General features: G+C 39.9%; 4 protein-coding genes across 4 annotated transcripts; 1 reads left to right on the forward strand and 3 right to left on the reverse strand.

Annotated features, from left to right (window-relative positions):
* Nucleotides 1-230: 230 nt before the first annotated feature.
* On the reverse strand, nucleotides 231-16835 carry elovl5 (ELOVL fatty acid elongase 5). The gene is made up of 8 exons (XM_063490906.1): nucleotides 16610-16835; nucleotides 11344-11408; nucleotides 10849-11036; nucleotides 7663-7740; nucleotides 6991-7162; nucleotides 6492-6616; nucleotides 5288-5422; nucleotides 231-2379 (listed from the first exon to the last, which is right to left on the reverse strand). The coding sequence occupies exons 2-8, from the start codon at nucleotides 11399-11401 to the stop codon at nucleotides 2251-2253; spliced, it is 885 nt and encodes a 294-aa protein (XP_063346976.1). The 5' UTR covers nucleotides 11402-11408; nucleotides 16610-16835; the 3' UTR covers nucleotides 231-2250.
* A 3410-nt stretch (nucleotides 16836-20245) lies between these two features.
* On the reverse strand, nucleotides 20246-31635 carry gclc (glutamate-cysteine ligase, catalytic subunit). The gene is made up of 16 exons (XM_063490875.1): nucleotides 30970-31635; nucleotides 29467-29579; nucleotides 27349-27531; nucleotides 27092-27205; nucleotides 26698-26756; nucleotides 26339-26475; nucleotides 26150-26224; nucleotides 25490-25606; nucleotides 24207-24345; nucleotides 23996-24108; nucleotides 23801-23893; nucleotides 23598-23702; nucleotides 23410-23491; nucleotides 23214-23323; nucleotides 21569-21689; nucleotides 20246-21467 (listed from the first exon to the last, which is right to left on the reverse strand). The coding sequence occupies exons 1-16, from the start codon at nucleotides 31117-31119 to the stop codon at nucleotides 21286-21288; spliced, it is 1893 nt and encodes a 630-aa protein (XP_063346945.1). The 5' UTR covers nucleotides 31120-31635; the 3' UTR covers nucleotides 20246-21285.
* Nucleotides 31636-36067: 4432 nt separating this feature from the next.
* Nucleotides 36068-38056, reverse strand: klhl31 (kelch-like family member 31). The gene is made up of 2 exons (XM_063490876.1): nucleotides 36882-38056; nucleotides 36068-36800 (listed from the first exon to the last, which is right to left on the reverse strand). The coding sequence occupies exons 1-2, from the start codon at nucleotides 38054-38056 to the stop codon at nucleotides 36068-36070; spliced, it is 1908 nt and encodes a 635-aa protein (XP_063346946.1).
* Nucleotides 38057-40862: 2806 nt separating this feature from the next.
* On the forward strand, nucleotides 40863-46822 carry eloal (elongin A, like). Its single transcript, XM_063492222.1, has 11 exons — nucleotides 40863-40940; nucleotides 41885-41941; nucleotides 42046-42158; nucleotides 42238-43051; nucleotides 43131-43230; nucleotides 43306-43482; nucleotides 43569-43666; nucleotides 45285-45465; nucleotides 45680-45794; nucleotides 46359-46462; nucleotides 46624-46822. Exons 1-11 carry the CDS (start codon nucleotides 40863-40865, stop codon nucleotides 46683-46685), a joined length of 1899 nt encoding a protein of 632 aa, XP_063348292.1. The 3' UTR covers nucleotides 46686-46822.
* The last annotated feature ends 3742 nt before the right edge of the window (nucleotides 46823-50564 follow it).

The raw sequence follows: 50564 nt of genomic DNA on the forward strand, positions 1-50564 counted from the left end.
ATACATGGAAATTGTAAATCTTTTTATTCATGCAGCCAGTCATGTTAACATGCTCACATGGCAGCATGTTAGCATACCAACAGTTACTAACTATACATAATACAACTGATAAACTAGTTTTGCTATTAGCAATGGCTAGTAAATGTTTCGCAAACTCAAAAATAATTAAGAGTCTGTTCTCTTTCGTTATTGTCAGTGTGATTAATTTTTTAAGACAAACACAACAAACATGTTCATAGTCTTTTTTTTAATGTGTTACAGTGAATAAACAAATTCTAACACATTAATTTGGATTCATGACCTGATTTCAGAAAATATATCTATCGATTTAACAATCTAGAAAATCTTTGATCTCAGTGCATCTTATTACATGTCATTACATGCCTGTATGATTTCATGGGTACAGTGTCGGAAATTAATTTAAGATTCATACTTTAGCCACCCTTATACATTTCTTTTTCCATACCAGCATTTACTACCGCCTCTGCTTGGAAATTAAACACAAAAAAATGTTAACATAATGAAACTGAATTAATAAATAGTTTAATCACTAAAATCTTTTTCCCTCGTTGGAAGCTGTTATTTTTTTTGGGGGGGGGGGGGGGGGGGAGAGATATGAGAGGAATAGAGAAAATACTCATTTGCTGATATATGTGTGCCAAACATGTAGCTACAGCCAGTAGCTTAGCATGAAGGCTGAGAACCGGGAGAAAAGCTACTTTGACTATGTTCACGTACATTATGATCCAAAGTGAGCTTTAGAGGGTTTTTTAAGTGGATGTAGTTACTTTTGAGTAGAAAAAGGTCGGTCTTTTTTTTGCTGTTGTTTTTTTTTTGCTATTCTGTTTTATCAACATCAAATTATGATTAGAAGTTGTTAGAAATAATAATTTGTTGAAATTCTCAAATTCCATAAAGGAAATGTAGATTCAGGCACAGGATTCAGACATGAAGTTGGACACATATTTGTCTGACGTGAACAAACATTAAGAAAAATGTGAAAATGCTACATTAGAAACCAAATCAGCTGGTCCAGAAGGCACAGAAGACCCTATTTCAATAAAGATATAATTAAAAAGAATTGTAATGATATTAATAATGAACTGTCCTAACAGAGCTTTTAATGTAAAGCTTCTCAGCAATGGGATTCGTCCAGTTGTCATAATCTTTCCAGTTTTTGAATGTTTAGTCACGTGTTCAAGCAGATCATAGATGTTCTATCTGGTTTACCTAAATGAATACGGGGGTAAGATTGCCTTTCAACAACTTGATCTAAAGATAACAGATCTTTCATAGTCAACTATATAATTTGTCTGAATACAACATATTTACTTACTTAGCCAAAAACACTATGATTATCTTTACCATCTAAATAGTTTAAAAATAAGCATTTATGCTGCAGTGCTAATGGCATAGGTTCATTTAATCAAATTATATTTAAGGTCTTAAAAGCTCAGTGGACAAGGGAAGACTAAATTTTCAGAATTTATTAAGCAGAACTGAATTTAAACTACTCTCATGAAACACCACAGCTGCCCTGTCACGCTGTCCTAAATGCTTTTTAAATAGAAATCCTACAATGTGCAGAACACTATACTTTGGTTATGCTTTGTTAGATTGCTAAATATTCCAAATTTGAGACCCTGCACTGAATATTTTTCTGCAAATGTGCAATTTCAGTTGTTACAGCCTCTCAGTAAGTATGCATTACAGTATTACAGAGAGCAACATTTAAGATGATGCAACTGCTGAGGCAGGAATGAGATAAAGCGAGACGCGAGATGCGTATTCTGGTTACACATTAAGGACCACAGTAAGCATCGTGTACGTGTGCATGTTTTCAGTCGTCCCTCAAGTTGACGTCACTGAGTGTGATAAGAACCTTCAGCTGCCAACACACTCGGTGCAGCTTTCATTTTTAGATCTTGCGTGTGTAAAGCGTTACTGAATGTGTGCTTGTTTGCTGGTAGCAAGAACAACATGTTTGCTTTGGATTATCATTACCTCTAGAAGGTGGGGAAGGCAATATTGTACAGTGTCAACCTTACTACAAAATATTAATTTTCTTCATTAAGTCAATAATTCAGTACAGTAAGTAGCAATATGTGCAAAAACATGGAAAGTCTCTGGCTATACTGTATGTGGCTATGGCTTATTTCATCTGAAGTAAGTGCTAGGCTATTCTAGGTAAGAAGACACATCTAGCAGCATTAGCTAACACGCTACATTGAGAAATAGGTTTCTCAAATGTCAATCCACCCTCAGTTTCTTGGGTGCGGTGAAGTCCATTGATGGCGTCCCGTTAGCATGTCCATTTGTTGATAGCAGGGAGCTGTTCTGTGGATGCTTCCTCTGAGAACTGCTCTTCTTCTTGTAAGTCTTGAGTGAGACAAAAGAGGGAAAAATAAATCACTACATATAATTTTATAGATGAAAATTCACTCTTCCTCTCAGCCTTCCTGGTTATTATAGTGTAGCCCCGAACGACATATAGGAGACCATGGCTCCACTCCTTGAGGCGGTAGTAATGCTTCCATGGTATTTCTCGATCCCTGGCTCCTCTAGTCGCATAACACAGTAACCTTGGGCTGGATACTGAACTCTGAGGAATCTATCAGAGTGTGAATGTTAGCTTGAGAACAGAACCCGTCTGTGAATCGGGCATATTTCAGTTTATATAAAAACAAATGTAAGTTTGCTTGAGAAATAGTAACTGCTGGCCACTGCTCTTATGACTCAAAGGTGCAAAGGGTAAGTTTGCAGCAGACTACAGTCAGCTGTAGATAAAGGTTTGTATTGGTGCTTTCACGAGTTCAGGTATTTTAAGGAGCAAGTTATTGTAGGACTGCGGATGTCATCCACTCCAGTGAATGGCTCTCTAAATTTTAATGGGTTTTGTGCAAAGGCAGAGGGCTATAGCACAAAGGAACAAGAAGCACATTCATGAAAAAGAAAGTTTTCATAGGGAAAACTAAGCACACACTCACTGCTTCCTTATGATTTAAAAAGGGTCCAAAGTACAGTGGCTTGCAAAAGTATTCGGCCCCCTTGAACTTTTCCACATTTTGTCACATTACAGCCACAAACATGAATCAATTTTATTGGAATTCCACATGAAAGACCAATACAAAGTGGTGTACACGTGAGAAGTGGAACGAAAATCATACATGATTCCAAACATTTTTTACAAATAAATAACTGAAAAGTGGGGTGTGCGTAATTATTCAGCCCCCTGAGTCAATACTTTGTAGAACCACCTTTTGCTGCAATTACAGCTGCCAGTCTTTTAGGGTATGTCTCTACCAGCTTTGCACATCTAGAGACTGAAATTCTTGCCCATTCTTCTTTGCAAAACAACTCCAGCTCAGTCAGATTAGATGGACAACATTTGTGAACAGCAGTTTTCAGATCTTGCCACAGATTCTCGATTGGATTTAGACACCAGACAGGTCAGGGATAAAGTTATTGAGAAATTTAAAGCAGGCTTAGGCTACAAAAAGATTTCCCAAGCCTTGAACATCCCACGGAGCACTGTTCAAGCGATCATTCAGAAATGGAAGGAGTATGGCACAACTGTAAACCTACCAAGACAAGGCCGTCCACCTAAACTCACAGGCCGAACAAGGAGAGCGCTGATCAGAAATGCAGCCAAGAGGCCCATGGTGACTCTGGACGAGCTGCAGAGATCTACAGCTCAGGTGGGGGAATCTGTCCATAGGACAACTATTAGTCGTGCACTGCACAAAGTTGGCCTTTATGGAAGAGTGGCAAGAAGAAAGCCATTGTTAACAGAAAACCATAAGAAGTCCCGTTTGCAGTTTGCCACAAGCCATGTGGGGGACACAGCAAACATGTGGAAGAAGGTGCTCTGGTCAGATGAGACCAAAATGGAACTTTTTGGTCAAAATGCTAAACGCTATGTGTGGCGGAAAACTAACACTGCACATCACTCTGAACACACCATCCCCACTGTCAAATATGGTGGTGGCAGCATCATGCTCTGGGGGTGCTTCTCTTCAGCAGAGACAGGGAAGCTGGTCAGAGTTGATGGGAAGATAGATGGAGCCAAATACAGGGCAATCTTGGAAGAAAACCTCTTGGAGTCTGCAAAAGACTTGAGACTGGGGCAGAGATTCACCTTCCAGCAGGACAACAACCCTAAACATAAAGCCAGGGCAACAATGGAATGGTTTAAAACAAAACATATCCATGTGTTAGAATGGCCCAGTCAAAGTCCAGATCTAAATCCAATCGAGAATCTGTGGCAAGATCTGAAAACTGCTGTTCACAAACGCTGTCCATCTAATCTGACTGAGCTGGAGCTGTTTTGCCAAGAAGAATGGGCAAGGATTTCAGTCGCTAGATGTGCAAAGCTGGTAGAGACATACCCTAAAAGACTGGCAGCTGTAATTGCAGCAAAAGGTGGTTCTACAAAGTATTGACTCAGGGGGCTGAATAATTACGCACACCCCACTTTTCAGTTATTTATTTGTAAAAAATGTTTGGAATCATGTATGATTTTCGTTCCACTTCTCACGTGTACACCACTTTGTATTGGTCTTTCACGTGGAATTCCAATAAAATTGATTCATGTTTGCGGCTGTAATGTGACAAAATGTGGAAAAGTTCAAGGGGGCCGAATACTTTTGCAAGCCACTGTAGTAGCCAGGTATTCCTGATAAAATGCAATCAATTTAAATGATCATCAGAAAGAGTGCATGCTAAATGTTCACAACATTAAAATTAGAAAGACAGAACAAGTATAGCTTGTTTGCAAAGGTTTCCAACAGAAAGCCTCTTCTCTCTAAAAGGATGCAATGTTGCATCTGAACAAACCACAAGACATCTGGAAAAATGTCCTTCGGACAAATGTAACCAAAGTGGAAATGTTCGGAATTAAAACACAGCATAATGAAACAAACTGCTTATATGAACTGTCAAGTTAGATGGACTTGAATCATGAACTTCAAAGGCCATCTGTGTGACAGCTAGGACTTAGTCACCTTAAACAACATGACAATGATCCCAAGCACCATAACAGACTGGGGGAAAAAGAAAAGAATCAAGATGTTGCAATGGCTAAGTTAAGGTGTTACTAAGTCCAGATCTCATTTGCACTGAAACCTGGACTTTGAGAGCTGTGCCTGCAACATTCAATGAACTGAATCAACGTTGTAAGACAGAGAGGGCCAAAATTCCTCCATAACAATGTGACACGCTGATAAAGTCGTGCATAAAACAATTACTTCCTTTGAATGTTTTACCTGCTTACAAAGGAAAAACTCACCTGAATGTAGAAGTTCATGAAAAGGATAATGAGTGTAAACATGTAACTTATTTGGAAGTACAACCATCCAATGGGGAAGCCGCATGGCCATATGACTGCTAAAGTTGTCTGGGTCACAGTTAAAAAGAACTGGATCTGTGGAGAAAAAAACCCCACATCACACACCACAGAGTGAGACGGTGACAGAGCCCCCCCCCCCCAATTTTCCATACTACTTTATATTTCTGCAACACTACAGGCAAAGGAAATATTGCTCTTTTTATGCCACTACATGCACGTTTTCATACAAAACACACAATGTGCTTATAAAATATACAGTTCAGTGTGTCAATCAGCCTTAAGTTATTTGACCTTGTAACAGAGTCTGTATTTCCTTTAAATGTTCTTTAAAAGAAATACATTTAAAGGAGAATTACAGCAAACAGATTTAAAACTAGGAAGCACTTTGAGACACCGTTTAAACCCAAAGTAAACTTTTTTTTAACAATACATTTTCATAACTGCTTATTTAAACAGGATTACAAGGGATAGTAGCAATCTGAGCTGACATATGAACAGTCATCCTGTCCAGCATTCCATGATTTATAGAGTCTATATTCAATATATAGAAATGAAACCTGTTTTTGCATACGTCTTTCAATATTTTGGAAATCTCTTGCTGACACTCGTCTCCTCCTTCAGCTGCCAAAGCAGATCATCAGAGGGAGGCAGACTCACACCAACCCTCTGCATGTCCTCATTCACCACACCCATGAACATCCTCTGTGATCTTCCTTTTTTCCTCCTGCCTGGCAGCTCCATATTCAACATCCTTAATCCATGTCCAAACCATCTCAGCCTCGCCTCTTTAACTTATATGAGTTTAAATACCTGGTTGACCCCACGTATTTAAACTCATCCACCTTCACTACCTGTCCTTCTTGCATCTTCACCTTTCCACCCGCCTCCTTCTCATTCACATACATGTTTTCTCTTGCATCTCCTGACTTTCATTCATCTTCCACACGCACGCTAATCTAGCTACAAATCACGGAGTCATCTGCAGAAACTAAAGTCCATGGAGTTTCCAGTACTTTTGGATTTTAATTATGTATTTAATTGCACTTTTATTTGAAACAAACCACGTTTTTTTACTAAAATGCCGCTATTTTTACTTAAGAATCTGAATATTGCTTCTAGCACTGGAGGAAGAACGTGAACCCACCAGCTGTAACTGCGTGATGTACTTCTTCCACCAAAGGTATGGCCGGATGGCTGGAATGGCTGAGAGGCCATAGTACGAATACATCACGACGTGGATGAAGCTGTTTAAAGAGGCACCGAAGTACGCTGGTGAGGCACAAAAGAAAGAGACAGGATGGTATTAACATAGAGAGAGCAGAGGATAATAAACGTGTTATTAGTCTGTTGTGTTTGGAGAATTTGCTACAGATTTTATGTTAAAATAAAAATAAAAACACTAGAAACCATTAACAGTAAAGTAATTCAGAAGTAATATAGTTTATGTGAGCAGTAAAAAGCGCAAAGTTAGTTACACATTGTAGCAGCGTGTGGGTCAATAAGTGTCACTTTGTATCCTTTAAGAGACTAGAATGAGCTGCTTTCAAGGCTAATGGGTTAGAGCACTTGAATTATTTAGCTTAACTGTGATGCCAGACTGTTTCTGTGGTTACTGGAGGGTGAAGCTGTGTAAAAACACTCACAATGACCACAGGGTATCCAGTTCATAACAAACCACCAGATATTCAGCATGCTAGCATGGTGGTAAAGGTGCAGGAACGTGATCTGGTGATTATTTTTTCGTAGTATGAAGAAGAAGGTGTCCATGAACTCGATGAGCTTGGAGAAGTAGTACCACCAGAGGACATTTATAATCTGAAGGGGGGGGGGGGGGGGGGGGAGAGAGAGAGAGAGAGAGAGAGAGAGAGAGAGAAAGGTTGGCAAAATTGGCAAAATAAAATGTTGGCAAAATTGGAATGGGTTCCCAAAGGCACCCAAAGGTCTGGAAGGAATCTGTTTAACTGTAGGACTGACAAACTGATAAAACTTTTAATTTAATCGCTGCAGAACTGCAGAGCCAAGCACATTTCAGTGAGAGGCTTGTTTTCACTGATGCTGAAGAGAGCCATCATGATGTCGAGAACTGGATTAAATGCACTGTCTCTGCAGCTTATCTGGCTGGATTTATAGCTACCTGCCCACAGAAATCAAAGCAGATCAGTAGATACACATTTTGCCTAAATATGCTCTCTCTCTCTCGTATTAGATAGATTCTCTTACAATTTCACTATAAAGCCCATCAGTGTATCAAAGAAGCAATCAAAAGACAGAGGAACACCCACACAAAAAGAGTGCACAGTGTAAAGGTGACTGACCTTAATATCCGCTTCCTCTGCACTATGAGTGTTCTGGCAGTAGAAGTTGTAGCCTCCGTGCCACGCAGCGCTAACGAGCTGTAGATAAAAAGATATTAAATGTAAAATAAAAATTTTTTGTACCAAAAAAAAAAAAAAAAAAAAAAAAAAAAAAAAAAAAAAAAAAAAAATCTAAACACAAAGAATATGCAGTGCACAAATAGAAGTGCAGGATTCGTATTTTTAAATATGACTCAATCCTTCCAGCAACTAACAAACATGTGCAAATATATGCACAAATACCAAGTAAGATAACTAGATTTTCTCCTGTTAACATATGTTGTGTCAGATTGTGATGAACCATCTTTAGCTGATAACAATTAATGACAACAAAGATGATAAAGTTTAAAAGGCACCAAGCTCATCATTTGTTTTCACAGAACGTGCGGAAAGTCGTTTAATCTAGGAAAGGCTAATTGCAGTACTCTAGGACAACCACACCTTACACCTCCCATGCACTTTAGTAACCTCATGAAAGTTGCTTAAAAAGGGATACAGAGTATTCAGCAAAGGACACCATGTACTCACCTTTAGTCTACATTAATTCCCTTTTGTTTGCACTGATTTTTGTGTGTGTGTGTCTCAAAGGTTTCATTGGAATGTTTGCAAAGCTCTGAACACTTTCTGACCGGCTGCTATGTTCCTTAAAATTCAGACTCTCAGACCATCTGCGACATATTAGCTTCAACAATAAACATGCAGCAGCAGCAGCCTGAAATCTCTGTGGACTACATAAGAGGAGGAAACTTACAGACACTGGAATTATTCAACCTATTTGTTGCCATTTCTAGTAAATCTTGTTAGAGGCATTGAAAGGGCACATTAAAGAATAATTGTTCAAATACACGTGGATGACTTAGCTCAGTGCTGAGTCACCACTTCCATATAGATGCACTTTGTCTGCTGCTGTAAAAGGCTTCACTTACACAGCTTAGAGCCAAGAAACTGCCAGCAGAATGAGGTTTGTATTTTATCTTGTGGGCACAGATATTAGCCTGTCTCTAACTTAATATACAGCTTTGATTGATTTATTTCTTCCAAACTTACAGATGCATTATAGTCAAACAAAACTGATCACAATTACAGTTGCTCTCTGGAAAGTTGACAAAGAACAAAAGTGCCCTGTACTTTGATTCACATCAGGTGGCCTTGATTGATTTTGGACTGCCAAAAGTTCACCCCATGGCTGCGGCATTACCAAACTGGAGTGCTTAATGAATCAAAGCAGGCAACAGTCCACTGGGGCCTTACGCAATGCAGAGGGACAGACAAGATTGGTCTGCCAGCTGTGATGGGGAGGAGACTAAAGATACTTTAGACTTACACGTCCTCAGAAATGCTATGTCTGGTCCTGACGTCCTGGTGTTCACAGTACGCAAAACAGCAGATGCCGTCACTGATAAGAGAACTCTCTGCACTATTGCCACATCCCAGTCCACTGAGCTCAGACTGACTGAGCCTCCCTGCCAAATAAGAATGCTCTTTCATGTTTGTTTACATTAGTGCATCTCTCAATTTCAGTCACTTAGTCAGCCTGTTTATAAAAAAAGCAGTTTTCCAGCAAACAATAGTGTCCTGTGCTAAAGGCTGGCACAATGAGCCTGTCAGCATCCAGCTGCGTCCCTCTCTCCCCCCCAGGGGCATTGTCTCTTGGTGCAGCTTTCAGCCACAGATGCAGGCAGCCAATTCCTCGCTAAAGACTGATGACACACTGATATCTGTTAAAAATGAAGCTATAATTTAAACTTGTCATTTTCACACTCCATTTATGTACTAATCTAGCATGATAACTCATGTTAGAGGCAGATGTGGGAGGTAACAAAGTATAAATACTTCGTTACTATAGGTATCAGTAATTTTTCTGACAGCTTTTTACTTTTACCTGCTACATTTTAAATCTGTACTTTCCACTCCTTACATTTTCAAAACAGGCTCGTTACTTTTTGAGGGGAGTTATTATTTCGTCACTGTGTCTTCAAACATGAAACTGATTTAAGCCTGAAGAGTAACAAATGGAATCACCGGAGGATGTCGCATAAAAACAGATGAAAGAGGAAAACTGTGTGCCAAATTGGGCCGGAGTTTTTTGGGTTTTGGCACACCGGAACGACTGCAGGTATTTCAGCATCTAGCTAGCCCTATAGAAGACGAGCGAGCATAAAGGGAGTAATTATTTTTTAAGTGGCAGGTAACTGTTTGTGTGCAGTTTGTCGCACAGTGTGTTAGGTTACAACAAGTGTCGCAGAGATGAAATTGAAGTTAAATTGATGATACTGAGATTCATTCACTGAATTCCATCTTCAAAGGAAGGACATGGACATTTTGCTGTCTAGAAAAAAAGACAGCAAAAACTGTACTGTCAGTGTGAAGGATGGAAATTCGTCAGGACAACTGCTGACATCTTGTTGAATTCAGTTGTGTACACCCACAAAGAGCAGCGGGTCAGCTGATCACAGCCTGTGCACCAAGAAAATCTACTGGAGCTCTAAATAGGAAATAATTGAGTTGTGAGTTGTGATTCTTTTCCCCATGCTGAGCCATTACCACTGATTTTAGGGTTCCCCCACCTGCTAAATTAGACTTTTCCTCTTCCCTACTCATTTTCCTGTTTAGAGGCAAAGTCACCCTCTACAGAAAATAGAGCTATTTTTAATTTTCCGTCTCTTTCTCTGCTCATGTCCTACTTACCTGATTCGAGCTGAGTACCTTTATAAGAATTAAAATGTAAACTGAAATAAAATCAGTATTCCTACTACTAATATTATTTTATCATTACATTAATATAGCACAAGTTTCAGTTAGCTTTGCATTAAAAAAAAGTGGTAAAAATGTTCTTCAAGGAGGTACTTTTACTTTCTTTCTTTAAGTAGGTAAGATGCCTGCTTTTGTGATTTGGCATTATATAAATGAAACTGAATTGAATTTTCAAAACATTAACTTAAACAACCGTCACACTTACTGCCTTGTATAACCTGCCTCTTGATAGTTGCCACAGTAACAACACAATCAATGGCCAATTGGTGTATATCTAGTTCTGGGTCATTTTAGTTTCCTCCTCTTTATTTTATAATCTATTTGCAGTGCGACTCTGCTGTGTTTGCTTTGGCCCAGTTTAGCTCATCTCTCAGCGCTGAGCAGTTCATTTACCTCATAGAACATATAAAAGGACAAGAGCGTCAGGCCCAGATTGTACAACACCATGACGGCTCTGCAGGAGTACGGCTGCCTGTGTTTCATGTACTTGGGCCCCATCCAAACGATCAGAAGGTACATGACTGTGAGTGCAAAGGTTGGTGGGTAGTTGTCGAGCAGCAGCATTCCCCGAACCCGCTGATCTGAAATATGGAGATAAAGAGGTGAGGTGAGGAGGATGGACAATAAGGTGGCCTGACTGCCAGCAGCAAATGAATGAAGAGAGCTGAAAAAAAATCACCAGCAAAAGGAATGTTGCTCAACACCTAGAATGTTAGCAGGCGAAAAAGCAGAGGAGGATATACCGAGCAGTGTCGAGCATGTAACGTACGACTTGGGTCAAAGGTTTTAGGTAATGTTTACCTTATATAACATTTTCTCACAGGGTACTTGTAGAGTTGTGAATGATTTGCACCGTTCAGTGAATTAGTGCATTTTGCATCATCTTACCTCTTGGACCCATCCATGAGTCGATATACGCGTTCAGTTTAAGATTGAAGGTCTCCATTTTTCACCTAGAAAAAGAACAGAGTGTTGTTAGACATTATTACAAAATAATTATTAAAAAGCTTAAAAAAAAGAATAATAAATGTAAAAGAGTATGTGCTACAGTAAGGTAATCGAACTACTCTGTATCATCTACATTTAAGACTTTTAACAGCATGAGCATCACGGCGACTGTGGTTAGCATCGTTTCCTCACAGCAAGAAGCTTCTGGGTTCAGACCTTGGTGGGGCACTACTGTGTGGAGTTTGCAGGTTCACTGGGAGCTCTGGTTTCTTGCAGGATTAAAAGATATGTTATGTTAATGCTGCCTATGTATGCCCAGGGTAAACTTGAGTTCTGTGCATTCAGGAGAGGATTACTCATCACTTCACAATTTTATATGCAACATACCAGGTTGAACCCAATTTTCCTTCACAACTTCATTAATCCTTCATGGCATATATTCAACATAGATTCAAGGTGCTGGAAACACTCTTGGGAGATCCTTGTCCATATTGACATGATGACACCACGCAGTTACTGCAGCTTTGTCAGCTACAGATCCCAGTGTAGCCCTGTTGGATTGTGATCTGGAGATTTTGGAGGACCTTTGAGTACACTAAACTCATTGTCATGTTCAAGAAACAGGTTTAAGATGATTTGAGCTTTGTGACATGCCGCATTATTCCCCCAGAAGCAACCATCAGTAGGTACACTGCTGCCATAAAGGGAGCCGGACATAGTCAGCAACAATACTCAGGTAGGCTGTGGTGTTTAACCAATGCTCAGTTGTTATCAAAGGGCTCAACATATGCCAAGAAAACACCCCAACAAACTAATACACCAACACCAGCAGCCTGAACCATTGATACTAGGAAGGTTGGATCCACACTTTCATGTTACCTGGACCAAATTCAGACCCTCAACATCCAAATGTTACCAATGTTTCCAGTCTTCTATTGACCAAACTTGGTGGGCCTGTGTAAGTGGTAGCATCAGTTTCCTGTTGTTAGCTGGCAGGAGTGGCACCCAGTGTGGTCTTCTGCTGCCGTTGCCCATCTCCTTTGAGATTCAATGTGTTATGCGTTCAGAGATGCTCTTCTGCATACCATGGCTGTAACGACTGGTTGTTTGTATAGTTACTGTTGTCTTCTCATCAGCTTGAAGCACTCCGGCCATTCTCCTCTGACTTTTGGCATCAATGAGGCTTTTTCAGCCAAAGAACTGCTGCTCTTCAGGATATCTTACCAGTCTGTGTAAACCCTGAAGATGGTCATGTGAGAAAATCCGGGTAGATGAGCAGTTTCTGTAATTTCTATCCAATTGTGTTGCTTAATCAGTCATTTCAAATGTGAGTTGAGAGACTGAGCTAACGTCACTGAATGTCTCTGTGTCTCACTCACACACACACACACACACACACACACACACACACACACACACACACACACACACACACACACACACACACACACACAAAATACTAGGTTATAACCTCAATTTAATACCACGGTACCTAAATAAGTCTAATGAGGAACATGACGCCCAAAACCACCTCTCCCAATATGGTTGTCATTTGGAGTTAGTAACAACAGTCACTTATGAGAGCAAGTACAATTTCAGGGAGTAAAACAAAACGAGCACAATGAAAAGATGTTAAGTCTATAGAGTGTGGTGGAAACCAACCACAGGTTTATCAATACAAGTAGACATATAGATGAATGCAGTGGTAATCTTAATCCTTCTGAAAGATGTCTTTATTAGTGATCAAAATCACAGCCTTTTAAAAAATATGATCAACTCTAAGCAGAGTTTAAACACCATGACATTACTCCAAGAAATCAATTCTGATATGTGCCTATCATCAGCTGAAAGCATCTGTGCCTGCCTGCCTTTTCTTTAAGTCTCCATACTTCAGTCCATAGATTCTCTCCACCTAACACATCCCATAAACCTAACATTGATCCTTCACATCCCTCTCGTTTCCATCAACACATCAAATATATCCAGTTCGCACTCTGGGATGCAGATGAAGAGCAGAGGCCAGGAGGCAGGTGTACTCAGAGGATAACCACGACTCTATCCCATTAATACCGATGTGTATTGATCCTCTGGCTCTCAGATTGTTGAAGATGATGAACGTGTCAGAATGTGCAGATTCATTAGCCCTTTATGTGTCCAGGCAGCGCTGCTAATATATATATATATATATATATATATATTTATTTCCTAAACCTTGTGGATGTTCTGCTGCCAAAGCTGTCATATTGTGGTGGTGGTTGTGGCCCTGTGTCTGCTGATAGTTCAGCCCTTTGTGACCGTTTCAAACCCACAGTTTGTAATATCCCCCTCCTGATTTAAACAGCTGCCTGAGGAGCTGTCAAGAAGATCATGAAAGCAAATTATTGCTCTGTCAGTAGATATATGACTATATAACTGTCATAAAGCATAATGTTAGGTTTTACTGCTATACTTCAGAAAGTCAGATCGGCCCAGTGATATGAAGCAGAAGGCCATGTACAGGCCAGTATGAATGTCTGGATGTGCACCACTGGATATTTTTTCCATATAAGTCGAATAAGTTACTACTGCCAGGTTCTGTTCACAAGCCTGCCTCCTACTATGATTTACAGCAGCAGGAAGCACATTCATCATGACACGCAGGCCTGGATAAACGCATCATGTTTTTAACAATACAGGACATTTTCAAAAACCAGTGCTTCTGCAGAATAACAGCACTGCTTCCACATACAGTCTTAACAATACTCTCACTTCAGAAGTGCATGAATCCCTGCATTAAGATTTTCTTACTCCCAATCTGATAAGTCTCATGATCACATGCTTTATTCATTATCACCCCAGAGGTGTTTACACATTCCTGCAGGCCTTTATATTGTTTGCAAAAGCCTGCTGTATCACTTCAGCCTTTGCAAACAGAAATAGCACGTCTGCCTTCTTTATATCCTCTGACATGTTTCCCCAGCTATTGAGTCAATGCAGCAGTCTGTGATCTAACCGACTGCTGCACCGCTGGACTGTCGCTACACCTGCCCCCTCTCAGCATGAGAGCATGTCTTCATGCTCCTGCAAGCTGAGAGATACTGTAGCTCTTCTACCACATATGAAAACACTTTTTTGACTCTTACATTGACAGTAAATCGCACCGTTTTTCAGAATAACCTTGGCCACTAAAGACAGAAATGTGAGCAGATCTATCAAATTTAACCAAAGCATCTCAATTCAATCTGCACGCGCCTCTTAGACACAGTCATATGATACTGAAATGCAACTAACAGAACTGAGAGGACACACTAATGACTTTGTTTACATGCATTCAGAAAGTCTTTTAATCTATGTAAAGAAATTCTTATTTAAACTGACTAAAGCCCATAAATACAGAGTATATATAATTAAAAGTTAAACACCTATTTGAACCGCTGCTCAGGGAACACATAGCATGTAATCATTTATCTGTCGGCGCTGAATATGGCTTATTCTGATCGACCCCAGTTTGGTAATATCCTCGCTGATTATCTGAGATGCATTAGGCTGCACCAAAACATGATAATCTGCAGGGCCTTAATCAGAGCAGGCTGAGCCTCAACAGGGGAGCAGGTTAGCAGCCAGTCAGCGAGTCTTTGCTGGGTACAAGCTGCATGCAGCCCTGCAAAATACGTCTAAACAGTCAGAGCTGAAGCTTCTATTTAGTGTTATTTTATTTATATAGCACCAAATCACAACAACAGTTGCCTCAGGGTGCTTTATGTTGTAAGATAAAGATCCTGCAATAATGCAAAGCCCCGCCCCCCAGAAAACTCCAACAATCATATGACCCCCTATGAGCAAGGGCTTTGGTGATAGTAGGAAGGAAAAACTCCCTTTTTAACAGGAAGAAAACCTCCAGCAGAATAAGGGTCAGAAAGGGACAGACATCTCCTGCAACTGGTTCTTCTTGAAGAGAGGAAGACTCTCTAATAGTATTCATCACTGCAGTATGTGCCACTTTAAAGGCTCTCTGTTTCTTTCAGGCCACTCTGGGAATAGTTTGTAATGATTTCTCCACTACTGTGGCGATTTTCACTTTATTTACCAAGTGTCTGCCAAAAATCAGAGAGTCCTCTTATTAGAGTTCTCCTCAAACATCACCACATGAAGATAAGACTATCAAACCAATCCACGCACATCAGTTTTGCAAACCTGCACAAGAATAAACACAACCTTAGCTTTTTAAACTCATTTCATTGTTTTCACATTCATTACTGGTACTTTCTTGGACACTTTTAGCTTCTCAATTTTTTTATGACTGCTGTGTGAAGGTTGTCTGGCAAAATAAGATTTTCATTGTACAGTATAAACCTGCCTGCGCTTATTTGCATGTGTATATGACACTTACAAAACTTTATGGACATTTCCCACCTCTGGTAACACATGTAACTAATTCTCAACAAAAATGAAACTACAACTAAAAACCAGCATCATGCTTTCACTCTAAACACCGGTCATTTCTTATTAACTACATGGAAATAGTCGATATAAGGCTAGCTTATTCTCTCTAGTGCCCTGCTTTAAATGCTAATGTACTCATTAACTGCATGGGTGACCACCGAGAATAAAGTGCTTCTACAGATGATGATGATGATGATGAAGAAACCCCATTCAGTTCCGGAGACACATAAAAATGCGCACTTTCACTCCTGGGTTTGTCACATCATCTACAGCCATCACTTACAAACATGTATTAAGCGCACAAAAACACGTTGCAGTACTCGGTGGCTACTTCCAAAGAGTTTTAACGTGATGATCCCGACAGATTCACGGGACTGCTACACAAAACCGCCTCCCCCAACACACACACAGTATTATTGTATAATAGCAACTATTCTGCATGGAGGGGGTCACACGTGTAACCCGAAGCTGCACTTTACGCACTATCCTGTGCAACAGCAGCAGCCCGTTATCCTAAAGATGTGAGCTGCTGCCGATGACGTTAACCCCGTTAATTTCAAAGCGGAAACTTCCAGAGAGGAATTCATTAACATGCCGAGCAGCAAACTTCGCATCCCGTCGATCGCAACCTACAGCCCACAGTAACAGCAGAGGTCACCGCTTCGGCAGCATCAGTCAAAACTCGTCGCTTTCACTGCAGACGCCATGAGGGCAGCATCATTAAAAAATAATAATAATTAAAAAAAAAAAGAAATAAAACGTAGAAGACACAGAAAGCGCCTACCGTACAGCCACGGAGCTGGGCGGTCGCCTTATTTAGACGGAGGAAGAAGCCCTGAGAGTGGATCAGGAGAGAGTGGATGCAGCTGTGAGCAGCGGACTGCCTACCTTTGGAGGCGGAGTGAGAAAAAAAAGGAGAAAAAAAGCCCGCCTGTGTAACCTTGGCTTGGCCGGGTCTGGGCACAATGTGCAGCCTTGTCGCTCACAGTGGAAAATAGTGGGAGGAACACGCAGATTGGCCCATTGCCCCGCAGGAGGGCTACAGCCACGAGGTGACCCGATGCGTTGCAACTGCACACGCAGGAAAAAGGGAAAGAAGATGACATCCAGGTTTTCTGTACCTTCCCGTAACTTTATTACAAAGTCACATTCATTAGAAGGGAGAATTGGGTCGTTGCAGATTTTATTTCTCATCAGTGGGAAACATATTTGAAGTAGAAATGAAGTAGAAATAATTGAAGCCACACGTGACGTTTATGGGTTAAAGACACGAGTTATGTCACTGAGGTTTTTACTGCTGGTCAAAGGGGAGCTCGTTCGTGCATCGTGATTTTTTTTAAGCTTTGCATTCTGCAAATGAGTCAGGTTTCTGGTCAGGCATCATTTAATCTGTATCAAAGATCACTTATGATGTAGAAAGAAAATTCCTACTGTCGCATGAGACTTACAAAAAAAATCTTTTCTTTAGGTGTCTAAATCAGGGGAGTTAAACATAAGGTTTGGGGGCCAGAATCAGCCCAGCAAAGACTCGAGTTTGGCCCACTGGAAGGCTGTGGAAATATGACAGATGGCATTATATTTAGATTTTTGTTGTATTTTCATAGCTTTTTACAGCTTTTCCAAAGTATTAGATAAAAAATATCAGTTAAAACACAGAAAATCCCCGTTTTTTACATTTCTTTCTTCTTCTTCTTTTGTTTGTTTTTTTTTCAGTGAGTCCACGGGGAAAGGGGACATTTTTTTGCGAATTAATGTGAATTACTCTCATGCTCACTTGAAATCAAAGTGAGTTGATGTGGCCCACTATGTAAAATGAGTTTGACATCCCTGGTCTAGTTTACAACTGTTTTTATGACCTGTCATAATAAAGACACTCTTTCATTGTCTTTCTCTATCTTTTGAAATGAAATATTTTGCAAATATAATCAGTGTGTTTAGTGATGGTGTACAGTTTACTGAAAGTTTCCTTGATTTGTACAGAGCTAGCTGTAGTACACGCTACACTTAGAGGTAATTCTTGCTGAATGACATTTAATATTGTGCATGTGGCTGCTGAGCTAAGCGTACTTGAAGTATGGCTGTGTGCTCACTATGCATTTTTAATAAAAAACAGCTTTTTCTTTCTTTCTTTTTTCTCCTTACAGTTATGACTGGATGCTTGCAGGGTAAACAGGATATTTATGCATACCTCACACCCATCTCTTTTAAGAGACCAGTAGGTCCATAAAGCACAGACACAGTCCCCAAAAATCCCACATGTTTAGCCACATCTAAATGGGTTGAGACAAAAACTTTTGGTGAGCATCACTTATGAGGTGTTTACAGCACAGACAGTGGTGCTGTGGTTTCTGTTGGATTTTGATTTTAAACTTTTTTGACTCAGTTATTAGTTTTTATAATTGTTTAATTACTTTTATAATTCACCAGTAACACTTTCCAGGTCATACTTTAATTTAGTCTTTTTTCTTAATTTTTTTTTAAAGAAAAAGAAAACACATTTATCCAATTTGTCATTAATAAGTACTCTGCTCACACTGATACAGACACACTCGCAGAAACACCCTTTGGCCATTGAACGTTCACCCAGAATTTAAAATCCTTCTCCTCACATACAAGGTCTTGAATAATCAGGCCCCACCTTATCTTAGAGACCTCACAGTATCATATCACCCCAACAGAGCCTGTCACTCTCAGACTGTGGGCTTACTTATGGTTTCTTGGGTATTTAAAAGTAGATTGTGAGGCAGAACCTGCAGCTTTTAGGTCCCTCATTATGGAACAAGCTCCCAGTCCTCCCTTAGTTACACTGGAAAAGGCCTAGGCTGCTGGGGACTTCCCATGATGCACTGAGCTTCACTCACCTCTTTTCCCTCTCTGTGTCTACATACGCCACTCTGGATTTAATCATACGTTATTATTAATCTCTGGCTCTCTTGTGTGCCCTTTGTCCTGCCTCTGTCTCCTCATCCCCAACCGATCGTGGCAGATGGATGCCCCTCCCTGATCTGGTTCTTCCAGAGGTATCTTCCTGTTAAAAGGATGTTTTTCTTTCCCACTGTTGCCAAGTGTTTGTTATTGTAGATATAAAGCACTATGAGGTGACTGTTGTTGTGATTTGATGCCATATAAATAAAACTGAACTGAATCAGTGATGATTATGTGGGCTGCTTTGCCTGCTCATTGATAAAGCTTGTGTCATACTGCCCAAAGTGAGACAACAGAAACAAGCTGTAAGCATACAACTAACACATTTATCTGATATAGCATGCATGTTAACAACCAGAAAAACTAAAAATTAGTTGAAGTTAAGTTTCTGATCTGATCAACATCAAAACTCATTTTTAATCTGTTTTTGGTCTTCGTATAATCCTAAAGGAAACAACGGTGTCTTTGTCTAAACGCTCCAGTAATTTTCCACTAATTTTTCACTAAGTTTGAGTGAGTATCCATGCTTTCCTTTTTCCTTTGAAATTTATAAATAAAGAAGTTTCTTCCCCTGAATTTGACCCTTCCCAATGGTTTGGAAAAGGGTGTGTACACGTCTGCCTTCTGCTGATAGAAACCCTGCTGATCAGAGTGGGGGTGGGGACTATATCCCCCCCCCCCCCCCCAAAAAAAAAACAAACAAACAAAAAAACAAAACAAAACATGATTAGTATGCCTTTAAGAAAAGCCTTACTCTTTGTTGTATTGTCACAACATGAAGGCTAGAAAAGCTGCAGTTCCGCCGATGGCCACTATGATTACGACCTAAAGCGTCATCATTATGGTCCCTTTTAATTTAATCCCCCCTAATAATCATCTTAGAAGTTTTTCTGTATAATCACTGGTCAACCTGTAATATTTTGAAGACCTGCTACTGGTTACTGAACGACCGCTGTTTCCACAAAGAGACCTCACATTTTTTTGGGGCACATTGATTGCAGCACATCATCACACCAACAGCACATTAGCTGTAGATTACTGCCAGAAGAGCACGATTGTCCTCTTGTTATGAGTACACAGTGTGAACCTGATATTTGTGCACAGCCTATAATCATGCATCAATTCAGACCAGGGCATTTTATTTTAAAGAGAACATTGGGTCCCAGGGCTTTGATTTCTTTTGCAGGATAAGTAGGCCTGTACCAGCCACAATCGTTATCCTTATCCTGGAGGTCAAACCGAGGTAATGCTCTCATCTGTCACTGTGTGAAACGCTGGTTCAATACCACCATCTTGTGGGTGGACAGGTTCAGGACTTCTACAGCAGGTGACCAAAACAGAAAAAATATTGAAACACGCATTTTTTCCTTAAAAGGTCAACTCTATAGCCCTTAATACTTCACTGCAAAGTGTAGGTTGGTTCCAAGGCATCAAGGCTTCTGCATCATATTTGAGCAAAATTAAATGGGACTCCATTAAATATAAACCCATGAGCTTACTGTTGCACAGATTTATTTTAAAACAGCATCACATTGCAAACAATTGTTCACCACTTGAATGCAACACCAAATTTAAAGGTCCCACTACAACGTCAGCCAGTTCATTCTCATTCCACGGGGGGAATCTGATAATGAGGTTTTTGTCAAAGTTGGCGGTGTGTCACATGAGACAGGTCAGTCACATCCAGTCCATCTTTTTTTTTTTCTTTGCCTCCACAGTGCAGGGTTACCACTGCGAAGGGATCCAAGTCCTCCCAACACAAAAACTGTTTTTAATGCCCGCATATGATCAAGTAGTTTCATTTTAGTGCCTATATGCGACAGAGTACTTTTTGGTTCTCACTCAAACACATCCCCAACCAACAAGTGACAGTAAAACAAAAACAAAATAAAAAACAGAAACAAGCGAAAACAAAGTAATCTGAGTGGGGGGAAGAAAGTGAACTCCATGATCTCCAGGCTGACAAACCTGCCCCAGATGTTGTAGATCTCTAAAGCCACACGGTCCTCTCACATTGAGTACCACCACCCAACAATACATTGTGCGTTACTACGACTGGCAGTCGACGGTATCTGATTTATGACCTCCCCGGGATGAGAACGCATTGGGTCAGCAGAGCAAAGCAAACATGTCATATAAATGTATTTTAAAAAGGCAAAAAGAAAAAGTTGTGTTAATGTTTTAAAGAGCTGAAGTACAGTATTTACAGGAGATTAAAAGCAGACTACTGTACAACTCTTTGCTACATTTACATTCTCACAGGCTTAATTTCCAGATAAAAATAAATACACATCTGATTTCTATTACACAACCCTTTGCATGTCTTATTGCTCATCTATTAAAATAACATTGTAATCATAAAAATCTCATACAGTATATATACACATACATTTGAAGCAGGTGCATTTCTTTACATTACACACATGCCGGTTTGCATTCTCATATGATTGGACCTCTTCTGTTCCGAGCCACTTTTGGTCTTTCTTTACATGCATGTTTGTATCATCTACAATATTTTTTCCCCTCCTCTCTCGTTCACTGGGATCTGTTAACTGGGTTGCCAATGAGCTCAGGGCACTGCTCCTCTCCTTTAGCAATCCCGTCGCACTTTCTGAGCAGGTCGTAGTTGATCTTGTCGGTTATGATGCTGTCCTGCTTGTAGTCAGGGTGCTTCGCGACAAATTCCCTCATCCACTTGGCCATGGTCATCAGTTCACCTATTTAACATCAGGAGAAGTAGTTCAGGGAGCGTCACAAGGAGAAAAAAATGTTTTTGCTTAAGAGACTACTCAGTATTAACCTTTTAATAACACTTTACCTGAGGCACGTTTCTTTATGAGCTTCAGATAATTCAAGATGGTGCACCTGGTGTCCACATCCACCTCCATGTTTTCCAGGTAGCAGTTAAGGATTGGGATAAGCCCTTGAAATACTCCCTCCTGATGATTTACAAAAAAAAAAAAAAAAAAAAAAAAAGAGGAGAAAACAGTAGTTATATCACACTAAGAACTGACAGATGTGCCAGCGGCTCAGTGAAGCTGTTCTAAGGAGAAACATAAAAAAAAAAAACCAAAACACAAAATGCTGAAGTTTCCTCAACAGGATAGAAAAGGAAAACTGAAACTACTGCAACTACAAACCGTTCCAGATTATTTCAAGAGATTTAAAAACTGATACTCTTGTGGTCAAAACTTTTAATATTGTAAATGTCTCTCTTATTTGTATAACAAAGCTCCTTTAAAATTGGATAACTCAGGTCTGCCGGTTTCAGTTCATCTACATGCATCTGCAAACAATGTATGGAGATAGAGGAACAATATTTCTGCCTGTGAAGCAAACATTGTTTGCAGATGCATGTAGATGAACTGAAACCGGCAGACCTCAGTTACCCAATTTTAAAGGAGCTTTTTTATACAAATAAAAGATTAAAATTACATCTGCATGTTAATTTTAATCAATACCAAGATAACTGAGGGCCGCTTTATTGTCTTATCACTTGTATAGTGCTCCATCCAAAAGCTGGTTCATGAATAATGACATATTATAGTTGAGAAAATCATCAGGGTTTCAAAGTCAAAAAAATTAAACTCTGTTCAATTCATTTTTATTTGTGTAACAGTCAAATCAGTGCTCTTTATACTGTAAGGTAAAGAATCTATCAGATAGAAAACCCCAATAATCCTCTAGCACTTGGCGACAGTGGGAAGGAAAAACTCCTTTTAACAGGAAAAAAACCCCCTCTGGCAAGACCAGGTCATGGAAGGGACAGACATCTGCCATGACCTGACCAAGGTGAGGGGAAAGAAGAGAAAAGGAGAGCGGACGGGAGTGTACATCTGCTTCTGCCAAAGATTTCTTTATGTTAAAAGGTTCCCAACACACCACTGCCAACTGCTGCTGGATGAAGATCGTTAGGTTTCTATTTATTATATTGCATGCCCTTTAACTGATAAATAAGTGCCTTGCAATAACTGCTGTTGGAGTTTGCCATCATAAATCTAGGAATCCCTTTTCTAATCTTCTGAGTCAACTTCTCAGGGAAATGGCTAATTTACTGGGTTTCTTGTTGAAGCAGTGGTTATCGAAGCAAAAATGTACTCTTCTCTCTGCAGGTCATCATTTTTGTCTAGAGATACAATGGACACCACCCAGCTCAGTCACGGTCTGATGAAAATCAGTTGTTGTCTAATGCATTTTTGCTCTTCACAGCAACAGTTAACCTGCATGCAACTAATGCCTCAAACGTGACTGGCCTATACTTGCACTACAAGTATAAATCTGTCATTACAGACTGAAAACAGGATTTTAAAAAACAGTGAGTTAAAAATAAAAAGAAAGAAGGGATCGTGACTTAAAAAAGGTGAACTGAAATAAAATGACAGATACGGTCGTTCAACATCATTTTCCTATTGAGTCATTACTACCAGCATAGCTCAGACGTCATGTGCAGGAGAATAACTCACCTTTCCATTGATGATTGTGTCAATGCTCATCAGTGTGTATTCCTCATTGGCACAATCAGACTCCAAGCCGTTTTGAGCAGACGCGGTGCCATCGAGCACCGGGTTGCAGCCTGCAAAATAAATGTATCAGCTGCTTCAGTCTGAGGCCTTGACAGCAAGTGCCGATCCAAAGATAAACTCTGTTTTTTTTAAGCACCTTTAAAGATGTCCTTGCGGAAGTAAAACATGCCTTCCTGGACAGCGTTTCTCTTCTGCGCGACCTTCATGTTTTCATCGACCTAAAAAAAGACACTTCCTGTATCAGACCACTGTGTACAAAAATTCACAGCCCTACTCACCGGTTAATTTTCTTTTTTAGAAAAAGAACTGTGGGGTCGTTATCACCTTTGACAGCGGGATTAGGAAGTCCAGTTTGTAGGACAGGATCACACGGGTCAGCAGGACCACAAACACCACATATGCAGCGTTTTCAAAGTCAGTGAGCTGCACCTGGAAAGAAAGGGCAAAAAAAAAAAATAAGGCACAACTCACCACATCACTGAATTTAAAGCAGATTACAACAAAACAGTCAAAGAGGTGGGCAGTACCTCCATGGGGCGGAACTCGACTCTCCAGCCGATATCAGAGTTTGGAGGGGGAGGTTTGAACCTCATCGTCTGCCAGTTGGTTGATTGGAGATTCTGCAAGAAGTCTGAATGAATATTCGTGTACACTGCAGCCATGTGTATACTGCATTTTTACATGCAGGTGGCCCTCTTCTAAGAAATCATTTAAATTCTAACCTCAAAGTGATCGGACTCGTTCTCGTCATCCAAGTGTATTTTCTCCTCAAAGACAGAGAGTGGGTCTCGTATAAAAAGATGCGCTATGTGCTGGGCCAGGAGCTTGTCAATGCCTATTCACACAGAATGCATTATTCATTTCATTACTGCACGATCGTCTCGTTTAGAATTTCCCCTGTGGCTAAAACGTTTGTATTTTCAGAATCAGTACCTGCACTCAGCAGCTGCTTGTAGATCTCCTCGTCTATTGTCAAATCAATGTCATTGTACTTTTCCCCACAGCAGGACAGGTAGCTGTCAATGGAGTCATACCTCGACTTGAAGATCCTGTATTTGTTGTTTTTTAAAGGCTGCAAGGAAAGAAAAACATTTCGTTACCGTTTCACTTTCACTTTAACAAACTATAATGAAAAGTAACTTAGTAAAGAAAATAAAAAGTTGGCTCTTTACAAGGTTAGATGAGAAGCATAAGCACAAGAAAAAGAAAAAAAAAAAGCAGTTAGTAAAGTAGTAGTCGATGACAAGAAATTTACGGCAAAAGTTTGTGTTTGACAAAAACCTATTTTAAATCCACTACTGCCACTTGATAGGACGCAGCGCAACACTCAAACTGCATAGACCATCAGTGGTCCTCTGGCCATTTTACTATACATGTTTATAATTTAAGTTACAACAGCCATCATTACAAAATATTTTTAAACACATGTAAGAAAGTCTGTATAATCTGAAATCTGAGCATACTCAGTCACTGCAGTGGTTATAATACAACTTCCAGTGTTTTGTTCCTTGCACCTTGAGCATTACACAAAAGCAGAAATACATCTTAGCTTGGCCTCTACACACAGATGCAACACTGCACTTCATTAGAGGAGGAACGACCCCTTGCAGAATTTGGAGAGATTAGTTTCCAGGAAGCATGAAAGCACATGATGCAACACATGACTGACATAAACTTTAGAAATAAAAGGGTCAAGCCATGATGTAGAGAGCCTACTGTCACTACTGACACCAGCTGGACTAGTCATACTAGAAATACAGTTAGTAAATAAAACTACTCACTTTCACTCGAGGTTTTTAAATCTGATTAGTACACTGAACTAAAATGATGGCCTGAACTGTTTTCTGAGCTCAGATCATCTGGCATCATCAAGCATGAAAAGGTTATGCTGACCTGCAGCTCACGCACTCTTTGTAGTTGGTTTCACAGTCTCATATCATATTAAACTGCTTGAAAACACTGTCAGCAAACTGCACTCAAAAGAAAAAACAAACATTCACACTTTGTTGGGAAATCTCCCCAGTAACTTAGTTTCACCATTGCACTCGGGTTACTTCCGTGGATCTCAAGGACTAATGACTTTAAATGTCAGAAACAGGAACACAAAAAGCCCCTTTTAAATCCAACAACTCCCCAGAAGTCTGCCTCTACAAATGAATAAAACACATTTGTAAAGTCATGGCTACTCCCGGCCGTTTTCAGGTCCACCTGCTCACCTTTAGCCCGCGCTCCTCCTGCGTCCTGTCGTCCACCGAAGCAGAAATAACTCCCCAGCGACAGTCGATGTCTGACACATGGCCTCTGTAGAAGGGTGAGGCTGCACTCAGTGCCATCTGGTAAAGAGTGAAAACTCTCTTTAGTGCGTTTAAAGGAAATGTGGGTTCAAATAAATAAAATTGATGCAAATATGTTAAAAGATAAAAAAACCCCAACCAAACAAAAAACGAGCAACCTACTTAAATAGCTGTTAAGAACCCAACAGCGCTTCAGAGTTTTTAACAAATCAAATGAATGCATATCAAAGAGGTGACGTGGACTGCATCAACAAAATACAAAAACTTTGCATAAATATGTATTTATAACACTTAATTTGTTTGCAGGTTTTACTTTTTGCATTCCCCTGCATGGAGTGTGCATCTACTGTAGAGCCACAGACAGTGTTTATTTACAGCATCCGTTTATGTCAGTGTGGTCTGTTTTTGGCTTCTTAGACATCACATCTGCTATAGCACAGCAAAAACTGCAAGTTCTAAAGCTGCTTCAGCATCAAGCGCATAAATAGCTTGATAAGAGGTTGAAACAGTCCTGCTGAGAATGAGGTCAGTTACGGAAACATAATATATGACAGGAAGCAAGTGTTTTGTTTATCCACTCACCACAATGGGGCAGAATGTTGCTAGTTGGTCATAAAGATACCTTGCCTCATCAATGCTGCAAGCCTGGAATGTCACCTGCAAAAGCATCGTAAAAATGGGATGAAGTACACTTATAAGTCACTTATTAGGAATGTGAAGCTGACAAAGACAACCAGACGTGGCACGCTGCTCGGTCAGTTCATTTACTACCTGCAGACAGCAGTTGCCCATGCCGAAGCCCATGGCATCCATGTAGATATGGTCAGGCAGAGCCGCCCTCGCCGCTTCGCCATCATCCTCAGGAAACTCTTCCACAAACGGAGATGGAGTGCACTTGTCTTTGAAAACTAAAGGGTGACAAGAAATTTGGTCACATGCATTTATTCCACAATGTCTTAAAGGCAAATGAATCACATAAAAAAAACAAAAACAACTTTAACTCCATTTACAGTAGCTTACAGATTCCACATTACAGATGTGTTCGACTCTGACCACATCTACAGGTCGCAATTGTTGCTTATCACAAAAAAACAATAATATAAAAATATCCTCAATTCAGTCAGACTTACTTGGCACATTTATTACAACTTTTTCTCCCCTTCTGTGACGTATGTTTCTGGTTAGAGTGCTGAAAAAAAAAAAAAAAAACGTAAAAAATGCAAGTAAAATGTATTTATTTATACAGCACTTTTCACAGATTATTATTATTTTTATTTATATTATTATTTTTATTATTATTTATTTATTTTTATTTATATTATTATTTTATTTTTTTTAAAGTGCTACACAATAAAAACACAAGAAGCAAAAGTATGACATCACAATCTAAAACGTAATAAAAATCACACGTAACCATGCGGATATTTCCTGCCCATCAGTTTCTGATCCATTTTGCTCAACTAACTCCAAAATTTCTAATTAAACACATCTAAACTGTACTGACATTACAACCATGAAGCCTACCTGAATCTCGGGTGTCTGTTGATGGCTTCATCGGGGAAAAACAGCGACTTGGACACTCCTGTTTCAACAGGAGTTGGTCGGTACTCTGGTTTGGTGAAACCCGGGCAGCCTAACCTGAACAAAACCATCACACAACGCAACATTAAAAAGCTGCAGCTGACATTTATTAGAACAATCCCATATCAGCTTATAGATTCACATTTGTATTGATTTCCTTTATGAGGGTAAAAACCTTTGATCAGTATAAACTGAAGCACCTTGGAAATGCGGTGACGGTGCAGAGCATTTCTTTGGGGTTCAGGACAGACGACGCCTCGCGCCGCCTCTTCCTCATGTTGCCCTCGACAGTGTTGAACTCTGACATTGTCCCGCCATATGGCTGACCTGGAGTTCCCTCGATCATGTAGCTACCATACTCTGGTCTCCACAGTGTGGGGTGACTGCAAAAACACACAAAGTGTATTATTAAGCTACAACACTTAGAGGTCAGCCTGGAAAAAAGGCCCCTGGTTTCAGTATCACGATGACCTTTCTGATTAAATAAACGGACCGCTCTCCCTTTATCATACGTCGGGCGTAATCCTGGCGGGGGCAAATGAACGCGACACATTTGTGCTTCTGAGCCTGCTCTTTGGTGTGTGCGACAGAGGGGCAGTAATGAGGAATGCATCGGCTCTACTATTCCCACTGTCACTGGTATTTCCCCTGGGTGAAGTTGGCTACACAGATTTAGACCGACGTCATGGGCTGCAAGCAAACATAACACTCAGGAGCCTGTACAAACACATTTACAGCGACTGCAGAGATGGCACTACAGATTAGACATGCAAACAGTATTCCCAGGAGGACCTCCTCAGGGGGGAAATACCTTGGCATCACCTTGGAGATGTCAGTCAGTCATCAACAAAACTTTTGTAACCGATTAATTTCCGCGTCACATATTTTTAAAGCCACCTAAACAACGCTAAAAAGGGCACGTCACAGAAACAAAGGGACTCACTGTGCTGTACATTTTTTTGTTTTTAACAAGTGTGCTATGCACCCTTTTCTTGTGCTGCAATATTAATTGAACTATTGAGCAGAAAGACTGGAAGATTCAAGCTTTGGTACCATGTGCAGGGAGCCTGTGGGGCTGTGCCAAAATCAAACAGAATAACTCAAAGCTCTGAGTCGGGGAGATGTGTCTCTTCCAGTTAACTGCTTGTGCAAAGACAATGTGATCAACAGAGAGCCTCTGTGCATGTTCTGTATGGACTTCTGATGAGATAAAACAAGACAACCATGTTTGACTGTTTAAGACTGTAGTTTTTAGAGTGTATAGTAAAAAAAAAGTTAATCTGACATCATATTAGTAAAAAAATAACTACTGATCTCAGGAGCGCTTCACAGCATAAATACTCAAAAGATTTCTGTTAATGGCACCAACTTGTGTGATTTGAGGAAAAACAAAAACAAACAAATATTCAAATACAGAGAATGGAAACAGCTGATTGAGAGTGAAAATCCAGCAGCCTGTATGATGTGAGAAACAGGATGAGACAGGAGGGTCTGACTCCTGGACAAAGCAGCCTGCACACTCAGAATGGGACATTCAACCCAACTGCACTTCTCAGGTGGTTTTGTTTAAGTGTGTGTGTATACATGTAAATAAAAAACATGTAAAAAATGTTTAGCATTTTATTTTTGCGGGAATAAGCTGCCACAGAACTCTGTTGAACATTGCACATTAAACTAAATGTTCTGCAACAGCTGGAGGAATAGGGAGCTGTAATTTCTAATGCATAAGACCTCCACTGAGCAGCTATAGCATCTGTTACTTTAAGTCACATTGATGCATATCAAAAAGAAGTGTTTTCTCTTAACTGCTGCACTTCCAATTTAAGTTATAAAAAAAAGCCGCCATGCACCAACTCAGGAGCTTTCACTGAGGCTGATAACAAAACAAATACAAAAAGAAAGTGTCCGCCTGCATGCTGATTTAACCTTTATACAGCATCTCATCTCACTCCTCCTCTTCTTCTTATTATCCCACTGTGTCATAAGCAAAGCAAGATCAGCCATTAATCTCTCAGCTTACATTTATTCAAAACAAACCGACAGCCTTTTTGTCACAGCTCCTGACATTTGAGGTGTGGCATTTATTCAAATGTTATTCATATTCTAGTTTTGTGTGTTAACATTTCAGTGCAACAACACAGCGTCTCCATAGTGTAGTGGTTTACACATTCGCCTAACAAGTAAAAGATCCCCAGTTTAATATTGGGAGGAGACACAAAGGAGAAAACAACACTAGCCAAGTAAATTATGAGCATCTTTCATATTTTAGTAGCATATGCAACTGAACACACACGCACACACTGTTAAAGTGTACCTACTTGGGGTTTATGTTTTCTCCCTGGTCCTGCAGAGTTGCTAAAATGTCTCCACCATTCAGGACGAGGCGAACCTTCTCATCCTTGTCGTCAAACTCCACCAACATGTACTCAACCTAAAAGCAAAACAATCAAAGACAGAATTAGACAAATACTGTATTTAAAGTACTTGCCTGATTTTTTTTTTTTTTTTTAAATAAACACCAGACTTTCCATCGGCGCTATAGACGCCATCACATCAATTCCAATTCATCAGTTACATTTCCTTGACTTTTGACTCTGCTACCCTGTAATCCCCTGTCTGAAAGAGGGATTAATCTATAACAACAGCATTCCACATGGTTTGAAATCAAAATACTTTGTTCAAGCTGTACAGATTTTTGTGGCTGGTGACGGATGAAGAGATGTGAAGTTTTGAATGAAAATGTAAGAGAAAACCACAGCGAGCAACAGACAAAGCCACATACATTGCATAGTAGCCATTAAGTTACCATCCACACAGCAAGGAGTGTCCTCATGTGGTAGCAGGCATGCCAGCAGTGTAAGCAGTAAGGGAAATAAATGAGTGTTGGACCACCACCAGTGACAAAGCTGGACTTCCTTTTTTTTGTCATGTTTTTTGCTCACGGCTCTCTTCAACTCTTATTCAACGCCCCCAACACCTGGCTTAAAAGTCAAAACTGGCTCCATGGTTACGGCCTTGTCATGTCAATAAACTCAAACATGCTGGGAATTGCATTGCTTCACATATTGCAAGGAGGCCAAACTAGTTTTACATCGGGGGCCATATACAGCCGGCAGAGCGGTTGGTGCAAAGGAGCACAATTTCAACAAGCACATCTCGGTTTTTCTACACGATAAAGAAATGCTGCTTCAGTTAATAAAAGAAATCTGTCAGCGTGACTTAGTGGGCTTAAATTCTGAGAAATAAATGTCTAAAATTGCTGCCCAGACTGTCCCGTAATTATAAAGCAGGAAACTTTTTCTTTTAATTTACAGAAAATGTCCTGCTTTATTTATTTTATGGTGGACACATGAAAAACTGAAAATTCAAATTCTAGATCAGACAAACACGAACTTTTCTGTCATTTAATTGTTTATCTATTACTTAATTATTTGTGTGTAGGCAGAGTAGGGCAAGCTGTAAAATATGTAAAAATACAGTTAAAAGTCCATAACTTTCAAACTTCCTTTGAAATTTTCCAAAGATGGCCAGAGGGTCGGATTGGAGTCTTTGCCTGGCCAATTCTGGAACCCGGGCCTTATGTTTGCCACCGTTGGTATACAGTATCAAAGAGCTGCAGGGTTTGTTGCAGTTACATGTGTATGTGCTGCAGTCGGTCAAGGTGCACACACACACACACACACACACACACACACACACACACACACTTAATTAGTCTCTATCAACACAGGACCACTGTTGCATCATGCCCAGTCGCATTACTAATAGACTAAAAGCATTAACAGACAACACCAGCATTAATATTATTCCACAATCCTTACCTCATCGCCCCACTTTAGCACATCTTTCTGACGATCCTTCAGTTTGTTGTAGATGTTGAGAAACTGGATGATACCGTGTTTTCTAATGTGGTCAGCATACTTTCGGGTTTCTTCCCAATTCAGTGGAGATCCCTGTGACAGTAGACCCATCGCACACGCTGACTGCAGGTATAAAGTGACCGCTGTTGGGCTCTTGCTGCCTGGTTTCTATTTAAACGGCACGCCGGGCGATAGCTAGCTAGCTCGTCTGTCCAGGTCGGAGAGCTCGCATGAAGCCTCGGTTAAAACAAGCGGCAGAGTATGGAGGGGTTTCAGCAGAGCCGCGGGCTGAATGAGGGATCTCTTGGTGCTTCTAACCAACAACGTGCCCTGTCGGTAACCTCAGCTGGACGTCCAAAAGAAACAGGCCCCTGCTCATCACTTGCTAATGCCTGGTTAGCTCGGTACCGTGAGTTAATAACTCCGCACCCGCTGCTAAACGGACGAGTTACTCAGTCAGTGCCTGATGACACCAGCTCGGTAAACAGCCACGGACTGAAGCCGGTAAAAGCGCAGCTATATGGGGGGGAATGACAGCGACGTGCGCCGGTAGAGAAGTCGGTGTTTCGGAACCACTCTGCCGCACGCAGTCGCTCAGTGTTGTTCATATGAACGCCCTCCTGCTTCAACACACGTGACATCTTCAGGCGGAGCGTAGCGTGGAGTTGCGTCACTATGACTCAGCAGTCTTCGCTTCGAGTCTCCGCCCACTGAGCCGTCAATCAGAGCGAGCACCAGGGCACGTTCAAGAGCGCTGGAAAAGCGAGACGCCTTAGATATAACACAACGTATTCGTCTATATTAAAATAGTTTAATAATTTAAAAATTGTTTTTTTATTTCTAATTTTAAGATTGTATTTTAGTTTCCTTTAAAACAAAAACAAGCTACACAAAGAAGAAGAAAAAAAATATCACGACAGTGAGCAACACCAAAATAATCAAAGAACTTATTTAAGAAGGTCTATTTTTTTCTATAGCGAGGGTCATCAGCGAGGCTCCACAGGCAACGTCTTTCATCCTGTTTCTAGCCAGGAACAGATTTAGCCAGAGTCTATAAATGGTAAAATGATAATGGAAAAATGGGGCACTGAACTTCAAAGAGAGTGAGTCCTTCCTTCCTGTGGAAATCAAGTTAAGCTATTGAATTACTGTTTTTGTTGTTGTTATTGTTGTTTAATTTAAATTTAATTATCTAATCGCGTTTACTCTCGAGCAACTGTTAAAAACAATTGACTACAGGGAAATCGTTCATATTCTCTTTACATTGACCTTTTCTAACGCAGATTACTGTTTGCCATTGTCTTTTCCATAATTATGAACTGATTATTTTGGTAAGACCAGAATCCACGCCAACTCAGGTTAACCTGCTGTATGGCAAAGTATTAAACATTCACTTTAGGCTTAATTATCAAAACTGGTATTACGTGACTTTCTATCTTGACGAATAAATAATGAACATATACATTTACATGGAAGATTTGGTTTATTCTTACATATATGAAAAAAGAGGGTTATTACATTAAGAACAATGACTATTAAAGGCAAAATATCATTTTGCCAGAGTAAATGTGCCTCCTTGTATACACAGAACACAAAATAAAAACACAGTTGTTTATCTGACATAAGGCAAGCTTTTCGTTTCTTTAGTTTTTTGGTTTCATGTTCGTTTGGAGTTTTCTGATCATTGGCTCCCTCTTTGTTTTTGTTTTTTAAAGTAAAGAATAGTATGAGGAAGACTACGGAAGACAAAATCAAAAGCAGCCATGTCCTGTTTGTTTGTTTTTGCAGGGTAACTTATTTACCCTTAGTTTCCACAGCACTAAAATGAACAGTCATGTTTAGGGTAGAGTGTTCATACTAAGGTAAGGCCAATTTGCAAAAGTAAATGTAATAATGATACAGCACTCTTTTGAGAGAGTGAGGATAGACCTATTGTATATGCATGAGTTGACAAAATAGCTTGTAGGGTTATGAATTATTACACTCATAGCCAAATAAGGATTTAAGGATGTGGTTTAACCAAACACAATCGACTGCTCGGGTCACACCCCTCTGTGTCGATAAAACCTGCACAGTCACTTAGAGGCAATCACTACAAGCAATGTCACTGTCGATGTAATGTTTTTGTCCAAATATTAAGAGTTTCTTAAGTTTTATTCACAAATATATAGTAAAATACATTTGTGAGACTCGGTTTACAACAATAAATACATGTGGGATGCAATTTTATTTTTTACATTTTTTATTTTACTATAAATGAATATTTTGCTTTGAATTGAGGATTTATGAGTTACTAAAGTGGCGGACAGAAGCTGTAAGTGAAGACCATAGCAAAACCTGGCTAACATGTACATTACAAGTGATGTTAATGCAATAGCACAAATGTCTCATATGGTAGCAAAAAAATGTGTAAACGGAGCAGAACATGATCAGATAAGAGATCATAAATCACAGTCAAAACATGATCATAACTCACAAATTTCATTGTTCAGGCTGTAAAGTCACGTTTGCCTTTATGATAGGCCGTGTTAAACATATGATACACTCATGTAGGTTGCCTGTAGCACCGACTTCCAAACTAGCTGTGAGCTTTGCTTGTAGGTACATAAAAAATCCCTTTTCACACTCTCACTTAAATAAGCTTTATGTTTATGTAATTTACAAAATGTTTAACACATTCTCCACGTGTATGGTTACATACTTATATAATAATTATTTTGTCTCATTTGTTATATTAATTACTTGTTTCTGTTTTTGAGTGTCTAGAAAGCAAAAAGGTGTGGCAAGGGCTAGAGGATTGTGAAGTACTGCAGCTAGATTATAAAGATTAGATTATTAAGCCAAAGCATGTGCTGCCACTGTATGGGGTTTAGAGAGGTTAGGAGAGGGTGGAGAGCTCCCACTGCCCCCCCCAAGAGCACAAGGCAATGTTAAAAACAACCATTCAGACTTTCTGTTTGAATTGCTGTTGTCTTCAGGCAGACGTTTTAGGACATCAAAGATAAGGACAAACATATTATAGATAAGTTTCCAAAAACCACTAAACCACTTCAGTTACACTAAACTCTGCTGGAGAATGACTCATGCGATCAATGGTCAGGGAGACTTTCACTGTATATTGTTTTCCGTGTATGTGCAGAGATTCAAAGTGATGTGTCAAAGACATTGCAAACATCATGGGACCTATAAAGAGTGAATTAAGACCAGAAACAAAAGGTGCATATCTCTTGCATATTTTAGAAGACAGGAATGCCGCTTTGCTACTCCAGCCAGTTTACCAACGACGCTGTGAAAACCATGCACTACTAAATCCCGCTGATAATCATTCAATTTAAGGTTTGTACCGTCAAACAATCCAATTCAATGTTATTTATGAAGCATTTCTTTTTTAAAAACAACAGACTTTGACAAAGTGGTGTACAAAGCACCAAAACAACACAATAAAACAATAAAAACATTAATAAGTACAAGATAAGAAAACACCACTCTCATTCTCAGTAAAAGCCAAAGAGTAAAAATGAGCTTTAAGACGTAGTTTAAAAACAGCCAACGAGGGGACCGATTCTAAATCGGGCAGGGAGATTGTTCCAAAGTTTGGGGGCTATAGCTGTAAAAGCTCAATTGCAGCTGTTTTTCATTTGAGTTTTTTGGGACTAGCAGGCCTCAGTGACCTCGAGGGGACATATGGAGTCAACAGCTCAGATATATGAGCAAACTCACAGCTAGTTTGGAAATCAAACATTCTGCTACAGGCAACGTAGATGAGCATGTCATATCCCTAACGTGCCTCAAGGGCTTGTCATAAAGGCCAGTGTGACTTTACAGACTTAACAGTGAAATATCCAAGTTATGAAATCAGTTCTCTTGATCAGCTTTTGACTGTGAGTTATGATCTCTTATCTTATCAAGTTATGCTCTGTTCAAACACGTTCTGCTTTTGCTTCCATGTGAGCTCTTTGTGCTATTGTATTAATGCCACTTTTAATGCACAAGTTAGCCAAGTTTTGCTGTAATGCTTGCAGATGGTGCCCACCGGTTTCTGACTCATAAATTCAAACTTTATGAGTTGTGTTGAAAGGTCATTGGACTTTTCAGCCCAGTTACAAAGCACAGAAAGCTGTAAATGCACATATAAATTTGCAAACACAACACATGCTGATTTGCTGAAGTGTGCCCAAGAGTAGCAATAAAATATGGTTTTTAATAAATGACCACAGCTCAGACTAGCTTATCCTTATTCTCTTTAATTAAAACAAAGAAAAAAATGGAAACACATGAGCAGTCAGGGAATCCATAAATAACGATTTCCAGCAAAGCTCAGGCTCTGAACATCATTCCCGAGTTAACTTGTTCCTTTTTTTTGTCCTTTTTACATAAACAGTGTCTCACCATCACATCTAAACCCATTCAGCCCTCATTGTTCCAACACGTTCCTAACCCCAACCTGTTTTCTTTGCTGCAATAGTGTTTATGGTGATCACACAACATACAGAGCAAGGCTGCAGAATGCTGCATGTGGCACACAAGCAGAGAATCTGCAGTCTCGCTCCGTAGTGCGTTTAATCACCAGTCACGAGCGCCTACTCCTGGTAGGTGACGCCAACACTTATTCCAGCTCCAGCTTCTTCTTCTTTTCAAGTATCTGAGAATCACAGTAGCTATAATCACCATAAACAAGACTGTCAGACCATACATTGTTTCCATGGCACTGGGCCAAAAAGATAGTTATGCTGCAAGTGAATTTTAACAGGAATCTTGAAATTTTATATCTTATATTTGAGTTTAAATAGCACTCCATTTGCTGTAGAAAAAAAGGCTAACAAAATTATCCTGGCTGAATTGGCCCCAGAGTTAGATTTGTCAAAAAAAGAGGAAAAAATAAAGAAGATAAATTAATAATTTACTACATCAATTTATCTCTTTCATAACCACTACCTGGCTTTACTGATGCCAAATATAACATGAAAGCTGAGGACCATTTTCAGGAGCTTATGCAGCAGACAAGTTGGAAACCTCCGGACATGTAAAGTACAAGGTTATTATCTTATGATCTAATTCTTTATATACTGACAGGTGCAGATGAAACCGAACTGGCTCTGGACTCTCGTGTTTTCCGTGTCGGTATGGTGACGACACAGCATGAAATTCCGACTGTGGCTTCTGGCAGCTCATCATCCTCAGTCCATTCATTGAGGTCAGGGTTGTAAACCTGAATGCATTTCTTGTACTTCTTCTCGCCCTCGTTCCAGCCACCGAGGAGATAGATCTTGCTATTCAAAATGGAAATCCCTGCTGTGCTCACCCCCGTGTGAAGAGGTGCGCAGTAGCTCCACTGCCCACTATGAGGGTTGTAAGATTCGACAGCAAGGACGTCCACCCTCTCCCCGCGCCCTCCTAGCTGGCTTCCGCCGATTACATAGGCGCGGTCTCCCACAGTGGCGGCACAGTGCCAGCCTCGAGGCGTGCTCAGACTGCTCTTATCCTGCCAGGTGTCAGTGGAGGGGTCGTAAGAGCACACAGACCTGGAGTAGGCGTTATTAATGTAACCTCCAGATACGAGTATTTTTCCATCGATCACGGAGCTGGCGTGGCAGCAGCGGGGGACCTCCATGGGTGCTTTCATCTGCCACTGGTTGGAGGAAGGCACGTAGCACTCCACAGAGGCCTGCACACCATCAGCATTTCGCCCTCCGATGGCAAACAAGAGGCCATTGAATGTGTTGAGGCTGAAGTGGGTGCGCCTCTGGATCATGTTGCTCAAGTGAATCCAAGCATTGAACCGGGGGTCATACCTAAGGAATGCAAAAGGGATTATTTTATGCTACACACCAACTAAAATGACAGATGGTGGGCTTACGTATCTTAGTTCTTACCTGCAGAAGTTGCTCACGGCATGTTTTGCCTGGTTTCTTGCATCATTCTGGTCCTCACCCCCCGCAACATACAGGAATCCGTCCAGGACTGCAACACACTGATTGAAGCTCTTTGCTGGCATCTCCGTCAGCTTATTCCACACGTTATCTGAATCTCTGTAGAGAACGTCTTTGCTGAGAGATTTCTCTGTCAAGGCAGGGCGTCCGCCAACTGTGAGAATCACCTTGAGACCACCACGTACTTTTGTTCTGCGTGACTGGAGGATGTTCTGTTGGTACGGAAGCAGATGGTAATTCATAGCATCGACGAGGAGGCGGTGGCACTCGGGGTCCTGCATCATTCTTGGCACACCTTGGACATGATTCACCAGGTCTTGGGGAGTGATAGTGCCAAACCGGATGAGAGTTAGCAGATCTGCCGCATACTTTAACCTCTTCTCATCAAAGTCCAGCCATTTCATGGCAATCTGGAAGGCTGTAACTTCAGAAGGTAGCTGCAGGGAATCATCTGACAGAAATTCGCTGATCTGCTCATAGGTTAGCTTCAGGAACTGCTCCATCTCAGAAAACTCAATGAAGTTCTCTCTCATGAACTTCTGAGTCGCTTCCTTGGTTTCTTTGAGGTCGTAGGCATCAGCTATATTGGCTACGTACATGCAATTCTCCACACTGAGCTCCTGCATGAGGAAGTCACTGCACATCTTCACTAAGGTGCCAATCTGCAGCAGCATGGCTGCAGCAATAGTGCTGCCAATGCTGTAGAGCGACAGAGTGAGCTTTCCTGAGTATGCGTACGTAATTGCAGTAGCGAGGCCAACCGGTGAGAGGTCGTTCAGGTCTATCTTCTGGAGGGTCGAGTCCTTCTTCAAGATGTTTCTAATGTACTCACTGCAAGAGGCCATGACAACCTTGTGCACATCAAATGACTTTGATTTGGTGGCAACTGTTAGATCACAGAGGAAGCTTTCGTTTCTCATGGTGCTCAGACCTTCAAGGAGGTTCGGGGCATACACAGAATCAGTGACTTCAGTCGAAATGCAGCTAAAGCCATTTCCGCCTTCAAGCAGAGTGTTCAGCCCGTTAATCTTGTTGATGGGGCTGTTCTCAACCATCAGGGCCATATCATTTATGTCTCCCTTGCTCTTTTTGGTTGCCTTGTTCTTTTTGGGTGCCATGGTTTTAGCAGCAGAACACAGCCCGGACCTTCTGAAAAATGAGCACATACATGTTAGCTTTTTAGTCTATTTCATCTTGAATGGATAAAAAAAGTGTTTTATGAGTGAACTAGATAAAACCATCAGTTGCAGATAAAGTGTGACAAATGCAACTTGTGACAGAAATGAATTGTTCTGGGTTATCTTATTGATGAAAGCAACTCATTTTAAGCAGTGGGGACAGGGGCAGCAAAAGACACAGCTACCCAAGTTAATAGGTAAAATAACTGGGTGAAAAAAGCACCCGAGAGAGCAATTGAAAAAAGGGTTCAGCTCTTTGTGAAAGACCATAAGGACAAATAGTTATAGACATTCAAAGACTTTAAGGAAGATTCTGATAACCCTCAGAGAAATACCTACACAAAAGGGACAGGACGGAGGCTAAAATGAACTGAGGCAAAGCAGAAAAACTGATTGTTAAAGATTTGATATTCTGTTTGGAACTCATTGGTGCCCGGTCCCCAGGGCTAAAGAAGAAAAGGGAAAATCTAGCTTACTGTCACAGCGTGGGGTATGAGCTCAGTACACCAGGGTATGGTGTACTGAGCTCACCATACCCTGTGTGAACACTGAAAATGAGCTTATATTTTTCAATGAACAATAAAGTTTTTACAGTTTTAAAATGTGATGTGTTGTCCTCATAGTATCATCAATGAATGAATAATTGCTATCTGTTTTGTATTTATATTTTATATTATGTTATTATATTTCTAATTTATATTAATCATTTTCTTGTCAAATATGTAAGATGTCCCCACTTTTAATGTTGGTTTTGTTTTGGAACTGTTCAGATTTCTTTTGGCAGATTTGAAAACGTGTGCTACCAGGTGAGCCAGGAGTGTTTAAGTGCATCAGCATGCTCCCTCTTTGCATCTGTCACAATTTATCAGCAGCATGTCCAGGAATAGCAACACTGGACGGCTCACCCATGACGTTCCTTTTATAGACTTTGAGACATGAACAGCAGGCCTCATGTCCTCTGACTGTTTGCTTGTTCTTTTCTTTTTTGACACTTTTCTTTCATAAATTGTTTCAAGTTTATCCTAAAGTCTTCAATGACGACAGTATACAAGACAAAACACTATCAGAAACGTCATTGCTGGCATTATTTACCACAGGCCTAGCAGACACAGATAGTTCTTTTTCCCATGCCTATGTTTGAAAAATGAAATTACAAGTTCTACTCATCAGACATTTTTGATATTTTGAAGCACAATATTTGGAGTGAGAAAGCAGATTTTCTGTTCTGTAAAAGCTTACAAATGCTGATGCACGAGCTTCCTCTGACTGCCTCCTGCTTTGTTATAATGCCAAACAATCAAGCTTTAGAAACTTACCTAAAAAATGAAGTTGAGGCCGGTGAAGAGGGAGCTTGCACCTCCAGTTACTGGAGCAGGAGAGAGACCAGCCGTCACCCCCGTGGAAAGGGATATGCAGTAAACTCCTCCTCCAGGGGAGTGGGTTCCAATCAAGTATTGTGCAATACAAGTGGCAGAAGACCCTCAACGTGAAAGTGTCCCACAATAGCCTGTAATCATCTGATGACAACATACTGCCGGGTGGCTGTGTATCCTCGGTGGGATTCCATGTGTCACGTGATTAGTGCAAACAACTTTGTACACTTTTACAATAAAACTATTAAAAGTAAATATTCATTTGCAGACACGATGTCGCTGCCAAATAAAGGTTTAATTATAGAGAGGCACGTGCAACATTTAAGCAACGTTAAAAATGTAATTGCAAAATTCACAGTGACCATACTTGTTATTTGTTTTACAGCTTTTTTTTTATTGTAATATTTTTTTTTTACAGAATATTCATATATTCCTAAAATACAGCCAGCTTACATTTAAATGATGTTGTAATATTTACAGCAATTAGTGTCCCAGTGCAGCACATTTAATGATCTGCATGCTAAAAGGCTGCAGCTAGAGACAGAGACAGCAGAAGTCTGAGGAGATGTTGAATAAAGTTGAATTCTGCAGCTTGAGAAAGCATAAAGGTGACATATTTTATTATTATTATTATTATTATTATTATTATTATTATTATTAAATACTCATTAAAACACCAGCATATAATTGTGGAGACTTTCTCTCTATTGTCAGGTCTTAACCTTACAGTATAAAGTGACTTGAGGGGATTGTTGTGATTTGGCATTATATGAATAAAACTGACTTGAATTGAATTGTATTGAATCAAATAAATTATTTTTTTTTTCAAAAATAACCTGCTTATAGATACGAAACCTTCACTTTTTTTTTATAATCACACTAGCATGGCTTATTGCTGTTTGCTGATTTAAAGGGTGATATATCCATTTTATTGGCCTTACACATGTGTTCAAAAGGCCAACAGCCTCCAGATAGACGCCTGCAAATACCCAAAATTGAGTTAACTCAATTTTAATTTAATTCAGCCAGTACCAAATCTCCACGATAGCCCGTGGGCACCTCAGATTGTCAGACCCACACAGTAAAAAGTCCCATAGCAATAACATTCTCAAGAAGCACTATATGTTACCGGTTCATATACACGTGTTTATTATAAATTGTTGTAATTATAGGACCCTCCCCAGTAAATGCTTTAAGAAGCAGCTCTTTAAACAATAGGCTTAAGATGATCCAGCATTAGTGGCATCATTTTAAAAGCCACACCTCACATACCATTATATCATTTGTCACTGGTTCCGCCCATTACTATAATAGTGTCATCAACGAGCGCGCGCTGCCCGCTGTGTGTAGACGGCTTCACGTGAGTCACCGTGATGGCCAGCAGCTCTGATGTGGTGAAGAAAATCATGAGGCTCAAACTTCAGCTCTCAGACAAAGCAGAGCCTGCTACGGTAGTTATCGTTTGATTTAAACTGTTTAAAACGTTTTTATAATTCCAAAAAAACCGGAAAGTTTTGAAGAATTATTTCACCGCTGTTTCATTACCGGCTGAACAAATCCCACCTGCTTTAGTCATGGCTTTGTCTAATCATTGGCTCACAACACCTGCTGCCACATCGGGCGCTATTTAAAAATGTTCCCTTAATGAAAATTATGAAGCTCAATTAGATTTTTGTTTTTGTATCTATATATTTTGTATTATTATATGTATATGTGTGAACAGAAGTTGAGCTAGCAGTGTTTCCCTGCCGCTTTCACACAGCACTGAAAATCCTTTGATTTGGAGTGTGTGTGTGTGTGCGTGTGTGTGTGTGTGTGTGTGTGGGGTGGAGGGTCAGGCTATTTAAACTGGAGGCACTTGGCTGCTGCTAAAAATGGCAGCTCCTGCAGTTGTTCAGCTTATGGCTGCTGTCCATCATCAGTGCACTGCAGGCAACTTTAACCGCCTGTGCCGTATAAGCCTACACATATCGTCTTTGTATCCCGTGGATCAATTTTCAGTTGAGGAATTTACACACAAAATCTGTAAATGACCAATTTAGCTTTAAAGACATAAGCTGCTGCTGCTACTACTACTACTACCACCTCCTATCAGCCAGCCACGGCTATATCCATTTATAGTTCAGGGTAAAAGGAGCAGTCTAAGTGGGTGTGCAAGGTCCCCATACATAGGTTCTGCTCTAAAATGCATAGTCAGCTACTGTGGCAATCCAAAACCAGGACTGCCATATTTGGCAAGTCAGTTTTTCTTCGACAGAGATCCCATTCTAGGTACCTTTTAACCAAAAACAATCAATCGAATCACCTTTATGTTGACCAAAATGCTTGAACTTTATGAAATGCACCATAGCATAGCTGCAGGCAGTGGAGCTAATATGCTTGTCACTCTTTCCAGGTTCTAAAAATCTTGCAGAAACTCAAGGATCTGGATATCACTTTAGATGTTCTTGCCGTGAGTCTCTTTTTCAGTTTTTTTTTTTTTTTTTTTTTTTGTTGATGTACATTGTGGTTGTTTTTCATTTTTATTCCCCTGATAATGGTCTGATCATCAATTAGGAGACTGGAATTGGCAAAACTGTTAACTCCTTACGCAGACATGAACAGGCTGGAGAATTAGCAAAGTCTCTAGTAAAAGGTTGGAAAAAGCTGCTCTCCAAAGAATCCACAAGGTAAAGTGCATTTAACAATAAAATACTGCTTCTTAATTTTGTGTTTAGCGGCTTAATCTTGAATTTTCTTTCTTCGCAGCCGTGGAGTAGATGGGACTTTCTCTGAGAGCCTTTCCATGAAAGACAAACTAGATGATCAAAGCAGTCCAAATAATGGAAATTTGGAAATGGAAGATGCAAACAGTAATCATCTGACATCTCATCACAGTAAGAATAGTGATTCTTCAGATGACGCCAACTTTAAAACAGGGAAAAGGAAAATGGATTCACAGAAAGGACAATGTGAGGGACGGAAAAGAAAAACAGACTGTGAGAAAAGTCAAGAAAACCACTATGTCTCCCGGCACAATGTGTTAACACAGAAGGACAAAATGGACAAGAAGAAGAAGAAGAAAAAGGATCGGAGCGACCGAAAACCTGGAGACTGCGATAGTCTGCTCGGAAACAAAAACTTGAAGGAAAGCCAACAAAAATCCAGATCTGATTCCAGAGAGAAATGTAAAAGTGCCTCTGAGAGTGGGAGATTCGGGTCAGACAGGGAGTTGAACACAAAATCAAAGCTTTCGAAAGAGTCGAGGGGAGGCAAGGAGGATGACAGAATGTCAGGAATGTTGAGAAGCTCAGACGCCCAAAAGAGAAAAACAAAGCATGCAATTTCGCTGGAGTCTGAAAGGGAACATTCAAAACACAAGAAGGCGAAAACGAATGAGACTAACAGTGATCCAGAGGAGCCCTCTATGTCTTTTGAGTCCTACTTGAACTATGATGTGACTGTTTACAAGAGAAAGGAGCGATCTGGAATGAGGAAGCCGCCCAAAAAACCCAAGATGGTTCCCAGTGAGCAACAAATAAAAGATCCTGTAATTAAAAATATGGAGTTGGCCCCAACACAGGTATATTTGTCAAGGATCTTTGCTTACAGAGAAAAGGCCAACTTGCTGATGCTGATTAACAATCCCTCATTATTTATAGAAGTTTCTGGAGCCTGTAATGCACCTGATGAACATTCCTTTACCTGCTGTTTTACCTGAATGTGAAAAGCCCTCCAGCTTTGACTACTATGAAAGGAAAGGTACACGTTCAGTAAATGCAGGTGTATTTTCAGCTTTATCATTTGGCTCTTGACACCTCTGCTTTCGTTTTAAAGTGGAGAAGGAGCCTGTGGAGCCTGATTTCTGTGACGTCTCTGAGGAGTCGGCAGTCTTCACTGGCCAGCGTCTTAACAGGAAGATGCAGGTGTACTCTGGTGCCAAGACTGTTTTTCTCCCAGCCATGCTGAGCTTGTACCAGCAGTGTATCCGCACACTCCAGAACAACATTAACTGTGAGTGAAGCCCAGGAAGACATTTTTTCCTAGGCTCTGTTGGTTTATGTCTGATTTAATAATTAGGTGCAGGCATCTCTTCTTAGTGCTTTATGAAACTGGCGGGGTCCCGTTTGAAATCCTCGAGCCTGTGTTGGAGAAGTGTACCCCAGAGCAGCTGCTACGCATCGAAGAATGTAACCCAGTAAGAAAGTGACACGCAAACATGTTTAGTGCAGAACAAAACCTCGTGGCCACTTTAATAGGTCTACCTGACCAGCAGTGGGTTTACTCCCCCCAGTTTGTACCTGTAAATCTGGGTTGAAAGCCTTGTTTATCTGCTTTTCCTTAACCACCTAATCATTACTGTTTGTGATATGGATTAAGAAATCAGTATTAAGAGCTTCATGCCCCTTTCCCAAAAAAAGCAAATATTTACCCAGTAGGAGTCAGGTGATCTACCAAATAACCTGAATATTTGTGGACATCATTTTTTATGATAATGATCTAATGATAAGTACACAAATATAAATCTGGATTTAAAAGGTGAGCATTTTTAACTGCACTTCAATGGTCATGCACTACTTAAGGCAGGGCTGTGAGGAACTTTGATTTTTATTATACTTTCTGGTTGATTATTAATTTATTAAATACTTTTCAGTCTATCTGGTATCAAAAGGTGAGAAGTGCACAATTTCTTAAAGTTCACATTTTTACATCTTATGTTTGTTTAGAGAAACGGACCCTACAATAATGTAAAATTGGAGAAAAGCAGAATACCCATGAGCTGGGAATGGGAAATTAGGGAATCTGTTTATATTTTATGCTGAAAGGACAGTTACACAAATTCTTCCAAATCAGTTTTCTTTTGATCCTCTAGTCAAAGTTTTTTCAGTCGTCCTCCTTGGCTATTAGTACAACAGATGATCTTTTTCATATAGGCAAGATTCAACATGTTTTTGATACTGCCTATGTGCCTTCTCTGGGCTTTGGCTAATAAGGTGTACACCTTCAGTCAACAGAGAAGTCTAAACTTGCGTGCTTTTTGCGTGCCAATGGAAAGTGCATCTTTGTGAGAGGGCTCCCACACTTGGCATCGATGATCGAGCCACATTCAAACTTTTAGACTGCGTATGTCATGCAGAACAATGTTTATTTGAATAACCTAACCTTCTGACCTCATTATGCTTTATTTATTTCTTTTGTTTTGTTTGGTTACCAAGTATGTAGAGGATGTTGTCTCCTCCAAGGAGGTTAGATTTTTCATAGCGTGTTTGTGTAATACTGTAAACACAATAGCTTGAAATATTCTGAGTGAATTCTAATAAAACTTTGTAGGGGTGTAGACTTGGGGTCATGTTAACAATCCATTAAAATTTGGTTTGGCCACAAGATCTTCAAGGCCTGGACAAAAAAAATGGACAAAAAGACTCAGACAGTGATTGTGACAAATGTAGTGTGTTTTGTCAAGACATAGAAAGTACTGGTTGCATTTGACCTTTGACCTTTTTACATTTCACATCTGCCGTTCTTTCAAATTGACCCCAAAATGCTTCATATCTTTAAAGTATTGTTGAGTGAGAATGAGCTGCCTAATTAGAAATATACTGTGGTATATTATAATTTAATAAGGTCAAGGTATTTATGTGAAGTTATGCACAAAATTAATGCCCATCATCTATTAATTATTCCGATGTAATATTTGTGTAAACATCTGTCATGGTACCCTTACTGCACTACAAATTTCTTAGTGGTTTTTATTTTTGTTTTGTTTTTGTTTTTTAAAAAGAATTTTTTTTTTTCCCCATTCATTGATTTTGCAGATCTATGTTGGCGTGACAGACCATTTATGGGGCAAACATTGTCAGAGAGACTTCAAAGACTCCAAACTTCAAGAGTATGAATCATGGAAAGAGATGTACATCAGGCTATCTGAAGAGAGAGAAAGGAAACTGAAAAGACTGACAAAAACTATTGTCTCAGCACAATCTCAGAAACCCAGAGGTGACCGCTCTACACTGAATGCAACCCGGGTCATTTCTACTAGAGATAATTCAGAAATAACACAGCCATATGGTCGATGCAAGACCTTTTATTGATTGATATAAACTCTGAAATTTGTAAAAAGTAGAAGAAAAGTAGTCTCTAGTGATGTTTGTTTTGTATACTGGCTTTCATTAGACTTTTTTTTCCTTTTTTTTTTTTTTGCCTCTCTTAGGTCGACAGGTGAAGATGGCATTTATTCACACGGTTGCCAAGCCACCGAGAGATGTGCGAATTCAGCAGGAAATTCATGGAACTGCTGTTCAGCAGCCTCATCAGCCCAGGAGCAGGTGGGTTTCAGCCTCCTACATACAGATGATACATTTTCTGACCAGGTTTTCTTTAAATCACATTATAGCATATTTTTCTAATGTTTATATATTCATGACATTTATATTAGTGGTCTCAATATTAAGTACACTAACAAAAAGCCCATATAAGAGCTTTTCTGGGGGATTTATATGCATCTGTTTATCTTTGGCAAAGTGTGGACACCTGGCTCGCTCTGTTCCTTTTCCACATAATAGCCCTTAACCACAACGTGATCACTAAACAACAGCAGCTTAGCAGGGTCATAACCCATCAGAGATTCATGTGATAACGGTGGGCAAAATGCTTTTTGGGTGAGCTTAGCTAAACACAGGAATTAGAGCAGTGTGCTGGATAAACTGGTTTTATTCTAGTTGTAGAGAGCCTTGGGTGCTTTGTTGACAGTTGTTGCAACATGGGATGTTGTGCTCACCAGCAGTGTGTAACACCGATCTTTGGAGGTAGATGGACACTAATTTTGTAGTTTCATCTGCATTGTTTTTTTTTTACCCTTTTAAATAGTTCAGTTTATTTCCTCTGTTCAGTGTCAAGGTTCAGGAAAATCGATCGAAGCAGAGTTATGAGCCCAGCAGGCCCAGCAGCACCAGTTCAGGGGGAAGCGGAACACAGGACGCTCGCAAAAAAACAAGTGAGCTGGTAGTTTATGGCTTTCATGGATGGATTGCTTCAGTTTCTTTTATGCATATTTTTCACTGATCAGGCTGGAGGTTAAATGAATACATGTGCTATATGCATAGTAATCCTGACATCATTTTACCTGATGATTTATACTTTTCTTTGTTCTCACAGGAGTGGCTCCAATGATGGCGAAGTCCTTGAAGGCATTTAAGAAACAGCTCGGACGTAGATAAGTGTTTAGACGATGCCATTTACGGTGTGGATGTGCACAACATGAACTCGATCAATGATTAACTCTAGGCAGTAATAAGCCTGTGTTCACTTTAGATTATTCTGTGTTGCTTGTCTATATATGTACTGCGATCAGGCAGTGCCATGTTTCTTTTCTGCAAGTTGTCTTCACTATTAAATGGGCCATGAAGTCAGCAAATTTACTTGGCTTTGATTTTGTCTCTGTTCTTTAAGGGGAACAAGGTCATCCATTTAATGGCATTTGGTGCCCTCTAGAGGATATATTGTTAAATATTTTTCTCTTTTAAAATTGGAGAGTTCATAGTCATATTATATGGGCATTTTGACATTACTGATATCATATCTCTCAGCTCTTGCAGGACTATAAATTCAAAACTGAATCCAAATGTAGCAAATGTGTCAACTTTATGTGCGGTACTGTGCAAAGTCTTGAGATATCCCTGATTTATTAATATTTTGCTCCAAAGAGCTAAAGCTGGACTCTGTTCTAATTTTTTTTTCTTTTAAAGTGTTCTTGAGCAATAGTTGATGGAAGCCATTTCAACAGACAAAAATAATGGCTGCTTTCTTTGCTCATTTTGAATCCAGTAACCACTTTCAGAGGAATGTTTTGTTTAAATCACTTAACGCTGACCTGTGACTCATCCAGTTACAAAAAAGGCAGCAAACTCATGGGATGAACCAATGTTGTGCCTGCACATAACAGACAACTTGACAAACAAGCAGTTTTAATTTAGGTCTTTAGGCACTTTTCTTTGGTCAAATCTACAAAAAATCCAAAGATGAGTGTGATGGGGAAAATGATATTTATGCACAAGCAAAGGTTTCCAAAATGTTCTTTGCTGAAAATGTGGTATATCACTGCATGGCGTGCTTATAAAACACACAGGATACTGGACAGATGGAAGATGGCCCTTCAGTAAACAGATGAATCAAACTGAAGCCTCACTAGGCATTTCTGTGCAAAGGGTGTTTGTCAAGAAGTCATTAAGAAAGGGAGATGGGAAGAAAAGTCAAGAATTGGACTGCAACAGGTCTTATGGTGAGTGCAAATGTGAAACTTTTGGATCAAATGGTCAGTATTTACGGAGGTCAGAGAGGTACAACAGTTACTACAGTCATCTGTAAAACAAGGTGGAGGATCTATCTTGGTTTAGGGTTGCATTTCAGCCAGTGGTGTTGGGGATCTTGTCAAGGATGAAATTTTCATCACAGCAAAGTGCAGATTGTGATCCACCATGACCAATGATCCCAAACATACTGCCAATACGGTGAAAGCATACCTGGATACAAAAACACACAATGGAGCACTGAGTCATGGATTTGCATCCCCAGAAACTGGACTTTATAGAAGCAGTGTGGGATCATCTTGGCAGAGAACGGAACAAACGGAAGCTCTAAGGGTTAATGAAGCAGTCCTTCCACAAGAGGACCAGATAAATAAGACAAATGGAGCTGATGCTGACCCTTAGAAGGATATAATCAAGGGATTATTTGTCGTGCTCCGCACATTCCTCAAGTCTGACCTCGGCAAAGTAGCAGAGGGCAAAAGATGGCTGCAGCACAATGATTCACACTTGTGCAAACAAACTGTTAATGTTTCTGCATCTTCATCAAAGTCAAAGTGCACAAAGCCATTGTAGTTGACCTAAACCAGGTATACAGCTGTCAGTGGATAATTGGTTGAACAGGGTTTCAATCCTATTGGGTAATACATTTAAGAGTGGGAGTTGCCAAAGTCAATGCCTTAAGTGTCACACCTCCAAAAGTACAAAACTTTTTTAACTTTTTTAACTTTTTTTTTTTGCTGTCAACAATTTCAAAATAAGCTACCATTTTTTACAAAATAGTATAAAAATGTCTCGGTGTAAAGATTTTTCTATGCCCTATTGTGAATACAACAATCAGTTGCCCTCCATTTTTATTTACATTTTACACAGTGTCCCAGCACTTTTGGAATTGGGGTTGTATAAACATTTGCCCAGTGTGACAAATTTAGATCTTTGTTTTAAGGCTGCAAAGTGTTTAGAGTATAAATCCCATATGTCTCTTTATGGAGCAGTGACTTGCAGAGGCAGTGGCATGAAGAAGGTAACTGCTTTTTAATAATCCAGTAGAGCCTGTGAATAATGCTATCCAATACTATGATCTATGTTTTGTATACATTTTTCAGTCTGCATGTCTTAAAAGTTGCACAAGGGCATCTCAAAATAGATGTTGTGCAGCTGCAGTTGATAAAGATGTAATGGAGGACTTTCCCAGTATGTGGTTGCATAAGTACCTGGTATTTGACAATTAGAACACTGTGCACAGTGGCCATGGCAAAACAAACAATCATGCAGACTGGTTAGACAGCCAGGACACATTGTAAGGCAGTTTTCTGGTGTCACCAGTGAGCCTGTGTATCTCTTCAACTGTCACCGCATTTAATCAGAGGAGCTTTCGAGTCAGTTCTAATGTATAAAAGGACAGTTTAGCTGAAAATTTAATCCATGTTTTGTTTTTTGTTTCTTTTCTCTGCTCTGTAGCTCTGTTTGTCCATCACATCTATAGTTTCAGAGCTACAGACTGTAGTGATGTCTTTTAAATATAGTGGAACTACATACTGTATCACTTGCCTTGTGGTATTCAAAGCAATAAGAAATACTGTACTACATCTGCCAATTAAAAGAAGCCCACAGCTAACTAAACATGCAGAATGTGAAGGTATTTCTGCATACAGGGGAAAACGCTGAAAAACTCAGTTACTTCTGGTGCTCTCGGGTGGCGCTTCATTAATAACAGAAGTGAAATTTTCTGCATGAGCTCAGCAACACTTTTGAAAACCACTGTCAGAAAACACAGTTTGTCTCTGCAACCATAAGTTCAAGTTAAAACTTGGAGATTCTGAGAAAAACAGAATTACAAGTAAAGCTTTGTTTGTTTTTGTTTTGTTCTTCGCTTTCCTTCTTGCCACTCTGCCCCCTCATCGCCTATAAGCTCCTGGCATTGTTACACTATACACATATAAATGTAACAAATCTACAAATAAAAAGGAATCGGCTAACAATAGGAGTCAGGAGGAGACCAGGATTTTGCTTGCTAAAGGTGCCACACAGTTTAGTTAAAAAAAACACAACAGAAAAAAAAATGCTGTAACTTTTCCTGGGTACAAGTAAGATGGACTGAGGCAAAGTGCAAATCTCCTGTGGTTTCTGATGAATCTATATTTAAGGAAAATTTTTGGAAATTATAGACGATGGTCTCCGGGCTAAAGATAAAAGGGACCATCTGACTTTTTACCAGGGCGAGTTTTAAAAGCAAGCCTCTGTAATGTGGGAGAGTGCATGTGGCACAGACAGATACATAAATGTCCGATTAAACAATGACATTTTATATATAAGCTCTTCTTTGGTTTAATGGCTCTGTAATAAAAGAGTCCAGGGGAAACTGGTCTTCCAGACCTGGCAACTAAACATTTAGTGCTTTATGAAGAGCAGGAGATGCAGCATAGTGTTAAATTTGCTGGCATCAAATTCAAAATGATTAGATACTAAAAAAAAAGAAAAGAAAGAGAATGTCCCAGTTTTGATGTCAGTGTCAACTTTAATCTTACAGGAGATTTTGACTGATTGATTGTCATACTGTTTTATTTCAAACATGTACAGTTAACTGAAATAGCAACAAAATACATTGTAAATAGAAAAAAAGTAAAGAACATAAAATTGCCACAAATATCAATATACAACACAATGTACACGTTTAAAAAGGAGTATGATGATCCGAATCCTTTAAATCTATTTCATTAGATATGAACTCCACACAGGATATAAAACAAAGGCAAAAATAATAATAGGATTTATTATTAGTTATATAATATT

Source organism: Pelmatolapia mariae, linkage group LG13 (genome assembly GCF_036321145.2).
Source record: "Pelmatolapia mariae isolate MD_Pm_ZW linkage group LG13, Pm_UMD_F_2, whole genome shotgun sequence".
Lineage (NCBI taxonomy): Eukaryota > Metazoa > Chordata > Actinopteri > Cichliformes > Cichlidae > Pelmatolapia > Pelmatolapia mariae.

Coding starts and splice junctions, on each gene's coding strand:
- elovl5 (XM_063490906.1), bottom strand. CDS start 11,401: ATGGAGACCTTCAATCTTAAACTGAACGCGTATATCGACTCATGGATG. Junction 7,741..10,848: donor CCTTTTATATGTTCTATGAG/GTAAATGAACTG, acceptor TTTTATCTACAG/CTCGTTAGCGCTGCGTGGCA. Junction 7,163..7,662: donor CAGAGGAAGCGGATATTAAG/GTCAGTCACCTT, acceptor CCCCCCCTTCAG/ATTATAAATGTCCTCTGGTG.
- gclc (XM_063490875.1), bottom strand. CDS start 31,119: ATGGGTCTACTGTCACAGGGATCTCCACTGAATTGGGAAGAAACCCGA. Junction 25,607..26,149: donor CAACATTCTGCCCCATTGTG/GTGAGTGGATAA, acceptor ACTCTTTACCAG/ATGGCACTGAGTGCAGCCTC. Junction 23,492..23,597: donor TCCTAATCCCGCTGTCAAAG/GTGATAACGACC, acceptor GTCTTTTTTTAG/GTCGATGAAAACATGAAGGT.
- klhl31 (XM_063490876.1), bottom strand. CDS start 38,056: ATGGCACCCAAAAAGAACAAGGCAACCAAAAAGAGCAAGGGAGACATA. Junction 36,801..36,881: donor GCCGTGAGCAACTTCTGCAG/GTAAGAACTAAG, acceptor TGCATTCCTTAG/GTATGACCCCCGGTTCAATG.
- eloal (XM_063492222.1), top strand. CDS start 40,863: ATGGCCAGCAGCTCTGATGTGGTGAAGAAAATCATGAGGCTCAAACTT. Junction 41,942..42,045: donor TCACTTTAGATGTTCTTGCC/GTGAGTCTCTTT, acceptor ATCATCAATTAG/GAGACTGGAATTGGCAAAAC. Junction 42,159..42,237: donor CTCTCCAAAGAATCCACAAG/GTAAAGTGCATT, acceptor CTTTCTTCGCAG/CCGTGGAGTAGATGGGACTT.